The sequence below is a fragment of the Orussus abietinus genome, unplaced genomic scaffold (assembly GCF_000612105.2).
Source record: "Orussus abietinus isolate OABI.00-Male unplaced genomic scaffold, Oabi_2.0 scaffold435, whole genome shotgun sequence".
In the NCBI taxonomy this organism is placed as follows: domain Eukaryota; kingdom Metazoa; phylum Arthropoda; class Insecta; order Hymenoptera; family Orussidae; genus Orussus; species Orussus abietinus.
Window position 1 is genome coordinate 1 of NW_019394580.1, and position 66,873 is coordinate 66,873.

Sequence of the window (66,873 nt, forward strand, 5' to 3'; positions counted from 1 at the left end):
ACGTACGAAATCAGAGGGCAGCACACGGTGCGATCGCGCGACCCTGCCCGTGAGCAATCTCCCAACTCATCTCTGCTGTACGTAACACTTTTTCTTTTCTTTGAAGTAGTTGAGAAGAAAAATGGATAAGAGGATAGATTTCAAAACTATGAACTGTTGTCGGTAACTCAGTTTGTCCGCCTCTAAGTTAGTTGTCTTCTTTCTAGGACGGACAATGGTCGATAAGTTGTTCTACGCGAGAGTTTACCGATTGAAGGAAAGTACAACAATGAATAACATATCGATACATTTTTCTTTTCACAGTTTCGAGTGTACAAGTCTAGATGGCGCAACTGAATGGAGCATTTTTAAATTTTATCTCACCGAGATTGTGATTACATTCGTCTAAATCAACGGAACAACATAACAAACGCAACAGATAACAAAAAGGTAAACTGGACGGTATGTACATCATTGATTATTTGTTTTATCAAGCTGGGCGGAAATGACAAGTATACTTACCCCATTTATGTTTGCATGAAAATCCATTGATAGAAGGCAGATAAAAAGCATGCGTGTCCAAATTCAAGGCGTGGCACCCTTCTAATGAATATATTAATTACTTTCTAGACCCGAAAAATGGTATTCAACACAGTACGAGTTGAACTTCCTTTTCTCTACGGGGAAAAAAAAACTACAACTTCATTCTACAATTTATTGGGTATGTCGAAATGTACTATTACATGTGATATCAAGGTTTATGCAGCCTTATCAATAAAAAGAAAAAATCGGCAAGGTTGAATCTTCAACCGAACCGCAAAATTTACATAGAATACGTCGTTGGAACGCTTTAACATTTTTAAACGTGTCTGCATCTTTTACAACTCGGTTATAAAATTTGTAAGAAGCTTTCATATTATTGCTATAAAAAGGACGTTCATTTTCAATTGTCGGATAATATGTTTGAGAGACATCAATTTCGCAGGTGACCCGTGGACAGTCATGCGGTCTCGAGGGTAAAAGATAAATCTTTCTCGAAGTATATTTCCGCACGGGTGAACTAACTAACTTTTAAAAGATAGGCATATTACAATGAATAAAACGCACTTTTACATTTATACATTCTTATCTTCCGTCTCCAGGCAGGTTACTACGCTGAGAAAAGTATTTCTTTCATTTCAAAAAATTGATTTCTTTGAATAATCCTCACTTGGATGAAGTACCAGTGTTTTGGTAGAATGAACATGTAATTACCCCAACGAGACATATTTTTCATTCACAGAAATTACAATATTCTCCGTATTCCCTTAAAACCGCATCGCGGTTAAACATTCGGCATTTTTTGGCGGATTACATTTCTTTGATTATACGTTAAAATTGCTTAAATTCCATCCAAAGAAATAATTTCTTTGAAGGAAAAAAAATGTTTTTCTCAGTATACGGAAGGAACCATTAAGCCCAGGCCGGGCCTAAGGTTTTCCACCGAAGAAAGGAAGTACTCTCGATCAGAGGCGTGGCACCCTCCTCGGAAACGCGCACCCCAGCGATTTTCGGCAAGTTTCGTGGGGTGCATAAACCGGGGAGCTAAGTTCACTGACCCAATATAGGTCGGTGGGTCCTTGGAGTCTCCCTTCCTAGCCCGGCCTCCACAAGGCGACATTAAGAATCCGAAGACGTAGTTTGCCAGGGGACGGAAAGGCACGGGAAAAATCGTTGAAGCCACCGGGTCCGGGTCCAGGACACATCTCGTTACCCTTGGCCACCCTTGGACAGGACTCACCCTCGCTTATACCAGGAAAAGAGGGAAACCCAAGTAGTATGCCACAATCCGTATTGATTTTCGGCGGGTACAAAGAAAATGCCCTACTTATACGAACACCATTGGGTGTGGACAGCCTAAAGGAAATGCTCGGCTAGATTAGGGTCCTCTGTGCGACAGCCAAAGTCATTTCGTTTTAACGCAAGTATCAATACAAGGATATGAATTCACAGGGTCGAGAATGTGAATGCCGTTGACGTGGCGATCTCACGGATTACCCAGGAGGATGCGAAGTAACTCGACAAAGGGCGTAATAACTGAAAATGTTTATTCTTCTATGACAGTGACTGGCCAGCGTCCGTAGTCACGTTTAGTACGATTTTATCAAAGTAATAATAAATCAGCTATACCGATAAATCATGTACATACCAACAGACAACCTCTTAAATTTAAATATATAATGCTTTCGAGTCTATATACAAAAATAAACAAGGTAACAACACACACAGTCACGACGAAACTCACGAGAGAGAATGCTGCGAAGAAACGGGTCGCGCCTCCGCTTGATTATTACAACTAGCTAGTCCACGAACTCTCTACTTTCCAAATTCGATTACAAACTTAGGGTATACGGTAATATGCGATTCGCTGATATTAATTTATAAATATATATATGTATATATCGATTCGTAATTTTATATTTGTCAATGGCCGACCGCGGGTGCGCACCGCGAGGCGCGGCTTCCGCGGGCGAATCGTACTTTTTTATTTTTTTTTAACGGCAGGCGGATCGCGTAAAACTGGCGCTAGTTAGACGAATGTAAAGTAAATGGATGAAGTCAATGGAGGACGGCGTGCAGTGACGATTCAGAGGCGGACTTTAAAATGAAAAATTGTAAGAAACGACCGGCGATCGCGCTGTCCGAACGTCCACGTAGCGTCTATTGTACATCAGAAGTCACCGTGAGGGGCGCTTCAGCCACGAGTATAAAAAGTAACCATCACAGTAAATAAAAGACAGGGACATCTTGAAACGAATCGACGCTGCACCCACGCATCCACGTGACAAATGAGAATGTATCGTGACTTGGTGTGAATACTATCCCAGCACCTCGCGAGATACTCGCGAGCGAGGTGGCTCTTCAGGGTCTACGGTAAGATGATGCGGTACGGTAAAAAGATGCGTCGCGTGACATCGTTTCGGAAGTGCATTTCGAGACTTTCCAGGCGTTCGTTAAGTGTCCCGCCCGAGGCGAGATGGCGTGTCGAGACCGAACGATATTAACGAGCCGGGAAGCTGGAGATATGTCATGATTATTTCGGATGCGGTACCAAAGACCAAAAGCCCTCACCACATGCTGGCCCACTTCGCCTACTGGAAGGGTATCAAGGCGAGATTCCGCTACCAGAGTTACAGCAGTACATTTTGCAAGATATTCTACGTAGACAGTTAATCCACCATAATATCTCTGTTTCAGTCAATCGGCTATAACCCGAAGAAAACATGGATCCATGAAACCTGTCTTGGATCTATTCGGGCATAAAATGGCGGCTTAACCACGTCCATCGTCATAAATGGACACAAAAATCCCAGCTCGATAGCGTCGTTTGACCTCGGCGTTAGGTCGATTCATACCAAATTTAAAAGTAGCGTCTGCTGAAATACACTTTCACATGCACTTGTAATCGGAGTATATATACTCGGTAACGTTGTGTATCGTACGTGTACCGTCCGGCTTTACCGGCAAGAATGATTTGCAACGTCAGTAAATTGAGTTTTAAAATCGGTGCTTGAACTAAACTGATAGTACAAATATACCTTCTGTTTTTGTGGGACCGTCAATGCTACTTTTTCGTTCCGACCGTATCTGATCGGATAGTATAAATCGACCTTTACACGAGACTCCTGGCGACATCAATGCCCGCAAGCGCATGACGTCGCCAGAAGTCGCTTCGCGGAGACGCGAATTCGGTACTGCGCTCGGGTTAGATGAGAGTCTTTCGCAGCGGCAAAACCCACCGATTGTCGCGGCTTAAAAATTAACTTACAAGTTCCTTTCTTCATTTATGTGTAATCAGTTCGACGCGCCATAGCGGGGACAGTGTAAACGCGCGTGTCGCGCCGCCGCGCACGCTTTTTACGAATACTACGGTCTACAGTATACAAACTAAGTCGCGCTAGCAAACGGAATCGAATGATTCGCCTCCGTACGGTGCGTCTAGCGCCTCGCGATCTTAAAAAATAATTGGCCGCAAGACGGCCAGGCGCTTTGCTTTCCCGATCGGGATATTGCTGGATGCCGCCTGAGGATCGTGCGACCGTGTTCACCCCTGACTATTGAAACATGGACCACCAACTCGGCGACTCCACCAAAGACCATGACAGATGAACAACAAGCGCGCCCCGCTCCACAGACCAAGGACATAGGGGAAGAACGTTAAATTAATTAAATAACTCGAGAAGCTAGAGAATAATTTACCTTAAAAGGTCCATCAAATGGACTCGCGAAATAACACTTCGCAGAGGATATTAACATATAATCTAATATGTTTCAGATTAGCATAGAGAGGCGTCGACGTCCAAGAGAGTCGATTCAGGTCTACCGGAGCGGAGCATATCTTCGGAGGACAACTCGAACGAATACCCAATCCACGTTTAAATAGTCGAAGGTTGACATTTACAATTAACTCGCATGTACACGCACAACGGTAAGTTAGGTTACTCGATAAATTATGAACATAGGTAGGAGCGCGCGAGAGCGCGCAACCGCTTCTCAAGGGGCGCGTCCGCGCGGCCTCGCGCGCTGCGTTTACGCTTGTACTGGCAGTGGGCTCAGCTCCCCTCAATACTCTGGTAGTACGGAGTTCTTATCACAGAGATATCAATTGTTTGGTGCTATAGTCTCTAGCCGCGAACGTTACGCCCGAGCCAGGAAGCCAGGAAGGGCCGGGACCCATCGGGATGACCAGGAACGCAGTCTGCGAACGAGTAGCGAGAATCCGTTAACGCCGCGACATCGAGTCGTCGCAATGTCCAGGACGGCCGTGCACCGTACGTCGTAACCTACTTATCCGGATAAGCCCTGAGAGAATTTCGGAAAACAGCGAGATACCACGTCGAGGGGGAGCGACCAGGCGCGGTCCACGCTCCTTCGTCGCTCCAGGAAGTTCCGAGTGGCGGATCGGACGTTCCGACGAGGAGCGGAAAGGCTCCTCTCGAGGACGCGCGATCAACGCAGGGGGACTCCTGCGCTGCGACCACCTCCGCGCTCCCGGGGAACAGCTTCCCAGCGTAACGTTCTCCTCCCGTCGCACTCGGCGCGCTTCGTAAATATATTCATTTATATGTATACATCACCAGTTAATACTAGGATTCGAAAGTAATTGCAGCGCGAGCACACGTACGAATTTAGGAAACGACCGGCAACGAGGAATACGGACCGGAGAAGGGCCACCGGACTGGAGCACTAAGAGGCCCTCGCGAACTGGATGACGGAGTTCTGCCTCTGAGAGGCGAGCTCGGTGCGTTCGCTCTCCATGGACTCGAGGATCATCTTGCAGCGTTTGCGGGGTGGCAGGATGAGCGTCTCCTTCACGGGGATGGCGAGGTCGAGGGGGTCGGGCGAGGGCGCCGGACTCACGGGGTTGCTGCTGGGCGGGGTCAGCATCGGCTCCCTGTCCACCCTGACGCCGTACTCGCGCTGGTGCTCCTCCTCAACGGCCTCCAGGGCAGCCTCGACCCTCCTCCGGGCGTCGTTGCCGGGCAGGTCGAGGAGAGAGGAGCACTCGTTGACGGGTGCGTCTCCCGGAGACCGGGCGCCGGAGTAGGCTCCGTAGGTCGTGGAGACGACCTCGGGGTAGAGGAAGACGTGGGAGTCCGGCATCTGGGCCGCCATCGGGGGGCTCTGGAAGGTGCGCTCCTCGGCGGCGGCGGCGGCCGCGGCGACCGCCAGCAGCGCCGGATTGACCCCGGGCACCGGGGTCGCCTGCTGGCCGTAGGACTCCCGGGGGGCCGGGTAGAGGTAGTAGAAATCTCGGTGCTGCGCGTACCCGTGGTGGTGGTGCGCGTCCCCGACCTCCTCAGTCTTGTTCTCTTTGTCGGAGCCGCCGGACGAGCCCAGGGAGCAGAGGGTGCCCGCTACCACGGCGGCGGCCGCGCCCTGGGAGATCTCGACGACCGGTTCGATGGGCGAGTCCCGGGGCGAGGTCACGCTCGAGTCCGAGTGGGTCTTGATGTGCAGCTCCATGGTCTTCTTGGAGTTGAACGTCTCGTGGCAGAGAGTACACTTGTACACCTTCTCCCCGTAGTGCGCGACCTGGTGGAGCTTGAGCACGTGGTTGTAGCCGAACGACTTGCCGCATATGTCGCAGGTGTAGGGCTTCTCGCCGGTGTGGGTGCGCGTGTGCACCTTGAGCTGCTTCGAGCAGGTGAACCCTTTGCCGCAGGCCTTACAGACGTAGGGCTTTTCCCCGGTGTGCGTGCGCATGTGGATGACGAGCTGGCCGCTCTGGATGAAGGTTTTGGCGCACACCGAGCACTTGTGCGGTCGCTCGCCCGTGTGTATCCTCATGTGGCGGTGCAGCTTGCCGCTATGTTCAAACGCCCGCTCGCACACGTCGCATTTGTACGGCCGTTCCTTCGTGTGGATCCTGCGGTGCACGCTGAGATTCTCCTTAACGGAGAAGGACTTGTTGCAGTACTCGCACTGATAAGGCTTTTCCCCGGTGTGGGTACGGTAGTGCCGCGTCAACCTGGCCGGCACCGCGAACGTCTTGCTGCAGATGTCGCACCGGTACGGGTCCTCGCCCTCCTTTCCGTGGGAGCGCAGATGGCTCTGGTAGGCGGTCTTCTGGTCGAAGCTCTTCTGGCAGAGCAGGCACTGGTACAGTTTGTCTCCTCCGATCGCGCCCATCGTCGCCTCGGCCGCGCCCGGCGTCCCGAACACGCTTAGGTCCGGACTGCACACCAGGTTCTTCACCGGGTTCATAGTCTCCAGCTCCGGCATCCCTCCGGACATCGGCATCTGTCCAGGGTTCCGGGGCTCTGTCCGGTAGAAACCCACCATCCTCGACGTCCTCTCGCGACCTCAGGTTATCTGCAATAGGAAAGAGGCGCTCTTGTTAGCGAGACATCGAAATCGGACCAACACGAAATGCTTACATTTTTCCATAATTCGGAGAAACCCTGGTCAAAGAGCTACGTTAACCCACAAATGCCTCATGACAATCGATTACCGACTCTTCTTCCTATGTGACCCGCCGATCGCTCGAGAGAAAGATCACCCCTCGGGTCCCGGTCAATCGATTAATTCAATCGACCCCGAACCGATCGTGCGATTGAAACCGACTCGCCGAGTTACGCGGCGGAAACGATTGATCGGTATGGAATCTCGTAACTCGATCGTAGGTTATCAAGGTTTCATTGCGTTATGGGATCCCAAGTTTCAATGTTAGTTCCGTTTCCTTAGTTTTCAATGTTAATTTCATTCAGTAAGGATAAAAAAAAGAAACCATTACTTCCCTGAGGAAACGGATTAAGAAACTCGATAGAGTTTCGCCCCAAATACATATAATAAGCGTGAACGTGGAAATTTTTTCCCGCCCACGTGGAAATTCATGTATTTTGAAAAATATATGCCAAAATATATAGTTGATACAGCAAAAATCTGAGAATACGCTACCGCAAATACATTCCTAGGTATATTTTTATTTACATGACATGTCCANTTGTGAATTATGCTTTACGCATCTTGCGAGATACGGGGGTGCGTAATCGGCGATTACGCGCCGTAAAGATCGCGCAATGCGATCGTCGCCCCACTGCGGTATCTCTTGAGCTCGAAACGCCCACTCGCGAAACGCCCCGCGCGAGACACGCACGGAAACGTACGCGCCTCGCCCCCGCACGCACACGCACCCGTGTGGTTTCGCGATCTTGCGCGTTCCCGCCTCCCGTCGCAACGCAATTTCGCCCACCGGGTGGGAAAACATTCCGAGGGACCCACATCGCCTCCCCTTCCGAGAGTTATCTTCCGACTATGCGTTAAGGTGGTTTGCAAATGGCGTCGCAGAGGTTTCGTTTCCAAAACTTTTTTCCCTCGCTAAGTGTACCGAATCCTTTCAAACTTTACACTGTGAGCCTGAAGGTTATAAAAAGAGCCCTCCACCCACGAAATTTCAATTCTCTTTTTTATTTCTTTATAGACACTTTAAAAATGTTGTATAATAAATGACATTTCATGGGTGGAGGAACCTTCCTCGTAGTTCCAATATTCACGTTGTAAAGTTTTCAACGATTTGGGAACACCCAGCTCGGAGAAAGATATCATGAACAATTCACTCCTCGGAGGCCACTTTCATATCCCCTTAAGTCCCGATTCCAGATCACGCATGAAAAATCTACCCCCGCGACACTAGTTTGAAACTGAAAGCGAAACGTCAAAAATAAAGCCTCCGAAATACGTTCTAAATACGGAGCTTATGGACGCGCATGCGCGAGATACCTGGAGTTTATAAATATATTTCATTATACAAATAATATAATAAATATTTACGACGATTTTTAAATTACTATTTTGAATGACTTTTACATGTATTAGATACTCCAGACATTCCACGGTATTACTGGATGATTGATTTTCGTGATGCTTTGGATGATATTAGATTTTAATATTTAGATGACGATGAACCGCATGGCACATGAAAATGTTGAATAATAACGGACGAAGTGGTTGTATGGAACGGTTATTATCGGTATGTTTTTTTTTTCTTTCAGTTGGTTTTTCAAACGAAGGAAATTTCTCTAGCTTGCATTGACACTTTTGCAATCGTTCGTGTATCGGTGTGTCGCGGAATAAACGGCAGGGGAGGTTATCAACGCTCCCTATATGGGGATGATAAAGATCCTCGGAATTCCGAGGAAGGGCTCCTTCATGGTGGTGCGCGTGAATAAACATCCCCCCTATCGATCGGCTTCTCGAGAATTATCTTGACCCCCATAAGACCCGGTTCCTATACAGAAACACCAAGGTACCGGTATATCGAAGTGACTTTGCGAGGGGAAAATAAAAATTCAAAGGATAGGTCACTTGACAGCCGATATTTCCGATAACCAGATACTGATCGCATACGAGATCGTGAAGGATCGATTACCAAACAGTATTTATTGTTAACAATGCCGAAGATTCAGGCATCGACGATCAACCGAAACGACACAATAAAGGAAGAATCGAGCACGACAAAACGAGTCGCTTTTTGAAATCCATGAAAACTACCATTACCAAACAACGCAAATATTTCTCCGAGATATTTCTCACTCCATTATTCCCGTCGATTCTACATAAAAAAAAATAATAAATGAAACATAAAATAGGTCACTGCTCTCGCCGCGTCCGAAAGCCATTAACGGAATATTACTCGCGATTGAGAGTTCAATTGTTATTACAGATTCTAAATATAAAAGGAATTATAAAAAGAACGGATCACTGAGCTCATTACTTACAGTCCAGTTGTTTGTGGAAATTCCGCATAGGGAAAAAAATAAATTAAGGGGATCGATCCTCGTTAACAAAATAACATACAAATCGTAAATATAAATAATACTAAAGAAGTAGGATTTAAAACGAGTCACCGTGCCATCGCCGATGGTCAGTCTCGAAATATCGTCCATTATTTACATTATTATTTTAAGCGCGAATTGAAAATAAAAGGGAAACAATTCCTATATAAGATAGAAAATGGGTCAGTGCGCTCTTCTAGGCTGGATCGTCGATTAAAAATTCTTATCGTCGTTTTTTATTTATATTACAATTATTTGTGCGAGTTGTAATAGTAAATAGATATATAAAGAAGAAATGGGTCGGGGCGCCCAGCCGCGTCGCAGGGAGCGTCATAGAGTCGGAGTCCACGCGCATCGGGTCGGCGGCGGGAGGCAGTCGTCGGGGTCGGCAGTGCAGTCGGCCGGCGGAAACCGCTGGCCGCTGCCTCCACGTGTACCCTCCACATTTTTTTATAGCGATCACCGACCTCGTGCAACGCGCCGCGCGGTAAGGACGTTGCGTTACATCACCGGAGCGGCACTTCCAGTGCGCCGCCCGACCGATCCGCGCCCACGGGGGCCCTGTGGATCGACCCCGATCGTCCTCGATCTCGAAACCGTAGCCGAGGACCCACGAAAATTTTATTGATCGCGCTAAACAACCCCGGCCTCCACACCGCAGGGACGATTCTAACGAGGGGAAAAACTCAACTGCGCGGGGACGATGCGCGATTCCGTTCGGCCTCCTCGCCTAACGGGATCGACCGAGACAAAGAATCGGAACCGAGCTCGCCGGTTTCGGACCTCGAGGGGCCATTGCCACCCCCGAATCGCTTTTCGCCGAGCAGTTGACTTTTAACGCCTCGCGCTCTTAAGGCGACGCGAAAGTGCCGTCCAAGGGGTCGGCGCGTTTATGAAATTTTTCTGAGATGGGTGCACCGAATCGTTTGAAACATTACCACGTGAACGTAGAGGCTCTAAGAAAGGTCCCGATCCTTGGGAAATTTAATATTTTAAATTGTCTATGGATATTTTTCACAGTTTGAATAAATATTCATATATTTAGTTTCAGAGCCTTCCCTAAGGACTTGAGGTAAAAATTCAAATGATTCGATATACTCCGTTTGGAGAAGTCTCATAAATGATTGATCCTTCGGATGCCACTTTCTTGGCACCTTAAGGCCTTCGCGAATACCTCGCGCAACAGTAATAACAGTAATAACAGTAATCGTGGGCACAACTGTAAGAATCGGACAGTTACATTCTAGGAGATTTAATATTCTATTCTGTTTCGGCAATTTCATTGACCAGTTCTTATTGTTATGCTTACGATTACTGTTACGCGAGGTGTCTATGAAGACCTTTATGGATGGCGATCTTATATGTGTTTTAAGGGCACTTTTTGTTCTTTTAGATGATTAAAATCGTGGAGCCTGCAGAAACTGGAAACTGGGTAGATAAACTAATATCGAGGATGCGCACAAAATATGTTATTAAAAAATTGAAAAAGAAACCGTTGTATCATCTTTATTTCATTCTAATGGAAGCGTTTTCGCTATAACGAAACGTTTTATCATGAACAGATGTGTTTTGATAATTCAGAGTTGTTTTAATTATAAGAAAAATTATTAAAATACAAGCTAGCGCTTAATATACAGTTCGTCCGAGATGTCCAGTATTGTCTAATTTTGTCAAAGTTCAGGTACAGAGGGAATTAAATCGCGATACGAGCATTACCGAAAATCGATTCGATCGAAGCGACGAGATTATCTTTCGCGTCTACATGAACTCATAGCGGGTAAAGTGCAGGAAGAAAAAATGAAATTCGGGCAAAGGGGTATTATCTTAAAAATCGGGTAAAGTGGTGCGATATGTGCGGCATTTCCTTCCAAACAACCAGCAATTCACTCATCGTTTATCTAGTTTGTAATCCTTATTCCCGTCATTTGCCAGTTCTCGGAACGATTTCTCAAACACGCATTCATGTAATCACGTGCAAGAATTCTTGCAACTAGTAAACAATGTTCGTGCCGGAAAAACATCCGTCAACGGCATTATTGACAACGAGCGTTACTCCAGTCCAACATCACTCCAATATAATAAACTTTCCATAAAAATCTACGGACCGTTCACTAAATCCCCTATAAATAAAAGGAAATAATGTAAGAAAAAATCGAATCGATTGTCAATTCAAGGGCATCGCTTAAAGAATTCCCTTCCTCTCACGCAATAGCCAAATAAAAGTAATCGTCAACGTTTTCTGTCACTTGAACAGCAATCAACATTTTCAAATGATAGATAAAAAAGAACCTCAAGACGAGTCATCATTTATAATATAGGAGATCCTGTCATTATTCCAAGAGCCAACTCTCGAAACGTCAAACCGAGTCTTCCGGTTAAAATCGGACAACCGGCCATCGAATTTTTTTAATGCAGGTCCGGTGAAATCTGTTTCACCCAACGATATCCTCCGGCCGAGCCCCAAAAAACCCGATCCTTACGTCGAATCAACCCAATGAGCCGGACCCTGAAAGAACTCGACCAACCTGTGCGCCTCCTCGACTCGACGAATCCTCATATAATCCAAACAATCCCGTGCGATCGGAGCCGGATCGGCTCACAGTCCCATCTCTATCCTGAGGTATCACTGGGTCGCACCTAGCAGCACTCGCGATAAAATCCTAGCCAGCATCGCACCGGTAAATCGTCCGCTCGCACTCGGCTCGAAGTTAAAAATGACTAAAAACCGAAGGACCCGCCTCGGGACGACCAATCATACTGTGCAATGTTTACCTCCTACTCGGACCGAGCGGGACCGAGGAGCGGCGGCGGAAGCCGAGGATGACCGAGGCGGCGGCCGAGGAGAGCCGAGGCCGGCCGAAGCAGCGGAGTCGGCAGAGGGGCTAGTCTCCCCCCGACCCGCGCGACCCGCGCGCCGCGCCGCGCGCGACGACCTACAATTTAGGGCGGCTAAGCACTGCTCCCAGCACGTGGAGGCAGTCGTCGCGGTTTCGGCCGGCGGCGCGCGTGCGGCCCGCACCGGCTCTTGCGGAGCCCGCCAGCCGGGAGACGGCCGCCGCCACGCCGAGCGGAGGACGCGGTGACCCGCGGGCTGGCTTCGACGCGTGCATTCACCGACGCGCACCCATACGCGCGCGAGCCTCGCGCGTGTTCCCCACAACGCGGCGCGGCGCGTCGCCCCGCGTATCGCGTATCGGCTCGAGCTGCCTCGTCATTGATAGACGGCTCGAAGCTCCCGGTACGCACCACGCACACCGCCGCGCGCGGCGTCTTTCGCTTTCACCCTAAACGCTGGGCTTGACCCTAAGCGGCGCCTACCCTTCCGACACCTCCATATTTTTGCGCGATATTCGAGCCCGAGGTGTCGCCCACTATTCGGGGATATTGCTTCCACGCGCGTACGCGCTTCCCAGGGAAAATATTAGCTCTCGATATCGACGGGAACGATTGCTCGGCTCGCGCGGTGAGTATTTTTAGAAACGCAGGGAAGCCGTTTTCGGGCCGCCGTTTTGGACCAGATTTTATTATTAAACTGTTGTTTTCCGTTTGCGCCGCGTCGTTGTAGGATTCAACGGAGATACTTGGTGGTAGGTCGGCAACGATCGACCGAAATAGTGGAGGAGCGTTTCACCACCTCGTCTCACGTTTTACTCGACAATGTCGTTCCATGACGGGAACGGTGGTTCGGATGGTGGCGGATTTTCCGGATATCGGACGGCCACGGGTCGACGATCGCGACTTTCGATTGCGCGTCAGACCCGCGTCTTCTTCCTTGTCTATATCCTTGGGCGTTGTTACCCCTCCGGGGGCCAGGTTTCACAACCGGAAGCGTTTCTCGGGTTGATGCGCACCTGCTGAAGGTTGCTCCGTTAAATTGGGCCGAAATGATGTACACGTGTATTTTTAATTATGTGAAATTGCGAACGGAGAACCGATTCCTCCTCGTAACGCTCGCATAAATGTCTATCGCTTATCATTACTCTGATTTTTTTATTCTCGTTCCTCCTTCAACATAAAAAAGATCCTTTCCACCCTGAGGAAAAAAATATGATCGAATGATAGAAATATTTTATTAATAAAAAGAATAATTATTTAAGTTAAATAAATTGGACGCAACGTTTCTTTGGTATTATGACAATTTATTTCAGTCGAATAATTATTTGAATTAACAAAACATTTCTTTGGTTCGATAAACCTTTTTTACAGTGCAGGAATTAAGTAGCGGCTGGTCAACTACCGGCACGCGACCTTCATCCTTGAAGACGTAAGAATAAGTCCCTTGATGTATAGCCGACCCTGCCCCATTGCCCCGATGGGTGTTACCACCCCGTCCCGCTTTCTTCATGGGTAGGTAATAGTGCCTCTTAGGTCGGTGCGCACCTGTCGAAGGTTATTCCGTTCTTCAGGGACGAGAAGCGGAATTACTTCGTCGCTTGAATCTGGGTTGATCCGCTTGGACTTCCAGGGCCACGCAAGCACGCATTATCTAACGTCCACATGTTGCCTGGAAGCGATGCGTAATACGCGTACCAACGTACGTATCCACCTGGCGTCTTCGCTATTTTGGTGATTAATCTTTATAGGTTGCAATAAAATATAGTCGGCATCTTCCAGGAAGTATTTACGATTCACTGGGTCTAAAAACAAGAAAATAGGAACTCGACGTGGAGTGACAATAAAGATGTGTGGTGTATAACACAGGTATCCGATAGCATCAGCAATCCCTTACCTATTCCTGATCTTACCTCCTCAACACGGATGAAAACATGCCAAAGTGTACACACAGGTATATCTATTCAATCATTTTTTTCAGCCCACCTTGAGTGACATCACAGTCTTGCATTTCTGTCTTCAGTTTTACACCGATGGAACACTTACCTGGAACCCCCCACGAGAGACAGCCTAGGTCCTTCTCGACTCTGCGTCAATATTTTAGGCCCCATCCTTGATCCTTGATCCTCACCGCGTGATGTGTGATTCCATAAATATCTCCTAAAACTGCCAGCAAATTTCCACAACGTCTCGATTACTTAACGAGTACATTGTAAGTAATCGACTTAACTCGAACGTAAATTAAATTATCGAGTAGTAGTAAACATACTTCATGTATCAGTGTTTGCGGCTAAACGGGTAATCTAAGTACTAATTTTAGACCGAGATCCGTCCTACGGGTAGAATAGAAATTTTCTTAAGACTCGAATGGGCTTCCTTTAAATTAACCTACGCCAGACTTGGTTGATATTTTGCCAGACCGTCTCGAGACTGAAAATCTTCACCCGGGGTGAGTCATAATCGCTGGTCGGCGCAGAGACCTGTAAAATGTAAAGATGCTAAGTTGGCTTACGACACGTGCCAATGTATGCGCGGCCATGTGCACATCTTTTTTACGACACCGGGAGGAAACTGCTGACACGGAGTTAGCCCGAGGTAAAAGCACGGCCTAAAGCTGCCGCATTCTCTGGTCTCCGACCACGAGCTTAGACATGGTGAAAGCAGGTGAAAAAATGACTGACCAGTCGGTAAGGCCAACGTTCGGGTTACTTCGTGCTGCACCGATGAGTGCATCCGTTAATGGGGTTACGTATACAGTCTGCGCCGGTGATGCGCTCACCTGAAAGGGCCACGGAAAAATAAATCTGAAGGAGACTTTTATATCCCCTCGGACTTTTACGATGGAAGAAAGAAATCGTCCTGCCCGAAAATCCGTCGAAGGGCTAACTTTTAAAGTAGGATACCGGGGGAGCACCGGGGAACATATCGAGCGTTTGAAACATTGATAAAGTATGGGAAGGGTCGCGCTAGATCCGATAAACGCTTCGAGTTTCCTCCGCGTTGATGTCGGTGGCCGTGATAACGCTCCCAAATGGAACCCTAGAAATCGAACGAAATTACGCTTTCCTTCCATTCTTAGAGGTACTACGTTATAATGATCGCATTTTGCGTCTATACTTACGTGTACCTCTGTATCGTAAATCCAACATGGCCGCCGATGCGTCACCTGGAAACTTTGGACCGCGCTAAATGAATTTCAGACAACAATATACATATAGAAAGTGATTCACAAAAGAACAAGACACCACTGATGTGACTTACAGCGTTTATAAATATTATACCCCGACTTCTCGAAAGAACCCCTTAGTGAAAATTAAATGATCTTCCCTTCGCGTCCAAAATCGTCAGAAAATAAATTTCGCAAGTTTCGAGACCTTCGTTAGAACCTCGATAATGACACGTTAAAGTTTAAAATCATTCGGAGTACCCATTTTAGAGAAAAATTTGATATATTATTATATCTAATATATTTTTATACATATATTTTTACTTTTTGATATACATATATGACCCTTTCATAACATCTTATGTCACATGTTACCGAATGAAATTGTTCTTCATCATATGAAATCAAAGGCATTCGGTTCTCAAAGAAAGAAATCCTTTCCATCAATTTTCGAGTGGAATATCTCCTCGAATCTATGTTTAAGGGTCGGTGGAAACGAGACACTCGATGGGCCCTATTATTTGACGCAAGTCTCTTATCAAACGCCATGTTTAACAAACCGGCGTCCGAGCCGTGTGTGCTTTTCGAAAGCAAAACCGCGGGTTTCGAGAAAGCGAGAGGAAGGAAAGGGCCGCGCTACCGAGGAGGGCCACCGGTTTTGCGAGCAAGTGCGTGCCGGTGTAATGATATTACCCGACGGAGCGTGCAGAGCAATGACCCAGTGCGTACGCTGCACGTGTAGGGACGGGAAACCTCGACGACCGCCTCATCTCGCGGGGCAACGGACGCCGCGCGGCGGACACGCGAGCGTGCCGCGCCACCTCTACCGGTACTTCGCCGTGCAGGACAAGGACTCCCGAAGTGGAGAAATGGCGACGCGGTCCGCCATGATGGTAGGTCTCGACCTCTACGTCATAGTCGAGACCGTTCACCGTCTCGGTTGGGAGTGAACTCGCCCGGCGATTAACCGAGGCGGCGAGTTTCTAACGTCGCGACGATTTAATCGGAATCTCTAATTATAATAGTAATTAGTACGATGGTAAGGAGTACGCATCTAGGTCAGTGTTCAGGAGGACCTAGGTGGAAACACCTAGTACACGGAAAAAAAGGAAATTTTTTTTATTTTACCCTTAGGAATAATTCCAACAACGGCAGAAGTGCAATCTTATCGAACATAGACGTAATCAGTGAAGAGGTTTCAAAGAATGCACCCTAAATTTGTAAATGAATTCCCAGCAACGGGCGAAAAAAATATCTTTATCCCTACTCGAATAAGCAATGTATAATTTGCAGACGCTGGAAAAGAACTATCGCTACCTTGAATAGAATTTCCGTTGTTTCGGTAAGGTTATCGTATTTTCGTTTTTAATATAACAAATATGTTGCCGGTCCACTTTTAACGGTTCACGTTTGCCGAAATGAAGTCTCTCATTATGACTATGAATTCTTTTTCTCCGGGTAGGTATAAACGGCGAAGGTGTTGCGTACTTTTCGAATGTTATCGATCGGAACGATGTACCTGCGCAGAAGGCGTGAGCGCTCGTATTATTTAGATATACCGGTTAAGATCTAAGATTTATGATAATTCGTTGAAACGCGCTCTGGCGCTAAGTCGTCGCTCGTTGCGACGACCTTGCCACTCGACGTCGCAGCGGACCAAGTCGCGCAACGTAGCTGCATATAAAACGGTTCCGCGCGCGGATTAGAAAAGCACGCGGCGCGTGTATCGCGTGCACGTGCTCGGCGTCTCTTCGAATGTGACATCGCTCGGCAAGCGGGAAAGTTTCCGGGCTTAAGTCACGTTTTCATTAAGCCGACCGAAGAGACTCGTTTCGTCCTGGCGAAACGATTTACTCGAGAGAACCACTCATTCCTCGACACCCCTCTTTTAACCTCATCGTTAAGCCCATTTCCATGGAACATGTCCGCATCCCTATTCCTATAGCATAATTCGATCAAAGGATCAAACGACCCTCGTATAAACATAGATCCCCTCGATCACCGGGGCGCTATCAGAAATGCCGTAAATAATCCTTTAAAGAAAGAAAAACTGAGAAATCTAGCTCCTTCGACCCGTTATCTCGTTCATAAAGGATCCGGCCTTCACGCCCTAACCCGATCGAGCGGATCTACAGCCTACCATAACCCGTTTTAGCGTGCGCGCTACTTCCGCGCTCGCTGCGTAAACATTCCCGTGGAGGCCATTTTTGCCTCGTTATCAGTGGCGGAAGCGAGCGGTAGAGCCTTTTCCGTAGAGCCCGAGGTGGAGCATCGGTTCGGCGAGTGCGAAATACGAGAAGTGGCGTACGTGCGACATACGCACGAGGCGCGCGTGGACCGAATCGTGGTCACGTCACCGCACCCGCCGCCGCCTCAGGCGTCGCGGGGTTAGGGGCCGCGCGTGTTGCGTCGAGCGCGGGGAGAGGGGAAATCCCGGGCCACGTGAGGCCCGGGGTCGGGCGGGGGAGGGGTTTGGGTCGAGCGCGGCGGCGAGGGGAGAGGGGTTAGCGGGCGCGTTGATGCGGGGTGAAGGGGGAGCCACGAGCGGCGGGCGGCGAGGGGGGACGGCCGCGGAGTGGGGGCGTTCTAGAGCGGCGCCGTACCTTGACCAATCTCAACGCGACTCGTTTTAAGCTATGCCGCAACGACCTTAGAACATCGCGATCGCGTCGGAACCGAGATGGCGAAACGCGAGCCGAAGGGAACGCGTGACCTAGCCGCCGAGCGAATACAATACGCCTGGCCAGAATCGCCGGGAACTTGGAGTGAAAGTCGGTGTTTTCGGAGATTGCAAGCTACGCCGGCTGGAGTGCTGTCTGGTATTTTAAATATTGTATCGGAAATGGTTTTAGTTAGGTTCTTGTTAACGGTTTATTGATACTTTTTAGGAATGGTGGAAGTGAAAAATTGCAATTTTTCAGGGGGTAGAGAGTAGGAAAATGGAGTTTGAAGAGTTGTGCGGTTTTTTACGAGATTGGAGGTCAATGGAGTGGCATAACGTGGTTTGTATGCATGATAGAGATTTTGGGATGGAAGTTGCTGGGAGATTGCTTGAATTTTGGAAAATCAGTTTTTGAGTGATGGGCGGGAGTTTATTGATGGCGTAGGTACGTGGAATTCGCTTTATCGTGGCAAAATTATGGTGAAGTATTTTTTTTTTTGAGAGAGAGAGAGAGAGAGAGAGAGAGAGAGAGATTTTTCGGCACCTTGACCAATCCCAACGCAACTCGTTTTAAACTATGCCGCAACGAGTTAGAGCGCGGCGATTTCGTCGATGCTGAAATGGTGAAACCTGAGCCCAAGGGAACGCGCCGGCAGACGTTTAACCTTGACCCTCTGCAAGTACAAAATGCTGAAGAAGATCCCTATAGCAACCTTCGGGAACGGTAAAAGCAATGTTTAGAAAAGAAGCTTTAATAAATAGCGACCATTTTACAAATATCAACGTAATTAAGCGATGGCTTTCTGTTATTACTTCTCTTTAGCATGCACATCGGTAAGTGAATAAATTATTTACTTTAAAACAGCTGGTTAAGTACCGTTTCTATTGTTAATCCACGACTGGTTTTGAAATGGTCCTAGAAGTAATTAATTCCTAATAAATGGCATCGCATTGGTGAAGATTATTATGTTTTTAGCGTTTCAGCCAAAACGAGACAACTAATCGAAGAGCTGCTGACGACTCGGTAAATTGACCTTGTCTCTAGATTTGCAATACCCGGTAACACCCGAGCTTTGTTACTTCTAATATTGGCGCACCGCTGAATCTTTGGCGTCTAATGACGATTTATTTTTAATCGCAGACATCGCATGAGCTACCTCTCTACTTTCGAGTTTACGACTTGACGAGTCGAGGAGGGATAACGAGCGAGTGCCAAATGCATTGTTAAGTACCTGTTCATGTGGCAACGACAGCGATAATCACTGAAAAACAGAATGTAACTGACATTTGGAAACTAATGTCCCGGTCGAGGTTGACAGTGATATATTTATACCTTATTGTGTTCTATTTTTAATCTAAAATTAATGTCAAATTTGCGTACAATTTATTTAAACGTCTCGACATCGTTCGCTGCGGTCAATATTATATTAGCGTAATTTCCATAAGCAGCTTCCTTAGTTAAAGAAGCTGTAAACATCGGCGAAACATCATTGCATCCTCGTTATCTATTTTATATCTGACACTAGTTTCTTTATTCATGAGCCATATTTATTTATATTATTGTCATTACGTAATGTGACGCGAGGTTGGCTTATCGGAATGCGCTTGTGTGATACGCGTATAATGATACACACACAGTGAAGAAATATACACAGGGTCTGTGCTTTACATGATAATCACAGTTAGATTATTGGGCGCCATGTTAGCATTTTTTTTCCAGACGAGCAATTAAGTTTCCGAAGAAATCAAAATTTCCTTGTAATCCGAAAACAATTGCATAATTCCTTTATGAGCGATCGTCTGTTGAACATTTCCTTGTATATTATCTCTTTCGTTGTCAACGCCACGAATGTCAATTCCAATATCTAGAATCTTTAATGATCCATCCTGTTAATTATTTTCTCAGTTGACTGCACGTGGATGCGAGAAATGAAAGTCGCGTCATGCCCTATTTTCACCCTCTAATAAATTACAATTTCTATAATGTATGACATAATTATATACATTTACGCACAAGTAAGTCAATAATAACGAATAGATTTCCAGGAAGGGAACATCAGGCAAAGGTGCAGTGAAGTCAACGAGGTACGCGCTGGATTAAGAAATCATGAAACTTGGTAGAGTTTCCGGCAAATACATTTTTAAACTGAGAAAATTGAACAGACGGAGTTAACGGCGATCTGAAATGCCCTTATTCGATATTTTAACCTATGTACTTGTGACAACTACACTTCGACCATCGACACGTGTCGAGACTTTTGAAAAGTGCGCATGCCCTTACGCAGCGACTTCAAGTATCTACATATGAAACAAGTGCACGTCGACACGTATCCATACTTTTGAAAACCGCGCTTTCCATAAAAGTATACCAACCATCGACAGGTATCGACATTATTAAAAACCCTTGCTCGATGCTTACACGTAACAAGTGCGCATTAACCATCGACATACATCGAGACTTTTGGAAAGTGCACATGCCCTTACCCAGCGACTTCGTGTACCTACATATGAAACAAATGCGCATCGGCCACCGGTACATATCGACACTTTTGGAAAGTAGGCCCGGAGAAAAGAGAGTGGATGTTGCCGAATGCTCGGAATACATATTATCGAGGTCGTTCGGGTTGCCCAGGTTTGATCGAGCCGGGTGGTCCCGGGGTAATTAAAGCCCGAGAGTTGGCGGAAAGATGAGAAGTTAAAGGCAATCGCGCAATACACGGCGCATTATCTTGTACGCGTTATTTACATGCTCTATCGTCCGAGACCTTTGCACGGCGTTTCTACTCCTGCGGTACACAGACCGCTGGGAAATAATCGATACCCCTCGCTTCTTCCTCGCTCTTGATCTCTCCACTTTGGCCTAATTCTCCTTCCCGATCTCTCGGCCGAATTTCTCTTTTTCCTCCGAAGAGCTTCTACGCCGGGAAAACGGGAGACGCCTAGACTGGTAGATGCACAAGAAGCGATCCACATTCCCGATTATTTTCACCATAAATAGGAATAGCTGACCCTTACCGTCGGCACTTATTTCTAGACACATATAAACATCTTTTAATCAAATATAATTACTGCTAACTCAAAAATATTCAATATCCCGTACAATATTATATCGTATATTCCGATTTCTCCCTCGACGCGGGTTCGTTATAGCGTGGATGTACGCGTAACATGCGAGCTCGAAGATAACCATGCGCAGTGATAACGGATAAGCATTAGTCACTTATTTGTTTTATATCTTAAGATCCCACAGTGGCCTAATTCTTTGTCTGGTGGCTCCCTACCGAATTTCTCTTTTTCCTCGACGAGCCTCGCCGGTCAAAGAACGGAAACGGCCTTGGCTCAGAAATACGTGGGAAACAATGGCCATTACTAACATTATTAACATGGATATCTGTTAGTAGCATGATATATATTTATTATGCTACTTAAGCATCGTTTCGTAGCATTATTTGAGGCACCGGTTTTTTACAGTACAGTTCTTTCGGCTGCAGATTAATCGTCCCCTGACCTACTGTTCCAATTGAGTCGACTCGGTGAGTGAATTATAGGCACGGATTTAAACAGGCGATATCAATCTTTGTCTAGGTGTGGGAAGATCCGAGGTGAGCTCTCCTCGTCTAATGTAAGGTGGAAGGTGGAGGACGTCATAGGCAGGAAGAGACGTTAAGGTCACTGACCGGGAACCACGTGCAATAGTCAGTATGCCATTCCCTGCACCACGCAGACGTGCCAAGGACGTAACACTAATGCATCTCAGCTTTCTCTTCTTTTTCCGAGTCATCCGTACTTACGTAATCCTCTGGCCGGCTGCTTCGACGAGGAAAGCATCTTTTCTGGAACGTTGATCCGAACCTCCGGGATGGACCCTCCAATCGCCTCTGGAGGTCTTTGACTGCCCCATTTAAATCGACACGTAAGCGCTCGCTTTATTGTTAGCCTTTCACCATTGAATAACGATTTACACTTTTCTCTTTTATTTGAATAATAAACGATACGAAAGACAAGGTGATTTATTATACATATCATTTTTACGGCCATGTCTTATGTCGGTACACCATTTCATACGTGTCTATTCTTTTAGGCTTCCTTCTCGTCGGATTGCACAAACTGCACACATGTCTCTTTTCGCAGGGAAGAAGGGCCACGTCTGGACGGGCGCAAATTTTGTTCCACTTGTATGGATCGGACCGATCAAGGTTCGAGTTCTCCAACAATGATATCGACTTTATTACTTTTTAATCATTTCGTGTACACGATGCTAACTGTACTTTGTTAAGAAGATTGTCTGCAAGGGCGAATACTCGCAGGTATCAAGTTTTTTTTTTTTTTAAGGAATTCAGAGGAAATATAAATTGGATATTTATTACTCCTCTTTAATTTCATGTGTGCAGTGCTGTCTATGCTTTCCTGAGAGGAAGACGGCAACAGCGAAAGCTTGCCGGTATCTTCATTATTTTCAACAGATTTTCCCACGAATGCGAAAGGAACTTAAATTGTATGTTCATTACTCTACTTAATTTTCTTCCACACAATATCATCTACACTTTCTTAAGAAATTATCTGCAGGAGTAAAAGGTTCCTTCTTCTCGCGATATTCAACGAGTATCTCGACGAATTCAGAAGGAACTTAAATTGGACCCATCAATCCACGATAAAGAGGACGTCCCTGGCATCTTAAATTGTATGTTTATTACTCTACTTAATTTCCTTTCACACAATACCGTCTACACTTTCTTAAGAAATTATCTCCAGGAGTGAAAGGTTGCTTCTTCTCACGATATTCAACAAGTTTCACGACGAATTCAGAAGGAACTTAAATTGGATCCATCAATCCACGATAAAGAGGACGTCCCTGGCATCCAATTGGTCGATTCCTGTAAGTCTTCGATCTTTGTCTTGCGTAAGAGCGGCCACAAGTATACCAGGCCACGCGTAATATCTTAACGCTGCGGGAGTTGCGCAACGCTCGGTGTAATTTATCCTGCCATCCACAACAATCTTGACGCAACCAAAGAGTCGACGACGTCTATTATTGATCGTCGGAGCGCTTAGGTCAACGAACGCCACGTGCACTTGGTCAAAATAGTTTTCTCCGGGCCTCTTCCTGAAAAGCGATTTCGTCCCGGCACCGAATCTCGAGACCGGAATAAAGAAACTTTCCAACGGTCGTCGCTTCACGCGTTTATTTCATTCCGCTTGACTCTGGAGTACACTTCGTTATAATTTTTTCGACGCCCATATAAAATCTCGACACTTATAACACTATTAGAATATACGATAATAGGTAATACAGTATTAATTTAAATCAACGAACGGTAATGCATCTTAAATCGTAACAATTCAAGTCAACAAGGTCATTGTATACAACGTAAAATAGATCCTTGCACTTAAGGATGTTTCTCGAGCTTACTTTTTTCTTAATAAGACGAGCTAGAAACCACAATGAACGATCGTAGATGCACGTTAGGGCATTTTTACGACTCGATACCGTTTATCGTACAGCGTTAAAAATCGTTCCGTAAAAAATATCCACCCGAGCGCGTACCGATGTTTCTCAACAAATTACTCTTATATAGTATGAGAAATCAAGGTCATAATCGTTTTGTCTATAAAAACAACCTCGTATATTAGATACAATTATACTCAGACCCGATTCTCTAAGCGATTGTGACTGTGACTTCTTATATTACAACAGAATTGATAAAGTTAATGAAAAGCTCCGATTCCTATGTCCCGTTTCAAGGAATCGATGTAATTAAAATATAACGATCTTATTCTTTGGCACGGAGCAGTTTCAATACATTTTACTGATCCAATCCTAGTAACTTTTTGATAGTGACTCAGTTTGATTCGCAGCGTCTTAATCCTAACATCAACGATTTCTGTAATACTTGATTTCCACTCCATATCGTTATTTTGAGTGGCCTACTCGTATATACGTTACTGTGCAAATCAATGTATGATGATAATTAAAGGAAGAACCTCCTTCAGAGTATAAGAAATATCACAGGAAAAAGAAATATCTCAAGTATTCACTTAATTCGTCGTCTAAGGAAAATTGTGCGATCCCTTGGAATGTAAATTAATGACTAACTTTAAACCTATCTTATTTTGTCATTTATGTTATATCGTGCAATTGCTTCCTTACTTATTTCGCATTCGCGTTTAATCGAACTTATCATAACTCGCTAAGAGCAGTAATTACCCCGTACCTCAGCAATATACTATAAAAATACTGAGACGTTCCGAAGGTTGACCCTTAACCGTAATTTTGCACCTTGTTTAATTTTAGATGACGTCACTCTTTATAAGAGCTTATGTCTTATCAACCGTGAATACCGATTTTCAAGCTACTTGTTCGTATTTAGCTTTATTTATGCTGCTGGCAAGGCAGCACGATAAGAAGACTCCAACCAGCGGAAATCCTGCAATGGCTACTGCACATGCAGCTGTTAGGCTGATGTTACTGTTAATAAAGTCCACGACACGATTGTAGCACCCCTGAAAAATTTGATATCACTGTTGTTAACTTAATGCCGAAATTAAGATATCTTTCATTTTCAGATATATTGAATTACCTGGGTGTAAATGTCATTCACGTTAAGAGTATCGCATTGGTCGTTTAGCACTTTGCAGCAAGATTTCGGTATTTCTTTTGGAGGAGTCAATGTTGCCCAGTCTGTGTAGTCCCTGTTGCCGCAACAATGAAGCTGGAAGGTATAATAATCGGTGTACCTTATTATTTTTTCACGGAGTCAGTACACCTCAGTAAGGGTCTAACATTATCTTATTCAAAATTATTGCAAAGTCTTACAGTCGACTGAATGGTGTCCACGTGGACGCTCTTGGAATGATTTTTTCCGTAAACGGCGAGGCTTTCGTTCAATGCTTGATCAAATCCTTCAGTCAAAGAGTTGCGGTAAGCGTAAATGGACGCTCCGGCACCGATTTCCAAAAGTGTCACGACAGCAAGAAATGCACCGTACTATCGAGAGAGAAATCGACGAATAAGAGGTAAAATCCGACATTATGTATGACATTCATTATAAATTCAACCATGGGTAAACGTATTAAAATTTTAAAAATCTCTTACAAATCCAGTATACATGCAGTCGAAGTTCCTGCGAGACATATTGTTTCGAAATTTCGTATACAACTGCGTGCAGGATTTTGGAGCACAAATATAGGAATTTCATAAGGCATGTAATTATCGAAACCTTTTGCATGGCAATTGTTGATCACATCCGTGAGAATTCATAGGCAAGTGAGTACAAAGGTACATAATCTGGTATACGACTGTCATAAGACATGTATACGAAAATTCGAATTCTTTTGTATACTATTTTTTAATTACACGTACCGAATTGTATTTTAATAATAGCGCATTTTAACGCGTTCATTAACGTTTATATTAATTTAATTTCTCATCTGACTACTTTGTTTAAAATTTTGAATACTCTCGTATGAATTCCCACGTAGAAATGGTGTTCTTCAAAATGTCGAAAAATGAAAGCGTTCAAAGTATAGAAATATTTCTTCTGTATGTATCGTTTACAGTAGCTGCTCACCAGGTAAAGCAGAGCGGGGTGTCCACGAGCTGTGCAGCATCCAGCGAGAGTGGCGATAAGAGCGATCCCTGCACCGAAACACGCCAAGGCGAGCAATGCAGCCTTTCCTCCTTCCGTGTTCATCTCAACATAATCCTGAAGCTGCGTACGAATCCATATTCCAGCATACAACAGCAATATTCCAATGGGCTGAAATCATTAAAGGGGAAATAATTTTCCAAAGTACCGGTAAGAAGGAAAGAAAAGAAAAGAAAAGAAAAATGTATATACATACAACCCTGTCTCGAAAATTTTTCTGTATTACGTAACGAAAGCCCTGTTCTTGTGCGGCTTTAAAGTTCTGGTTAAGAATTCTTTTTGTCTCGCAGAGCAACAGTTGGCTGGGTCGCAGGCGTCGCCGCAGGTGCAACTATAATGAGTGACAATAATGTCAAGTTCACGAGTGCTCACCCAGAACGTGATGTTGAAGAGCATCAGCACTATCTTCAGGCACGCCGTGGAAGGCAGGACTCGCAGAAATTTCCCCATTTTTCAGAAGTCGGAATTTCCGCAGCCAGGACCGAAGGGGCACGTTCAAAACACTGCGTGAACTACGTCTTCAGGGGCCTATCGATTTGCCCAGGTCCACTTACTGGCCAGGTTCTCCCTCTCTAGGCGCATGCGTTGCCCCTTTGGTGACATTCCGCGCAAATGTGAATAGAATGGAAAGTAAAAAAAAACTTAGGAAATAATTCCACCTGTAATGGCATCGGCTAAAAATGTATCTACCCGAAAAGCGACCACCTTCGACGATCGAACTAACTGATTTACGGTTCAATCCGTCCACGATGCTCTAGGAAACACCCCAAAGACTGGCCTCGAAGAGAGGGGGGAAAATGAACGCAAAAAGCTCGATCTCATTCGTAATCCTTTATGCAGTTTTATTGACTATCCTAGTACATTAAGGTTTAATTGTTGCGCGGGTAAAAAATGACTTTGTGAGACTGTCGGCTACAACACTTGTCAGCCAAATCGCGTCCGATTGGGGACAAGAGTGAACTGAAAATGCGATAGGGTCGTTAGCTTTTTGGCACTTCGCTAATTGAAATCATCGATTCGCTCTACCGACACTTTCCCAGATCCTACGTATACGAATAGCAACTAATTAGTCCCTTGTGACTTCCCATTGTCGATAATGTCTCTTCCTGATATCAAAAAACTCGGTAGAGTTTCGGGCCAAGTACTTTTTAAACGAAGCGAGCGCTACCGAGTATCTTTACGCCAAAGTTCGGTATATCCGCCCGGATCAACCTCAAGATTCCTCTGAATTCCTTCGTTTCAACGTCAAGACATATTTTAAAAGGGGGTTTATGGAGTTCTCTACTTCGCGTTTATTGCGTGATGATGCGGCGAGGTGATCGGATCGATGTTCTTAGTGTAGTTTAAGAGAACGCCAGGCCATGTGACGTTGTTGTCACCGGAAACGACCGATTGTCGAACCCGAGCCGGGGACCTTCTCGTTCTCCAGGACTTTTCGATATTATCCTTCTCGTTGATAGCCTCGTCAAAGCCACTGTCAATGTTATTGTTGTTTCCCCACTCGAAAGTATCCTCGATCTCCACCTCCAAGGTCTGTTCCGTGCCATTCTCCATCTCTCCGCTCTCGTTGTCCACATTTAGACTGAGATTTCCAAGATCCACGATCGGCCAGCTGGGCTGAACGTCGTCAAATTTGTCCTCAGAGTCCGGATATCGGTCCGTGGTGTATCCGAAATCGGGCTCCTCGTACCGATTGTTGTTCTCAAACCGATCCTGGAAGGAACCTCGATCACCGCCCAAAATGGGCACCGATCTGACCTCCCACTCCACCTGCTCGTCACTGATGACAGATCCCTCTTCCTGGTCGCTTCCTCTTCCCGGGTCCTTCCTGCTGCTCCTGATCTCACCAACCGTCTTGAAGTAGATGCTGTGGTCGTACCTGTACGTTTCCAGACAAGTGCTGTCCAAGTCACCGTTCGACTGGTAGTTGAAGGTTCCGCAACAGTTGATCTTGGTCTCTTCTGGGCGAGACTTTCTCCGGTGGGACCTCTTCATGGTGTGGAAATGCGGACTCCAGGACGGGTCGTCGATCACCAGCTTGTTCGAGGAGATGCTCCACCGGGATTCTTGCTCCTCTTGCATCGTTAGGCGACCTCGGGACAGTCTTTGCGACCTTAACCTGTTGTAACCTCGCGCCAAGGCCGCCCAACGTTCTATCCTCTGGAAGACGTACTCCGTTTCCTCGTTCCACCACTCGGAGAGACCTTTTTGCAAGGATGATCCGAGGTCCTCCGTGACGGCCACTGCCATCCTGACGCGTTTTGCCAAATTCTGGCGAATGATGGGGGATGGGGATGAATGGGGCCTTAGTGTAATTATTGGGAAGGTAATGCGATGAAGGGCGCAGCGAAAGTACGAACCGATACTCGGCTCTCTCGATTTATAGCTTACCCTGGAAGCACCGCAAACGCCGAAGCCAAGTTGGAATCCTCGGTGAAGTAATCCCCGATGACCATGACCTCTCTGTCTCTGGTTCACCAATAAGGTGGATATAGGTATAGCTTTATAGAGCGCAAAGTTGCGAGGTCGACTCTTCCGGAATTAGCCGATTAGAATTTAGCGACCGACGTTCGCCTGAAATTCGGAAATTTAGGGATCATCGCGTTAGAGGGGTCTATTGTATCACTATTTCCAATTCTTTCTATATCATCACGTGATAGAATAATTGGGTTTCGAGAGGATTGATTGCCGCGTTGGGGTTTCAGGACGTAGGTGGGACTAAAGACTGCTGGGCTTGCCTTTGCGTGACGGGCCGCGGTTTGCTTTTGCTACAGAAGAATAATTATCCTAATAATTGAACAGACAATTCTAAGTGCTACCCGTTAATTAGATTTCCCCCTATGCCCTGTAATGTAACTATGACGTGCGAATGAAAATCGCTGATGAGAATTTATATTTCGTAATACCCCCAACCTGCATAACTTATTCGTCATCGACTTACTAAAATCGTTGTTAAAAAATTCGATAATAATTGAAAGATTACAATATCGTTATAATTATATGAGTATTAGTCTGAGGAATAAGTTCGCGCGGTTGTTCTTCGTTTAAAAAAAAAGTTTCAGTTAATGTCACTAGATGCTCCTGGTAGAAAGATTTCAGGGTGTCATTAGTGAGAAAGTCTGGTTAATATGAATAGAAAGTTTTATCTACTGAAGTCTAGTTAAATATATATTTTAATGTGATTTCCAAACCACTAGATAAATTTTTAGTTAAGAATTCTTGTTCTTCTACTCAGAAAGTCTATTTGGATTTATCAGAAAGAGTATTGCCGCAACCAGATAATATTTTACTACTAATATCTAATACTTTTAACCAGAAAAATAATGAGGGCATATTAATAACCAAAATTCCGGCTATTTTAACTGGACCTCCTTTGAGTGTTGAACAAAACGAACGAATAACCCCACGAACTTAGATATGCCTCGATCCATTATATGGCATTCTATGACCCCAACGTGTTAAATTTAACAAATTTAAATTTATCCCGTCTACTCGCCATTCGCGGTAAGGTAATCTTAAATGACGACGATGTTTGTATCTATAATTGTATCGATAATTTCTCGACCAGAGATACAGGTTCAAATTGCAGAATCGCCTACGTAAACCGGCAACCGAGTAATCCCGATTGTTCGAAAGTGTAGGAGAAAGAAATTGCCCGAGCACCGGCAACAAAGTTACCCCAGCTGCCAATCATCGAGCCCACCACGGAATATCGAATGGCTAAGGTTGTGGGCTGAAGGTGGGAAAATTGTTTATCGTCTTCGAGGTGGCGAGAATTAAAATTCAAGCTCCATATTCTCCGGGGAACGGGCGTACTGGGTATAAAAGCGTCGCAAGATTCCGATCATCGGTGCATTCATCCATCGGTCCTTGGCCACCCTGTATCTAAGGTAAGGAGCCTGCAAAGTGTTCTTCGAGTTTCCGTTGAATTTCTCAAAAATCCCTTTTCAAGAAATTGTATTGGATACTAAGAAAAGAAGTCACAAAGGATCTCGTTCAACCGCCTGAGATTTGTCTCGCGCCTCTGGAGACTCGCATTTAACGTTAATATATAACATTTAAGTAAGTTATTTCCTCTGCGTTTTAATAATAATTCTGGAATATATGTCACAGGGTATGAAGACATCGTATTTTTAAAGGAAAATCAGTAAATGACGGTGATTTCTTAATAAACTAGACTTTTTGTGCAGTAAAAGGGTCACAGGCCGCCATATTGGATGGCGGAGTTTGAGGGGAAAGTGGTTACTTCTTGTACTGATTTTTTTAGGGATTCTGTGTTTTCTGTCACTAGTGACAGGTGAAGAACTCGAGAGGCTGTTCGAAATAACCTGGAACTTATCCATCTTGTAAGATTTGAAATCTAGTCTGCACATATGAACCTGGCATCTGCAATTTTTGGCGCAATGGCGGTCCTGTGGATGTTGTGCGGCCAATGCATAGCAGCTCCCGAATTCTCAAGCAACGTCCACCACAGACTCCACAGTGGACCACTGTCTCGAAGGTGAGAAAGTGAGGTGTCAAAATTAAATACGTGTTAAGTTGAAAATTGAATATATGCCAAATATCTGCGTGGCTTCAAGGTACTCCTTCGAGGACCTCCTGGCCGAGGGCGAAGACAACACGGAGGTCGATAAGAGACAACAGCTCGACGATTACGGCCACATGAGATTTGGAAAACGCGACCAATTCGACGACTATGGCCACATGAGATTCGGCCGAGGACACGAGTAAACGACTGCGACCGTAGAATGCGCTTTTACCTTAAATTTCCTTTACGTTTACCTTATGGACACTCTTCATTGTCTGTATAAAATCAAACTAATATATTTTACACTGTGACCTATCATTTCTGTACGTTTACATAAGCCTCAATTCTGATTAAGAGATTCATTAAGATTCTTCAAATTGTTTAAAACTCTTTTAGATCCTTTATTTAAGGTTCTAATAAATAAAACGTCTCAAAGTGTTACCGCTGTCGGGGACGAATGGGAGAGCATTGAAGAGAAATTTACATGAGAGGAAATTAATAAACAAGGCATACGAGACGCGGAGAAGCTTTCGAGATTACCTCTGAGTGAAATAGGACGTAATATAGACATCGAATGTCTCCTCTGATAATAAGAATGTGGCCTAGTGCTCCTTATTTAATCTAATTTTGACGAAGGCATTCGGGTCGGTGTAACGCTTCAAAATCGGGGAATAAGACACGTGACGTTGCATTTTCAAAGCTGCTAATTTGTCATGTATCTTGAAATCGTCGTCTAAAAATGTCGATCCTGCGTTGCTTTCGTCGAGGGCCTTATCACTGTAGCCGATAGTGCGACGATTAAAAATCCATGGTGCATCCGGAGGTAGAGGGGGCCAAGGTTTCATGGGTTTATGCAGCTTGTAATCTCGGTCATACGTGGTTCGATAATCGGTACATGCCGTGTCTTTTGGATACGGCTGGGTGTCGGTAAACTTTCGATTTTTATCCCTGAAAATTGAAATCTACTTCTATTACGTGAAAATTCGCGCGTGGCCATCGAGCGCGTCGAAAGTGAAACTTCTAAATTAATAAGAATTATTCGATATTAATTGTTTTTAATTATTTAATCACGCTTTCAAAAAATCCCCCCACGCGTTCGGACACTGATTACTTTAGGACGTAATTATTTTTATTTTCTATCTGTATTAGTTTCATTTCATTCAAAATGTCAAATAATCAACTGAGGGAGTAGCACGATAACTATAACACTAACGCTGTCGAAGATTGGGCAAATTATCTCAAAATTAATTGTAATAAAATTAATAAGTAATTTACTACAGTAAAATGTGTTTCACTTTACAAAACGCGCTCCTTTCATTACGAATTTATCCTCATTGTAAGAAGTTTCACTTCGGGAGATTAATTTCCATACGCGAAGATGTTTTAAATCGCTTTGTGAACATGTCAAGAACCTTGAAATTATATGTTCGGTTAGGAAACGCACACTGCCGACGGGGATAAACGTAAGTGAGGGCAAGCAAGGTATTTCTCATTATCGAAAATCTGAGCGAGTGCCTCATGAGTGACCGAGACACCTGTCGCACTTTCTTCCGGGCCGAGTCTTCGATACGACGACAGGTGGAGGTGACCATTGCGTGGTGTGAAATTTTTATTGTCACGAGGTTCTGCCAGCCTGTACTTTTCCCTGCAAAAACTTTCCCTTTAGACAGGTGACACGTGCGAGATAATTGTTATAAATATCGCACGTTGAGTATAATAAGCTATTCAGAAACTTATAGCAGTTTTTGCTGTCTAAAATATGACACTTCATTTTCAAATAGTTTTTCCTTTACGGTCCTTGTATACTATTTTAAATAATTATGTTTTTGATACTACATCTTTTTTTTCAAAATGGCCGTGCTATTTTCAACTCGAATAAGATAATGGCTCGAATCCATCATTTCATGAAACAGGAATTAATATTTCGTGCACAATTATGTTTATCTACATGTAGAGCGAATTCTGCGCTTTGAAATTGTATATAAGATGGACTTAAAGGAGAAATAACTTTATTTTATATAAAGGGTTAAATCTTAAATATAAAAAACTAGCTTCTGGACAACCTAATATTTGAGATTAACTTCGAGGTACTTACCAATCATGTATCAACACTTTACCGTGATAAATTGGCTTTGTTGCAGACAGAAATCGTTCGACATTTTTGGGTTCGTTTCCGAGGGGAGGAAACACTGACTGGAAAATGATTTCGCACTCGTAGAGTAATCGAGGTGCAATAGAGTATTATGCAATAGGTAAGCGAACATACATTTACGGATACTTTTTTGTTCTCCTTCGTTGAAGCTTTGCGGTAAACCATTTTTCTGTAAACTGTTTTAAAGAGGATTAAAAAAATATTCTTCTAATACGTATAAGAAGTCGGATTCGATTTGAAACGAGCAGCTGATAATTTTAATACTCTACCGCTCAACTGTTTTTTTAGATAGCTTCAAGTAAATTACGTCAAATATCTGCCACGTGTCTTTCGAAAGCATATGCAGATATTTTGAAAAAGCTGCAAGTATCTTGTGGATTTTGTGCAGTTTTTGTGGTTTTTTAGACTCACATGATGCAAAGCGAGGTGACATCCAAATACTTAGGAAGAAATTTAATATCTCAGGAGGGCGAGGAAGAGATCAATCAAGAAGAATATTTTTCTGGAAAGGATCCTGAAGAAAAATATCCTCTTCAAGACATACTCGCAAATGAACGACGGACATACACCGCTGAACAAGAATATGTTTACAAGATATACAATGACATCTTGGGATTCTTCGTAATCGAGTAAATTATTATAATTAATTTCTAGCAGTAACAGTAACGAAAACTATTATGCAAATTGTTTTAATACTGAGACACAAAAATTAATGTTAACACCCGTAAAAAGAAAGGTTTTACCTTTCAAATCGAACTCTTTTTATAACATGCGAATTTACATACTATCATAATAAGTTACGATAAGAAGTTTCACTTGAAAAAGGTGGGAAAGCAAACTACTGCGAAAAACGGTGATTCCGAAAGACTCGCAAGCAGAACTTGGCGAAAACGAGAAGGGCGAAGAAGACTCCATGTATGAATATTTTCTGGACAAGTCTCAAGTAAGAAAATATTTTCTAAAGATCCTCCGCACTTTCGTCCAAAGTAAAAGCCTTTATTCATTTCAGGAAGCATGTGAGAAATTGAAGCTGCGCGACGAACAAGCTGAAGTTGAATTTATAAATAACAATACATACTCTGGCAGAATTAGTAGAAAAATGATGGAAGGCGATGGTATCTACACTTGGCGAGAGGGTGTATCGTACAAAGTAATTAAACAAATTATTAATAGCACCGAATTCTTCACTATTAAAAATATCTATCCGAAGTATAGTGCTGTACGTAGTCGAAGTTTTTCCAAGATACGATATTTCATCATCCTATCGTTTGGTTTACATTTTTTAATACCTTTGTATGAATTCTCACGTAGAAATGTTCTTGGAAATTAATTTACTTGTTCGTCCCATTTTCATTTCGGTGTCTCTGGTTTTAGTATCCACTTGTATTCGAAAGTGTTCGAAATATCGATACATTTTAAGTGTTCACTAAAACGATTAATTAAATCTGACAGCAATTTATCATAAATAGGGGAAATTCGAAGCGAACCAAATGACCGGCGAAGGGTTTCTGGAATGGAAAGACGACAGATGGTACGAGGGAGAAATTCTCAATGGGTATCGCCATGGTAAAGGTACCATGGTGGACAGAGATTACCATCGTCTCTATATCGGCGAGTGGTACTTGGGACGGAAACACGGAAAAGGGTGAACGTCCAGACTTCAACATTTTTAAAGGCGAGATTAAAGTTTGGAGATGTTGAGAGTAAATGACCTCTTCTGCCAATGAAATCAATATATTACTTTGACAGTTATTGTCGCTACGAGAAGGGCGACACGTACGATGGTGATTGGGTTTCCGGGAAGAGGGAGGGAGCCGGACTTCGAATATATCCCAGTGGTGCAAGATACGTTGGTCAATGGAAAAATAATTTCCGACATGGGATTGGCACCATGGCATGGCCCAATGGTGACGTTTATCGCGGCGAATGGAAGGACGGTGAAATGCATGGGTAATTTATTTTTAAGCTCATATTTAAATACATTTGTGCTCCACAACCACATAAAGGACCGGTCGCCTCATTATTCAAGTTAAAATCTTTAATCGAAGATTACTTAACGCGTGATTAGTATTAAACGCCCGATTACTTAACAGTGGATGTTAATCCTCGGTTAGAATAATCTTCATCGGTGCGACATGAATTTTAGTAATCCGAGATCAATTAATCCTAGTTAAAGAATTTCACGGTAATCACGGTTAACCGGCCGAAAAAGACAGAACAGAATTGCTGGAAATACTAACTTATAGGGAATAGAATTATATAATACAATATAGAGCGGAATAAAGTGAACATTAATAACAAAGTTAACCATTAAACGACGACATGGTCGTTACTGTTAATTCATTACCGCATAGACGTATCATTCAATGAGGATAATATTATTGCCCGACCATTCGACACTTTGAATTTTAGATCAGCGATTTAATTAATTCGCAGGTACGGCGAGTACATGTGGAGAAGTTTTTTCAACAAAGAGCTGTGCTGGCCACAAGAAACCTGCTATATAGGCGAGTGGCAAAGCGGAATGCGGCATGGAAAAGGTCAGTGGTTTTTTTCTTTTTTTCTTCCTTTTTTCATGAGCTTGTCTTCGGTGATCCTTCGCAATCTTTACGACAGCATTATTTGTTTAAACAGGTTTATTGAAATTGGGATCCCCAGGAGGAGCGAAATTTTCTGGTGAATGGAAGGAAGACGCGAAGCACGGATACGGATTGATAATAGGTCCTGGAAATGCTATTTTATCGCTTTTCAAGACTATTCATTATTTATTTACTTAAATATATCTACATGTTGCGTTTATACAGGCAACAATGGTGCTTTTACCGAAGCCGATCCTTTGTTTCTGGAAAACGCGATTGTTCCGCTAGAGTCCAGCAACGAGTCCTCGGCAAGGAAACTTGACAACGATCGAGCGACAATAGACACTATTTCCCCATCCGAGTACGACGGTGTATAGTAAGTCCTTGCAAAAATGTTGCAAAGTCGTGAGGCTGCGAGTAAAGAAAGCGTTTTGCAGCTTTGAACCCGAGCCAAGGAGAATGCCCGATCCACGTGCAACGACGGTTTTGAAAGCGGAACAATGTCCACTACTGTGGTTTCATGTTTATCGCTTATTGGAGCCTGAATACATTTGGCCTCTGTCCCTTTGTACATCGTCGTCAGGAAAATGTCACGTTTGCGACAGCGATTCGTGCATTTGTCGCGTCCCGGCCGACAAAGGTATATTTGAAGAATTCCTTGACTACCCGAGTAGAAATTTCAAACATTAGTATTTGCGCACACTGATAAAACTGGTCATATAAATTCACATGCTCAATCCTTGACTATTTTGTTGATGTTAACGAAACATTCGGTTGTCCATGTGAGTCCTTGAGCCAAGAAAAATTCAATTGACTTAATTAAATGTTTCTTTGCATTTGGGAACAAACTTTTCAGAAATGTCGAGCACAGCTACAGGTTCCAGAAACTTGACCAGTAGGGAAGCCCAAACCAGCAAAACGTCCCAATTAATAAACAAATCTTCAAGATCCGAAAGTTCGGTGTTTGTGCCTGGCAAAGGTGGCACAGCGTTCATCGTACAGTGCAGCAATGAAAACGTGTCGCCTAAAACAAACGATCACCAATACGAGGAACGATGGCTGTATAATTACCTGACGGCAAATATGTCAAGTCTAAGAGAGATTTACCAAACTTACGCCGAGGCGTTTTCCTCGGCCCCGCCTAAATGCGATCTTTGCATGAGCAGACTTGCACTTTGGCAATTGTGGAGGGACTGTGGCATTCATGATAAGGGAATCAGCCTTGTGCAGATCGACTGTTATATTGGTTAGAATGTCAAATCCTTAAAATTAAGGGGACTGATAGAGTACAAAATGCGTTTCAATTAAAACGAGGTTAAGCAAAAGTGAAACGGTAAAAGAAATATTCGTCGTTTCATTCGATGTCTTACGGAGAACTTAAGACCGTAAAAGATGTAAAGTGATCCGAAATAACCAACCTGTGCAGACTACAAATTTCTAACTCTCTTTTTTAACGTTTATACAAGTGAAGTCACGTAAACACGTGATAGAAAAATGAGACATTTCCAGCCTGCACAAATCCGCCATTTTGAAACACTGGACAACTTTTTGTCTTAAATCCCCCGAGGAATATTACACATAAGATAGGTCCATAAGTAAATATTTCTTGTACCTATAAATTATCTTTTAATCTCTCATTAAAACGGATTTCACAAGCTAACTCCCTTAAAATGACGAATCGCGAGATGCAATCATTTTTTAATAATCTCGTTTATTCTCAGCCTTCAACAAGTCGACGTTTGTTGAGGAGAAGCATAACCCTTTCGAAAAACTCGAAATTTGGCAATTCATCCACGCATTGCTAGAAGTGGCTTGGCATATATACACGAAATATATGGATTCCGAGACAGAAAATATTCGCGGACGCCTGGCAGGTGGTCTTCACAAGCTCTTGACAATTGACATCCTTCCAAATTTCGGAAATCACGTCGGTAGGTCGAGTTTTCCGGGATTTCCCTTTTCTGGCTAAAACCGATATGCATTTTTTTCAGGAACTCTTACGAGTGTTAATCGTAATTTATTACCACTATACGCAGTTTTCCGGTTGTACGAGTCAATAGGAAATCCTCACACCGTTTTACAGTTTCTTCGTTCCACGTGTATTATAAAAGGTACATTAAATCTTTTTACAATTTTCACATTAACGAACATTGTGGAATAACCGTATAAAGGGTCACCCCCTTTTATTACGTAATCGTTACGTGAAAAATCCTTCAGGAACTTCCGACCCGGAACCAAAGTCATGGGCACCAAAAATTACGACTTTTCCGGATTTTCTTCTGGATGGCAGAAACGTCGTAACGGTTGGCGAAAGAGTCAGTTATTTGCCGAAAGAAGCACCTTTCAATGTGCCAAAAGTTCCTAAACCTGTCGAAAAGAAAGACCAGGACCGTTTAGGTGCGTACCGTGTAAAGTACAATGTTGAAGATGTTTCTGAGACTCCACAGTTTCGAATACAAATTTATTCGAAAACCAGAAACAGTGGGACTCGAGATAAAAACCAAACAAATATGTACCTTCGTACACAATCACCTATGAATTCTCACAGATATGATCAATAACTAGTATACAATTTCGAAATTTATAATACATGCCTTGCGAAATTCGTATAATCGTGGACTAAAATCCCGAATGCAGTTGTATACGGAATTTCGAAATATTGTATCTTGGAAAAACATCGACTATACGTGTACTAATTACAGATCATTTTATAACAGTGTATTTGCAATGGTGGAGATGAATGCCTCCCCTGCGAGTATAGTACCGTAAGTGAATAATGAGAAGGTATTCATGCCCACCATTGTACACTATTTGCTACTTCACGGCGACTTAAGATGTTATGAAAGAATCATTCTATATACATGTATCATCATCATATAGAATCATTTGAAACTTCAGCACGTGATCATGGAGGCCCTCCGGAAGAACGCGGTGCTCACGAAAATTCTTTTTTCAACAAAAATATGTCCTTGGTTCTGATCTTGATAAATAAAAGAAAAATTGTTATTTAAATATGAAATTTCACGAGCCTCGCATTCTTCCTTAGGGCCTCCATAATTATCCCCTTCCTGAAGTTTCCAATTATTCGCTGAACCCAGTTTGGAGAAAAGTTTTATAAATATTTTGACGTTTTGATATATACAAAATGACCCTTTCGTAACACCTTAAATTCACAATAAAACGATTGGCCTATTGTAGCGCAGGAATTATTCGCCTTGCGGTGGCTGGGAGCTCCAAGAATGGTTGAGGTCATAGCCCACGTGTGTCCTTCGATTAAAGATCCACAGAGCGGCATTATTGTTAATATATCGTACGAGGTATCCGTCATCGAACATCAAAACGTCAGATAGCGGCCTTCGAAACGGTTTTACCAATTTGAATTAATTAAACCAATTACGGTTCAAGCTCACGTTCCTGGAATTTTACGAGATCATTTTGGAAGCCAGCAGACGTTTTCTATACGCAAGAAGAATTGAAGAAATGAAAATTGAAAAACAAGCAGAAGCTTCTGCACCTGACACCGCCCTCGACGAAAATACAACAAATGGAATCCTCCAAGGAAATTCCAATCAACATTCGGCAGCGTCGAAACGTTCAAGACCTAAAAAGAAGTTTCAATAATTTACATTTAAGCTCGAAAAAGCAGTCCGATTAGTTACAACTTTGCCTGTATCGCTTCAGAGGTCATGCACAATGCAGTACACGTTTTATTCATAAGTACAATATATTCAATCCACAAGATCTGATTGCTAGAATACAATGGATGTCTTTAACATGTAAATTCTATAGAATATAGATACTATGGTCAATTGAGAATCACATTAGTCGTTTGATCGATTTAAAAATATTAGCAACGGACTAGAATGCATACACTGTTTCATCGTTACGTGATTTATAATCGAGTAGTACGTATTTATGGCGAAGACACATCGCCCGGTTTTGAAAAACTACAAAAGTTATCTGTCCGCTTCTTAGAGGTCGGTTTGATCTTCGCTTCGATAACTTAAAGTATATATCACTTCCGGCTGTAACAAATTTCAAATTGCATACAGAGTGGAAGTACGGTTTACAAAACTACCGGTGCGAGTAGGATAGAGCTCTAATGTACCGTTACCGTTTAAAACGCGACTTTGCCGTTTGATATCACAAAAGGTTATATTCACACCGCGAGTCCATTTGTCTTATCGCATCTAATCTAGAAACCCGCAGTTTCTCTAGTGCTCTCCAACAAGCAATACATTGTACGAACAATTGACACCCGAGAGTTCTCCGCCGTTTACAAGGGATCTTCCCTTTCCGAAAGATCCCGTCTTTTCTCGCTCACCAATAGTACTTCGGGAATGCAGCTTGTAAAAGGTAAGATTCCGTTACAAAAGATACCAATGCTCGCGCCTTATCTCACAGTACCAAATATATATACGTATATACACTGTACAGGAGGATCCCGACATTCTACGCCCTGCGGATTGCCTACAACTTCAAGATGGTACATACATCTTTCCGAGACACATTCTGATTACAGAAAAACATAAAGAGTTCCCGTCCACGGAACGATTAAGAAACATTTACGGTGTACAAGTATCTTCCCTGACATTCGATAAATCAATGGGATAAAAGAAAGACCACGGTTAACGCTTTATGCTTTCAGGCATGCAATTACTACGTGCTTGGTTACTGAGTTTATTCTTTACAATTATCAAGGAATGGTACTTGAGAAAGGGAGCTTCGGCAATGACAAAAATGAGGCTATCATCCCTCGATTTGGATTTCCGTTCGTTATTTACCAGGAACAACATGTAATACCTAATGTGACAGCACGGATTTACGAATTATTTCGGTATAACCAGCACTTGCGTACTTCTTCTGCCGACCTCGTTGATTACATTCACACGATGAGACGTTTATAACAGTGAATATGTACAGTTAAGAAATATTTTGCCAGTCGCGTGAAATATCCTATTCCAGTGAAGTTTGATTCAATGACGTACTATTTTATGTTGTAACGAATAATGATATTGGTTGTTGAGTAATGTGAAATTCTAGGATTTCCACATTTCAGTCTTACCGCTACCTATACGAGTACGTAAATATATTGACTAATGCATTCAAACACTATTTCATTATCACGTTTTAAATCTCCAGTACATAACACGTAATTACCCTTCTTACAAGTACAGAGTATTTCATCTCCATTCAACAAAGATTTCCCCTTGCTGCTTTTGATTCTTTCTTTCCCTCTGCCTGTCCCAATTTAAAACGAAAGTTGCATTAGCATTTTAAAAAATAGCTTATTTCTCTTTTCTTTGTAATATTTCTTCAAATTGTACGTTACCACTTGGCAAAGAATGTCTGAGAATTACACAAATTAAGGAAATAAAAAAAATTAAGTCACAATTTGGGGGAAAACATGTCGAGTTAAGATAAAATATCTCCTATGTCTGCATTAAGTAACATTTCCAACACGTACGTGTCTTAAAGGAATATCTGCTTAAAACAAAATCATACTTATGAAAATATTTACACTTTACAAATAGAAATGTCGGTGCATAAATGTATTATACAATTGTTAAGGTTCGGATTTTTTCGTGAAATTCAGTGACCGTCCTCGGTAGTCTGTTAACTCGACAAAGATCCGAATTGGAAGAGATCCGAACCTTATCAATCTTTAATAATTTACATACTCAAATGAGTTGATATATATTTTTTAAGTAACTAATTGACTTTAGTATGGATGCTAACGAGCCTCATCTAGTTTAAAAGTGCGTGCTAATATACACGAGTGCGATAACAAGTGGCATATACATTAATGTCAATTCGGAACTGAAATAAAACCGAGTCATTTATAATCAGTTAATGTGTAACATGTAGGATGTACACTTTCAGTCCATGAGCTAATACTCATTCGACCGTGTTCCATTTCTTATTAATTTTCCACGTGATTATATCTATTATAGACAACGAAGATGCAATTAGGATATATCATAACAGTCCGTATATATAGGTAAGTGTATCGAGAAAATTGTTAATATTAGTCTTGAATATCTTGTTGATACCGACACTTACTTATATATCCGAATGTAGCCTATCGTATTTACTCCCTCTAAACATCGCATATTGTATTGTTTACTTGATATTTAATGACGCGCCATTCTATTCCTCTATAAAATGTACTTGAACGTATATTTAAATTAGTACCAAGATGGACGCTCCCTATCGAATTATAGTGCAAACCTCAGAAAAGGTTTTTAAACGAGATTAATTGTAACAACACAATGCATATATATTACATTAAAAGACTTTCATATCTTAAAGAAAATATAACTTATAAACGTAACATGACTATAATTCACTAAAAATGTAATATACGACCATGGCGAATACTGATACGTACAAAATGAGCACACATACACCTGGATAAAACCAGGCAATTATAAATTACAACTGCCCAGAAGATAACTTTTGAGTACCGTAAGTACATAGTCAACGTTGATAAACATAATTTCTCTATTATACAAATATCCGATTAATTGGAGTTACGTTATAGTTTTAAGTATTTAAAGTGTCTGAAGTATTTAGTATTGTGTTGACCATTACTGGCAGTAAGACCAAATTAACTGTTCGACTGTCACGTAAGTTAAGTTATATTGATCGCATCTTAGCTAATACATTGATAATAACATTTCAATGGCTGTAACCATATTTGTATACACTGACAATCACCAAAACAATTATAAATTGGTAGCTTGGTGTGTTCACAAACATAGTTATAGTCCAAATCGTCAAACGTAGTTTGAACAAATTCTACACCGTTAAGTTCCTTTAAATTTCGACATTTTTTGCATTAATTATAAATGACGTCCTTAATATTTGTAATTGAAATCGTTCCATGCCTCGCATGAAGAGTATTATACTCACAACACAAATCTTCAACATTTAAGATTAAATGCATTACAGATGCCTACAATGAATTGCTGCATTCTTATTTCTGAATAGCGGACATGATCGAAATTAACTTTTTATCAGTTTTCTCAATTTTCGGAGTTTCCTATCTACTCTTCTACTTATCGCTGCGATTCATTTTATTGCAGTAACAACATGGATCGTTTAGTTTCTTTTTCACCGCAATGATAAATCGGGGCTATAAAAATTTCCGCGCACATCGCGTTTATCCTATCCCAGTATCAAGTATCGTCGTACTAATACTACCGAATGCTATATGTCGCTCGTATTTCGCGTTGTATGGTCTTCACTCCATTTCCTCGAGGAGTCATACATTTCATTGAAAATCTGCGCACCTACTATTTTCTTCGGCAACTTGAAGTATTACGAACAGTTCCTGTAGTAATGCCTTGTCCATTGGCTAATAAGACTGGTTATTTAGTACAGCGATAAACTGTGGTTTTTAATCTTTTACGAAGAAAGCGTTCTGTGCCTACGCGATACGTTTGATATGACTGGTCGTCAAGACTCGTAAATGAGCCGCTGATAATGGGGAAAAATTTCCCATGTTGGAAGGTGCAATCCAAACTCTAGGGCCACCAGTACGGCGAATTCCGATGTAATTAATTCCTTACGATTCAAGCGGAACACACTTTCGATTCTCTGGAATATAATACGTCCAAGAATTAAACATAGCTTATACAAAATGACAAGAACAAACGAACGACGTTAAATATATTTTACCTCAATTAACGATTTCAAAATGTCGCCCTTCACGTCGTTCAATTTAGCAGCCAGTAACAAACATGCACCAGCGCATAATTTCCGTGTCTGTTTCGTCACGACGTTCCTCAAAATTAACTTCTCGAAATATACGTAAGCCATTGCGACGGTCAGTAGATCGATGCCGACCTCCATCTTGGCTATTTTCCTCATTTCCCGTTTTAGACTAGACGAAAAAGATAAATGCTTGAGTATATCGGCCTCGGACACTATAACTCATTATCTCAGAACCTAATTTAACAATTGATCTACTACACGCAAAATTGGCAAATACTGTAACTGACTAAGCCGCTGATTACCTTCGCAATTTACTCAGGGTAAGTTGAATGTTTGGAAACTTCTCCTTGAATTTGTCGTTTAACTCTTTCTTCAGATCGGAGGGCCTTACGTAGTCAATTACAGAAGCCTGTAACCAATGTAAAATCGTTAATTATTTACATTAACACATTTATTGTGATTGACAAAGAAGTATCGATAGACCGAAGAAGAGAATGAAATATATTATTTAACCGGAAATACTTTTTGAAACGAAATCTATATGAATGTAGTAAAAATAGGTACCATGTACGATGTAAAAGTAAGTAATGTTCGGTGCTTCCCTGCAATCAATTCTGGATCGTCTAGTAAATTAGGATTGTATTGTAAAGACTGTTCATCCCAATCATGACCTGAAACGAGAGTAACATTTGTTTTAATTTGAATATTTTATTGCTTCAAAATAAGTAAGTCATCCTTACTTTTTATATCAGCTGTAAACGACAGCGGAGGAGAACCTGGAACCACATGCTGACTACGATGTGTAGCTGTATCATAGGAAAGACACCTAAAGCAGAAGTATTATTTTCAATAACAAATATTAGTAACTAAATGTAATTCATGATGTGATATTATATTAATTAGATTAATGTAAGATATAAATCGAGATAATATTAATAATCATAGTGAGTATGTAGTAGCATCAGAAAAAAGCTATAATGTTGAAACATTTTAAAGATTTACAAGCATATTAAATATCTTTGGACTGTTAAAAGAACTCCCCACCTAGATATTCCTAGTTGCGATAGGTACTAATGAAGTAGCAAATACCTGGTTAAATTAGTTTCAGGGAAAATGTAAATGCTACAACTTTAGAACATTAAGATCCATACTCATACCTCACTTTCAGCGTTAAAAGACTTTAGCCGTTTAAAGATCATAGATAAATGACATCTTCTAATGCTAAAAGTAAGGTATAAATACAGACCTAATATTCTATCGATACATCTGCATGAATACATTCGATTTGATGACACCAACTGAACTAAATCGCGGAGGGTATATTTGGTAACTAAAATTATCCAAAGATTCTACACATCTTTGTATCGAGCAATACAGCTTTTTACCATTTAGTTTTTTCCACATTCCAGGATATAGTTTTCGTCCTGTAAAAAGATGAGCGATATGTATGGATCTTATGATGTTAAGGATTGACATCCATTTTAAGTGCTAACTTATGCGATAAAACTCTGTGGTTAACATGACATTGCTGATTCAATAGCGCATAGTTGTTGAAACATGTTTATGAATACACAATACAGAGCGATGATTAAACACGGATCATGCAAGAAGTGAGTACACGAGCACAGACATTTATTTCAACAAATATTGATTTTATATTGTAAATAAATCCTGTGAGAGTTGATCAAAGTGTATCACATTGGGTGAACGTAACGGCACATTTTAGATACCGAAGTGCGACTTTGAAAATGATAAATCGTTAAGGTAAACGCCTTACATATTCCGAAACGAAAGGATAAAATAGTTTTAATATACCTTGACACTGGATGATGTTTATTAGGCACTACATGCATGAGTTCTAATGTCTCACTGTCACTTGCATGTGATTTTCTTTCTTTTTGAAATTGCCTAGATGGTACGAGTAACTGCCCATATGAAATTTCCTGAAACGACACGACATTTATAATAAATATTTTTAATACATTTCACTTCATGCCGGCTGGAGAGAGATGTGCAACGGACAAAACAAACTGATATACTACCTGGCCATCTTTGGCACGTTCTATTCCCAATAAGCCGAAAGGGTCCAAATTATCGTTGATGGCTGATAACGGTCTTGGACCAGTGGCAGTTTTCTTGCGACCAGTATCTTTTCGCAGCTCCGACCTAAATGAGACATCATCCATATAAAAACATTTTCAGCTCTACGCAGTCAATCATTCGATAAAGAATACAAGGTATCTATTTTCTCTGTTATGTATGTACGTTAACAGGACGTCCTGCACAGTTAAACTCTACTTCTACCAGTGATGACATTTTGTACTACAACGGGACGGAAAAGGCTTAAAAAGTGAAGCATCGATACCTTTTTAAAACCGGATTAGGGACCGCATAGTTTTTGCAGACAGAGATGATACCCACTGTACTTTGGTAGCTAACAATAACATGAAATTCAGTGAGGAGCGCGAGACTCTACACCGTGCAATTATCGCGTAGTCGCAAACTGAGAAAAAGAAACCGGAAATCGATAGAATCGTTTAAAGTTTGACAGCGTCAACGTCTGAGCACTCACCAACTCGTTCTCTGTCCTTTGTTATAAGGAAGAGCGGAGAATACGAGAAACGGTACCCGCTTTGTAGATACCAATACGAGTCTGTCATCCCCGAACTTGTGTCCATTAATCGGTCGCTGCATCAGACGTAATTCCCTGGTTACTTCGGGAATAATTCCGCTATTTGTGCAGCCAGATTGTACGCTATTCAGCACCTTTGACTTTGTTTTCGATGTCTGAGATAAGGACTTTGAGCGCAGCGAGCCGATGCTCTCGTTACTGCTGTTGTATTGATTCTTAATGTCTTCGGAAAGCGTTGACGTTTGATGAACAATTCGTTTTTTATATTGTAGGGATCCCACACGCCTCTCGGGCAAGGAATAGTCACTCCCGGCAGTTCCCGTACTACGAATACGTAAAGGTACCAGACATGATAGATTGCCCAACATAAAGATTAGTTTTTCTAAACAATTTACTTAGGACTAAGGCCGAGATGAGGAACGGATGAGGTATAACGAAATGAATGGTCGAACAGATTACGGATGCAGCATTGACAACTCAGAAGAACAGTAGTGACTAAGTAGTCGATATAGATTATTAAAAGTAATAAATTTTTAAAGGAATAAACAAAACGGCCACAGCTTTCGTTCCATCATTTCACTTCGAGATTACCATTCCAATTATTCATTTGCTTTTTAACTCCAGTGCTTGGAGAATAATGCCGCTCAATAATATTATCACTACCTTATCAAGCTATGTCCATTCTGATATCGCAATGAATCCCACACCCCTGAGAGGTCTTTTCTTTTTGGTGTTATCTGTAGGCAGTGTATCGTGTAAACTGATAATTATAATTTTGCCATATCTGTTTTGAATTAAATAAAGATATATAAGGAGACTTGGCGTTCTTTCGAATTAATCACCTCTTTGTCTACAAAACCACTAAATGCGTTGCTAATTATTGTTAAAAGCGAAACATTTGAATAACAGTTTCTATTGCACTAAAGTTCTAATAAAATTATATATGCAATGATGGAACTAATGAATTATGTAATATATTTCTATACATCTATGCTAATCGAGTTAATACATTTTCTTCATGTTGTCTTTCATAACTACAGAAATATAGACAATGAAATTATCTAACAGATATATCTAACGTCCAATATTGTTCGATCTCGTATTATTAATTGCGTGCATATCATTTACAGACAAGCCAAACAAAATAACAATGTTTAAACATGCACTAAACCGATAGCTGAATGACTTGGTATACTTTTTGCTATAAAGCAAGACACAGATAATGTTACGATTTCAAAGGAAAAAAAACTACCTATTGAAGCAAAACAAACAGAGCTTCCACAAATATGATTATGCTGCAAATGAGTTCACAATGTTAGTAAATTAGTATAAATAGAAGCTATGATGCGAGATAGGATGAAAAGTTATGAAGAATAATACATAACTAATAAACTAAGTTATTTACATAACGAAGAACCAGATCCCGCGTATTTAACCGCCACATCTTCAGCATAATTAACCATGGCATGTTGTTACACCTAGATATTCATGCCATAGTAATTACCCAGACTCTTTAAGCACATCATATATTACTAAACGATAACACGTCTCCCTCTTCACAAATACAATGGAATAAAGTACACAAGATACTGTCATCTTACCGCTCTCTAAAGGAATTATGAATTCCAGCCACTGCCAAAGGGCAGTTTCTCTCCTGTTCGAGGAAAGCCGCGACCGTGACTTTCGCCGGAGCGAGGTGCCCTTCCGAATCGGAGCCAACCAAGCGTTGCTCGGTGCTTCTCTGGGTAGCTCGCGGCGAACCGGCCTGTCCAGTCCCAGGGACGATCCGAGACTTCTCCGCTATGCCATCGACCGTCTCTTCGGTTGGCGTATCCAAGTTGCCTCGCTCTCTTCTCTGGAGCTGTCCTTCGAGGCTCGAAGTACGATCCCGTATCACTTCGCTACGAGACAGCAAGGCCAACTTGGTGTCTCGGTGGCTTCCGTCGAGGGAGATATTGGAAAGGAAAGTGAGGGCGGCCAACCTTCTACGTGAGTGATTTTTCTTTATGGCTGCTGCCATCCCACGGCGATACGCGTTTAGAGACCAGAGAATCGTGCGACCGAGCACGACGACTAAAATAAACCCCGGGACCGTGCGCGTCACGCGAACGAGCGAAACTAAGATCACGATTCGGATTCATTCTCACCGATGATGGTGTACTTAGTCCTAGCGTTCATCACCATGTAGGCACGTCGCACTTTTAACCACGAGCCCAGGCGACCTGGCATCCTGGCGTTTCTCTTCATACGACCTCGAGACCTGGCTGGGCTTCCTCTGGCCGGCTGGACGCGACTGGACGAACCTTTGACAAACCAGACAGACCTTATCGTTAGGTGCGGACAACTCGGCTCCGTTACTGCGCAGCGAGACCGGCCCAGCCCATTCTCCTTCTCGCGGTTCCTCGACTTCTGGAACGATCTCGCACGATTATTACTCTACTCTCTTCGTACCTACCAACGAGCCTCTCGGTACCGAGCGCATACGCGAATCGCGACTTGCGCACACTTGCCGAGACTCGGCGACGCGACACCACGCGATTGGACGTTATCAGCCGTGATTTCGAAGACACTCGAGCCGAGGACCGCCGGCCGTTGCCGGAACGACGCGCGAGCTCTTTGAACCGCGAAGAGATACTACGACTGATTACGGCCCCATTCGAATCATTCGAATTGACAAAACTCGTTGTCAAGTAGTTCTCATTTGTCACCGAGTTTTCCGCACTTAAATGCAATCAAGGAGCGCGAAAGTCAATGCAGGGAAGCCTGATTATTTTATGTAACATTGGCATGTATAGGTTGTACTAAATCATTATTTACGTCGCTTGACTAATTTTTCCAATTATTTTCGAGGATGTGCGGTGTTAACTATCAACAGATATCTATCGCATCTATGATTCCGAATCGGTTGGATGCTATTGTATGTCAGATCGCGTTGAGAGTTCGTTTTAAAAAGAGATTAAGATAATTTTGTAGAGATAACGCAGCATTAATATTTTCAAGATTAGCCGAATTAAATCACACCAATAGATTCGGACGTTCGGGCGGAATTCCAAGATGGCAGGAAAAATTGCGAGAAAGTTAAAGCGTTGTAAATTTTCTCCTCCACTTTTTTGGCATGACGTGTAAACAATAATGAGCGAAGTTCGAGCGGAGCTAGTGCACGCTAAAGCCTGGTTTATGATCCGTCCTAACCCTAGGTTAACCTTAACTTAACCCTAACTTGATTATTCACCGTACGGAATTCATAGGCTCTCCTGATATTACCCTAACCTTTTGCATAAACGCTCCTTATGAATTCCTAGCGGTGAACAATTGAGTTAAAACGAGGTTAGGTTTGGGACAAAAACAAGCTAGGCAGGCCGTACACCAAAGGCGCGCACGGCAAGCAGGGTCGAGCAAGGTTTATTTTGTCATACAAAACATTTAACGAAACAAATGCCGGTCCTAAGAGCGAATATACACAAATCCATGTGTATTAAATGCTTTAAGCATTTGCTGCGTACTTATCGTATGTGTTTTTGGCGTACGATTTGACTTACCTTCTCGGCTAGTGCCTACGTCGCAAACTCCACTCCGTTTCTGCGCGTTCCCACGGAACTACGCGAACCGTGTCGCCAGTAAACAAACCTAACGTCATCGAAGTCGAACTCGAGGACGGAAGAGGCGGCGGGCATTGATTTCAATTTAAATCGCATCTTATCGATTATCCCAGACTCGCTCGTCTCAAAGTGACCTTTTTCGTTTACGCAATTTCGCGAAGCGTGGTTATTGACAGAAACGGTGCAGACTCACGCGACAAGCGCCAGGAATGCGCGCGAACACGCGGCTGCTTGGTAATTTTTTGATCTTTGTTACGTAAATAAGAAGAGTCGTTGGCAGGGATCGATCGCCGGAGCGTGGGGCTTTATCCTGTAAATTTTGAATGAAGGTAAGAGGATTACTAGAAATCTACGCCGAGGTAATCGTAATCCTTTCTCTTTGCGGTATTCTCGACGAACGTGGGATTTTCTAATGGAATGGAAAATTGCGTAAGGTGAGAATTCCAAGAATTCAGGGAACAGGTTCTCTCGGGCTTGATTGAAAGGTTTAGTGGGGACTCATTTCAAGGGTGGAAACCGTAACCGTGAGAAGGCGTGGCTTGATGGGGAGTAATTACTTTTCCTTCGTTTATTTTATGAATTGAACGATGGCATGCCCTCGGAGGTAGAATATTCCTTTATCTGTGATATTATATTCTCGAGATATTAATGCAAATAAAAAAAGACTCTTCAAAGTATGTGAATTAACCATTTCGTGGGGAGTCACGTGCCGTTCTTTTCCCGCGTTACCGCATCCGCCATTTTAAATTATCCCACGTGGTAGGATATTTCCGTTGTAGAGCCAATAGTAAATCAGAAAGTCGTGTTCAAAAGAGCGAGAGAAAAGCGATTAATGCAACGAACATCTCGTCAGAGACGAGGTGGGAGATTGCTCACGGGCAGGATCGTGCGATCGCATCCTGTGCTGCCCTCTGGTTTCGTACGTTAGCTTTCACCTTTTTTGCCCCCAAGGGCGGCGCAACGAATTTCTGGTAGGAGCTCGCGCACTCGCGATGGCGGTACCATCTACCAGTCGCCGTTGACGGCTCACGTACTCGTGATGGTAATACCTTGCGGCAGTTGACGGTGGTGGCTTATCTACGCTTACCAACACTGCTCGCTTTTGATGGTAAGGGAAGAACACTCGTGACGCTCCATTTGACTTTATCCGGTGTCGGGTGCCCCAAAGCTCCACATCACGTCGACTTCGAGGCAACAATGTACTTAATAGTAGTAGATAAGTAGATAAAGTCAAATGGAGCGTCACGAGTGTTCTTCCCTTACTATCAAACGCGAGCAGTGTTGGTAAGCGTAGGTAAGCCACCACCGTCAACTGCCGCAAGGTATTACCATCACGAGTACGTGAGCCGTCAACGGCGACTGGTAGATGGTACCGCCATCGCGAGTGCGCGAGCTCCTGTCAGAAATTCGTTGCGCCGCCCTTGGGGGCAAAAAACGGTGAAAGCTAACGTACGAAACCAGAGGGCAGCACAGGATGCGATCACACGACCTGCCCGTGAACAATCTCCCAACTCATCTCTGGTTTATTTTGTGACGTATTGCCTGATTTACATAGAGAGCTACAAGCGACGAGCAGGAAATGACCAATAATATTGTTGGATTTTATCGCAACGACGGAAGGGAAACAGAAAATTTGCTTTGTTCATTGGCTGTCGCTTGTTGTCCCTTATTTGTAGCTCGCAGTCGGAATCAGTCCCAAGGAATGCCTTGCTCTACTTGGAATAAACTTGACTTTGAGTTTTGCGGAATTGTCGAATAGCGCTTTCAACATTTTTATTTTACCGCCAGACGTAAAGTAAACGTTCTTCATTCTCAGTTAGATCAACGTTCTAAGTAATTCTGTAATTCTTACCAATTTACCAATGCTTATTATATTCTTATTGACGTGAGTGTTATTTTTAAAATTTCATAACCTCAATAAACTGGTGCCCAATTTTGTTAAACGATTTTCTTTAATTGATTTACTGCTTTATTTCCAACAATTTCATTGTTTCACGTGTCATCAAGAAAGGTATATTCGGTAAGCTTAATTTATATTTGGCATTAAAGGGGTTGCTTTTTATTTAATATGCTTTCATAACCTATAACGTAACTTAACCGTTTGCGGACGACACTTTTCCTTTTTAAACCCCTTTTGGGCGGTTATTTGGCGACATTCGTCCGCAAAGGGTTAATTCAATATATATAAACATACTATAAACTTAATATAAACAAACAAGCAAAGAACCTGTGATGTTTATGTTTTATGCGTATATGTAACATTTGTGTAGATCACATATTGCAATGCTGGAAATAACGTGCAATGATCGCTTAGGGAAAAAAGTCAGAGTAAAATGTAATCCAGACGATACGATAGGTGACCTAAAGAAGTTAATTGCTGCACAGACTGGAACGCATTGGGAAAAAATCGTTTTAAAGAAATGGTACACCATTTTCAAAGACCACATCACATTGCACGATTGTATCCTTCAACATAAATAGTTGATTATTTCTGTAATTTTAGCTACTTAGATTTATAGCATACCTTTATTTATATAAATTCTTATGTTTATCCTTAACTAATTCTTATCAGATGAGATTCATGATGGTATGAATCTGGAATTATATTATCAATAAAGCAATTTGTTGATCTTAATACCCATTCATAATTTGTATTTTTAATTTACATGATTATCCATAAACTGTATATAATGATCTAATAAATTCAAAACAGATGACAGAAATAAATATCATTTATTTTCCTAGTTTCTTATACTTTGTGGTAACTTTACTAGATAAATACATTTCCCTTTTCATCATTGATATGATCTATTAATGACATGTTGAATTAATATATAATACATATAAAGCATTATAGTATCCTTGATTAATATAAATGTAATATATGCTTTATCTTAATTAGTTGTAAGTATGCACAGCATTTCAGTAACAAAAATACAAATTAAATCTCAAACACTTTAGAACTTACAAACTCAATAAAAAAAGAGTATAACTGTAATTAAATTGACTTAGATTCTTGTACATTTTACTGCTTTGAAGTTGCTCCCTGTAAAGTACAACAGAAGCTTCAAATTTGATTGAATTTGAACTATTTGCCAAAGATAGTATTTAAAATTGTACACTTTTATTCTTGTTTGTGACTGCTAATGTGGCCTCTTGATTAGTTTCTTTGTCCGTGGTTCCAAATTTTCAGGCTCTTCCACTACTTTACCTCGATTGTATAGGAAATCTTTTATATGTTGTACAATCAAATCTATAGCCACTGTAACAAACCATAACAAATATTGTAAGTAAATAAAAATACACATGACGTTAAAGAGTCCATTTATATATAAGTTTATTCTACATATTAGTTTACAATGTCTATGAATTTTATAATATTATGCTACTCTTTATTGCAGCATTATACTTAAAATACTATTTTATTGGTTTCATAAGTCTGGCAGTTAACAGGCATAGAAACAGAGCAATGCCTTTTCTTATATTTCTATAATATAATCACAAAAATGTTCAATTGCATCCACGTGACTGACTCATTTTACGAATGTCAATCTTACATGGAAAAATTGCAATTTGCTAATGCTTTCATTTGTGCTTTTGTATTGGCATTATTATGTTATGCAAATGGTTTGTTAATAGATAATCAAATTCTATTGGAAATTATATCTCTAGATTTCTTTAGTACATTATCATACATCTGCAACAACCATATTTCAATAAAAGTTAAAGCTTAAAAAATCAGTCGAATCTCGGTAAGTATTGTACACAATATGTTTCAAAGTACAGATTACAAGTTTGATGATATAAAATGAAACACAGCGTACAACTTGGAATATTTTTAAAACACAAAAATGCTGGTACAACCAACATTTACGTGGTACTTAAAACAATTAACATAATAATGATTTATCCAATGAAATCTCTGTATACACCAACAATGACTGTTAAATGTTTCCTGGTGTTACAAAAAATACGTGCGAAAGTATATTCAAATATTTGAATGAAACTGAAATCGTAGAAAATTGATGTATCAATAAAACTTAAGATAGAATTATGCCAAAAGTAATAAATCAATGTATCATAATGTACTGTATCTGTATGGAAACTGACAAATACTACGTGGGGCATGTCTGAAATGATTATGCATAGTTAAAATTATGTGAGTCATCTGCTGATGGTGTCGGATGAAGCTGAAGTGCGCCTACGCTGGTAGAAGTATGGATGCTGCCCGGATGCAGTATCAGCCTTTTTCGAACGTAAAATGTCCCAGATGTGGTGCACTATAAGGTCTATTGCCACTGCAAACACATAACAGACTATGTATGTCTCCATAATAATTGAACCATTACTGCTTATCGCCATAATACAGCGTTCATAGATCAATAACGTATTATTAACTACCGGGCAGCACCCATCATAAATAACGTTTAAGATACAATAACAATAAGCTAAAAATAGACGCTATAAAGAAACTAATGTCGTGTCTGCTAAAAGTCTCTCAATCTATCATAGCTTTACATACTTATACAATAATTTCAGTTCAATGTGTTAAGAACACATATTTTTAGATTAGATGAATAAGGCTTAATCTGTTTAAATATCCTCAATTTCCAATAATGTGAAAGATTTAAAGAATGAGAAAACGAACTTTAAGCAGACGGCATTACTTGGCAATATCTATCATAAATAATAGTCAAAAGTAAATAATAGTAAGAACGTAAGTACATGTTTAAGTATGAACATGATATTTCTTATTTACACTTTATACTAATATAAGTGTAAAATATTATACTTTATATTTACCTGTATTATCTGCTCCCCGTGGTATTATTACGTCAGCAAATTTCTTTGTCGGAAGGCAGAATTCTTCAAAAGCAGGTTTCACAAAATTCATGTATTGATTAAGTACATAATCCAAATCTCTGCCTCTTTCGTTTATATCTCGTGGCACTGAAAACGTTAAATAACATCCAGTACCATTTTATATCTTGTAAAAATTATATTAACCTGCAATAATGAATTTAAACAAAAATAAAATACCTCTTCTTGCTAGTCGAGTGTCCGAGTCCGTATCAACAAATAATTTCATATGAAACAGATCGCGTATATTGGGGAAGTAGAACACCAAAATTCCTTCAAATAGAACAACATCTGCTGGATATATTGTAGTAATTTGATCCTTCACTCTGTAAATAAAGATCAGTCACTACATTAATATTACAATGAAAAGTAAGACCGTAATAATCATCTGTTCTGTAAAAATTTTCAGGAATTGGTTTCATCACCAGGAAATAAAGAACAGGAACACTAACATCTAAATATGATTACTAATTTTCTGAATAATAAGACAAGATTACAGTCAACAATGACCACCTGGAAGTACAGAGCTTATGAGGTAGTGTGAAACCAATGACGGAAAGTGAAGTTGAATAATACGTGCAAGAGTTATATCAATAAATGGTTGGCTCACATGCGCCATGTTTATCAACAGTACATAAATCTGCTGAGTTTCACTTCCTACCTAAGGCAAATGACGTCACATCAACATTACTATAAAAGTCTCTTACAACTTCTGAAACCCGTCATATTTGATTTTGTCACTGCTTATATAAAAAAAAACGGAAGACTAGTTTTTTTATTCCGTATTAACAATTTAAGTTAAGAAATGAAAGGGCAAACATGTGCTGTACTAATAATTATTGTTTTATTTTCTATGTTGTTTAATTGTGGTAATGGATGTAAGTTATGTGGTTCAAAATGGTGTCCCTGTGGATATGGAGGTTTAGGAGGTTTTGGTGGACTTGGTGGAGGACTGGGAAGTCTCCATTTTGGTGGCCTTGATGGACTTGGTGGCTTAAGTGCTCTAGGAGTGCTTAAAGCAGCTCTTTCATCTCCAAGCTATGCACCTCCAAGCTATGCACCTCCAAGCTATGCTCCTGTATATGCACCACCACCACAAATTACAATATCACCACCTGAATCGGTTGCATTAGCAGCACCAGCGACATACGACTCACCATCTCTGTCTGCTTTTAATCCAGTTCAACTTCCACTCTCATCCTCGATATGCGACTTATGTAATTCATATCCCGTAAGTATCCACTTTTCTTATATTAAGACCCTTTTAATTAAATGTCAATTATTTTACTTCCCCTTAAAAAATATAAAGCAAATGCTTGAACATAATATTCTAATCAAAATATTGTTTAATTTAAGCCAAAACGCTACCTTGGATTTTATTTTGGACGGAAGGCACTATATCGTTAAAGGATTTATCGCTAGCCTGTAATGTCATGCATCACTTTCAATCCTGCTCGAAGAATACCAGCAACATATACATTGAAGCACACGAATCATTGAGGTGGTCAAATAAATTTTGATTAAAAAAAGCATGACCAATTATTCACTACCCCCTTCGTTATAGATGAAAATATTTAACAGTAAACGTACAAACTGTTAGTCCTGTAGTCGTATGCTGGTATTTCACATTTAATCCCAGCAAGAATATCTTTTAATGTCTGTAGAATGAGATCATTGTCGAAAGCATCTGGATGGTCAAAATTATATTGACCTTTCTCAGCCTTCAACTTTTCCATAGGCGATAATTCTCTATAGAAGCTATCTTGTGATATGCAAACGACTTGCCGTTCCTGATGATCTTTGTCCACCTGGCCTAATTTCTCCATTATTCTTTTGCATACGGTGGACTAAAATCAAAACAAATTTCCATGACTCTTGGAAAACTTCCTCTCGCACCATTCACTAATTCCCTCACAATCTTTTTGTTTTACCATTTAATAAAGAGCAATAAAAAATCTTCCAACACGTGTTTATCAATTCTTATAATAAGTGAAATAACTTACCTTGCCACTCGCAGTCCCACCAGAAACGCCGATCAAAAAAGGCGTCTTACCCTCAACACCGTTAAGCTTTCCATTAAATCCAAAAGACATTTTCCGCATGGAATAAGGATTCATGGTTACGTCTGCCATTATTTCAGAGAACAACACTTTCGACTCCACTTTTGTCTTACGATTGTCTTCAAGAGAGAACGAGACGGTTGCAAGATATGCTCCTCTGTAGGTCTTTTTAACAGAGGTTAACCGAGTAAGAATGTGAACGATGCGTTCACTCGATGACAGACGAAGCAGCATACAGCACGTGTAGCAGCTTATTTTACCTACATTTAGTTATTTCTCAAAGTGCGCAACTCAGCACGATTCAATTGTTCTTTTCTTAACAAATTCTTGGACGAGCCGTATTGTACGGTTCGAGCATTATCAAAAAAACACTGAGATAGTATGGTTAGGCACTTCCGCCTGTTTTTGCTTGTTCTTTTGTCAGGGTCCTCTGAGTGTGTCGGGGGTCACGCAGAACCACACGAAACACGGCGCGTCAATACGTCGAAGATAAACGACCAATCAGAACTGCGGCAGTAGGGAAGCACCAATTAAACGAAATTCTGATTGGTTGCTCATATTTGACGCGTTGATGCGCCGCGCTCAATAAGTCACGGATGCGGTCAGTGGGACAGACCTCCTGCGAACCCCCCCATCCATGCTCATGTCGCATCCTGTCAATAGAGCCATGAAATGAAACAGAAATAAATAATATTTCATAATACAGTGAGTAATCAGCCTGGTAGCTCGGGTTCGGCATGTTTTACATTATAAAAGAAGCCGATTTAATGGACGTGTCATTCAGTTCTAACAGAATACTGAAATAATTAACAAAGAGCGACTTGCTACTCGTGAATATATTTGCCATTGCAATAGCTGCACTTTCTAATCTCCGCCAATGCAATGGCAGTGGAAAACCGGCACGTTTAAATAAGTATCAGCTTTACTGATGTAACTTTTAAATATTGAAGTTATTTTATATGTTAATTGGGCGAATATATGAATAACATTTTGATAATAAGAGTTAAAGTCCCTTCAATGTTGATATCGAGAAGTAAAGGCAGGTAAAGGGTTATATGAAAATATGCATTTAGTTCTGACGGATTCAGGTGCGGTTGCAGCACGAAATCTGAACCATGCAAATTGTTTTGTGTGTACTTTTCTATATATTTTTGTTCCCCGTCGGAATCTGTTTTCAAGGGGTAAAGATGCCTCTCCATGGCACAGCTGATTACGTCACTGAAGCCGGACATGATTAATATTTTCTGGAAGGTCGCCGAATCGATATATTGTCGTACCTAGAACTAGAGTAACGTTTGATATTTTGTTGACATTTTGTTTACTTTGCGGAATATTTAGTATTCTTAGATTAGAGGGTACCGTAACAAGCGATGTCTAATATTGGTAAGTTTACATTCGACAGGAGGTGCACTTAATGTGATCGTCGCGAGTTTGAGGTTACGTACTGATGCATTAATTATTGTAGACGACAATAACAGCGAGGGATCAGGAGATACAGAATGCGAAAATGGGGATGGGAAGAAAGAAAAAGAAACTGAAAAGATCCTGATTATAGATCCAGACAGCGAAGTATGTTACCCTTTCAAATGACGAATAATTAGTTTTGTGCCACTGTTGAATTAATGTAAAGGTTTTGTAGCGGCGTAACCATTTATTATGAAAATTGAAAATGTTATGGCAATCAAATATGAAGCTTTATACTGATGTAACATTAGTATTTAGAGTTCACATAAAAAAATTAAGTTTTACAGACGATCAGTTTCATATTGTTTTTTTAATGTTGCAGGAGCTGGATTTTAATCACACACGGTTATCGAAATTAGAAAATTTAGAACCATTAACCAAAGTAAGAAAACTTTGCTTCACGTGGAACTTAATAAAGAAAATTGAAAACCTTGACACGCTTGTCACTTTGGAAGAATTGGAGTTACGAGATAACCAAATTACAGTTATTGAAAATTTAGATGCTCTTGTAAATTTGCAGTATGTATTATATTGGCCATTATTGACATTATTTAATCTTAAACTAAGTTATTGCTAGGTAATTTTTTTTTTATTTAGTGGGTATTAATCATTTATTGAGAACTCACTTCATATGTACAAATGTTATTATTAAGACGTTTAAACATTTCTAGAGTGTTGGACCTTTCTTTTAATCGAATTAAAAAAATAGAAGGATTGGAGAAATTGCTCAATTTACAGAAACTGTTTTTGTCATCCAACAAAATATCTCATATTGAAAATATTTCCCACTTGAAAAGTCTTACTGTACTCGAGTTAGGAGATAACAAGATTCGAGAAATCGCCAATTTGGAAGGTTTGGGAAATCTGACAAGCCTTTTCCTTGGAAAAAATAAAATTTCGAAAATTGAAAATTTAGAAACTCTACAAAACCTTGAAGTTTTGAGTCTGCAAAGTAATCGACTAACAAAAATTGAGAATTTGGAGCAGCTGAAGAAACTAGATCAATTATATTTGTCCGAGAATGGATTAACCAATATTGAAGGATTGGAAGAATGTTTAAAACTAACTACTTTAGATCTGGCAAATAATAAGATTAAAAAAATTCAAAAGATTGACCATCTGAATAACTTAGAAGAATTCTGGGTAAATATTGATACAAGGTTTATTACATTTTCAAGAAATTTAATTTTTAACGTTTAAAATCTTGCAAATGGTGAACAATGTATTTTCAGATGAATACTAATCAAATAGAGGATTGGACAACGGTAGAAATCTTAACTGCGAATAAGAAACTGAAGACTGTATATCTAGAGATGAATCCAATTGCCAAGGATTCCAACTACCGAAGAAAAATTAAGTTGCTGCTGCCGTGGCTTGTGCAGTTAGATGCAACTCTTTGTAGATGAATTTTGAATGTATATACGATATAAACACAGTATGAAAGAAATCGGAAGAACAACTACATATGAAATTTTTGAAGACTATACAAGTTTAGAATTTCATAATACAAATAGAACAAAGTAAATTTGTATTATTATGCCAGTAGCATTTTTTAGGAATTCTTTGTACAAAAATGATGGAATCTGCAATGAAAGATGCTATTTCTTTCTAAAATGTCAAACATCAAAACGGTACTGTATTTAAAAATGCTGTTAGAGTACCAGTCTAGTATTTTATGTAATGTTTATTTTATTAGAACAGTAGTATATCTATTTCCATTCTTGCACATTCTCTGAATATGCAAGATATAATTTAGTTGTTTTAACATATTGCTGATGACATTTAAAAGAAGAGTTCCATAATCAGTACAATTACTTTTCATTTACATATAAGGATATTTTTCTGTCCAAAATGGTGCCCATTATCTGCCTACAAAAAAAGATTTCTCAGTATTGATTTACATTGTTTTACATAAAATACATTAAACTCCAAACTACTCAGCAAAATGTTACTGTACGTTCATTACGTTTATGTCAATGTTTCATTTTCTGTCATTAAGATTCAAGCTTAATTCATCTATATGGTGCATTTTTACATTATTCTATTTATATCTGAAAAACATCAAATATAAAACCAGCATTGTAACAAATGTGTATCTACACCAGCATTGCATCTGTTATGTCCTATTCCACATTGTCATTCCTTTTTTTAATTGTTAATTAGTAACTTTAATTATAAATAATTGACTGTCGTATACAATACTACAAGAACCACTAATTATATTGTACAACATTGTAACAAGAGGCTTATTTATATTCATTAGAGATCATTTTCCCTGTTTCTTTAAGACAATCATCAAGCATGTGTTACATATTTTAACCTGTGATCCTGCTTCTAATTTTTTACAATGTTTATTATGAATTTATTTTGAAAGCATGTACGAAATGTAAGAAACAAATAAAGGAAAATAAAATGTCTCAACCATGTATGGTTGGATACCGATGTTGTACATGCAAATTTTATTTCATTCTTTCTTCTGTAACCTTATAGATATTAAGTGATTAATATTTATTAATGATAATCACAGTTACAACACAGTAATCTATACCTTTACATTTTAAGATCCTACGTGTGATCTGCATAAAATAAGAAGTACATCTCATGAACTGATCCATGCAAACAGAAATGTACATACACATCAGACAAATGTATTTCTTTTAGAATTGGCACTCCAAATAACCAATTAGTAAGTATTTGGAGCAAGATTTCAATTTGGAGTCTCTGATTATAGTTTTACCAATTGTGTTCAAAATATTGAATTAGATTCAATAATTCTATTTTGACGCGCGATATGCTTTTATTTTTTAATAAATCTATCAAAATACAGCGGTTAGGAAATCCGCACATTATCCGGGGTTAGTAACGTTTTTGTGGAGAAAAAACCATAAATTAATTATTTCTATCGGCAATGCTTTGTGTCCATCAAGGATTACCGTAACCGAAAGTAGTCTTGACAATCTATTCATTTATTACGACAGATTAACGTCATAATTAAAAAAAAAATCCGCCAAGACATTAATTTATAGACACTTTTCTCGCAATGGCAAAGGTAACGTTGGCATCTAAAGTTGCTCTCGCATTTAATATGCCTACGCGAACTGGCATCTTAAGGTCACAGGTAAATATAATGAATTCTTTAGATATCCATAATTCATTTTCAAATACCATATAACATTTCCTTTCAGTCACATAACCACAAACTCTAATACTTAACCCGTGCACTATACTAATTTATTCAAGTATTTCTGTAATACGCTGAACTCACTATGGCATTTTAAAAAATCGCGCCTTTTCAACGCAATCATACGAACAATTAAAGTGATTGTCGATCCGATTTTCAGAACATTCACAAGTTGTGATCTGTGCTAAAAATAGAAATTTATCCGTATACCTTTTTTGTTAGCGTTTGTCGAAATACTGATAAGGCGTAATCATGTAAGGAACGAATTAATGAATGGACGCGGCTGTGCGTGCCGTCCAGGCCATGGGGCAATGCGGCCGGTGATTGGTCGATTCGAATATAAGGTGCGCGCTGATTGGTTCGCGGCAGTCCCGCGAGCGCCGGCGTGCCGACAGGAATTGACTGTGACGTCACCGACGGCTCTCGCGGTCGGCCATTTTGTGAGTGTGTGCTCGATCGGGATATTTGTATTGAGAGAGACTGCTGGAGCAAAATCGAATGATTTAGTTTATTGATAGGTTCCCCGGTTATTGTATTACATGTGCTAAGTGCGAAGTATATTTATTGAACGTTGTCTAGGCCCATACGATGGAGGAGAAAGCATCACTAAAAGAGCTCGACCAGTGGATAGAACAATTAAATGAGTGCAAACAACTGACAGAATTCCAAGTGAAAACCCTCTGCGACAAGGTATGTGCTTCGCTTGCAAGCGTATTTTATCGCGAGAGCTCCTTTTCCTTTGATCCCTCGTTTTGGACGATTGGATGTTCAATAGAAGAGCCCTGTCGGCTAGTTGAAAGTCACGGAACCGTGGTAGACCATACCACTGATTCACGGCAAACAATTATGGACGATGTGTCATGCGAGACTGATAGTGAATATTTCTCCAGTAGATCGCGATATGAAATTGCAAAATCAAAAATTTACTACTTCCAGTGAAAATTTGCCAAACTGGCAGTAGAGCCTCACTTCGTATGCGATACTTTTGCCGTGCACGTACGACCAATGTGGAACCTACTTTGGTACCGATGCACTAGTACAGATAATTTTTGCCAATATACATAACGCTGTCTCGCGATCCCAATTAATACGTAAGAATTTGCAACAGGTGCATGTTATTGCTTTCGGATTACTATGTATTTGCTTTTCCTTGGCTGTCAAATGAATTTCAATGTATATGATTTTTCTCAATAGTGCGAAGTTCGATACAATATGATAGGTCTCTCAGAAGCGAACTATTGCTTCGTTGTGGAATAATACTGCCATACTGTATGCAAAGAGACTTAAAACATGTCGTTAATGTTTATGCAATTTCATGAAATTAAATAATGTTTCTCATAGTAAATTCGGTAGGAAGTGATGAAATCTAGTACCTGCTGCGTATCGCTAAAATGATATCTATGTATCCGCAGTGGATCATAATTTGCCTAGTTAACTATTATTTATTTAAAATCAAATATTTGTGTACTACTATAAAAATCATGTTAATCATGTTCCTGGTAGTAACTTTTTGTTACTCGTATTACATTGTTAATGATCTGTATTAAAATTATTCCTTTTTTCAAGTACATTTTGTATTACTTTTTTCATGTGTCAGGCCTTTAAGAATTTGGTTGTATTAAATTATAATCTACAACATATTTTTCCTTAACTTATATTAGAATTAATAATAAAATGGTTCAAAGTAGATTATTGTTGTGTCGCAGAAATTATTACTAGATTATTTATTAATAAATGTGTCTCATGTTTGAAGAAATGTAATTCAATATGTTATGTATAAATCCACATCATGCAAATTAAATTGCGTACTGTATTTAATGACATTTATTCTACTTCAAGAATTATATGTACTAATGATAACATTACAAACATACTTTTGAAACCTGCAAATAATGAATCAGTAGAAAATGTTGATACTTATTTTAATAATGATCATCGTTCTTATTACCATTCTCGATGTACCGTCAGTTTAAATGTTATCTATGTCATTGTTTTTCAGGCAAAAGAAATTTTAGCCAAGGAGTCAAATGTACAGGAAGTAAGATGTCCAGTAACAGTTTGTGGCGATGTTCATGGACAGTTCCATGATTTGATGGAACTATTCCGAATAGGGGGAAAGTCACCAGACACAAATTACCTGTTTATGGGTGACTATGTTGATCGTGGTTATTATTCTGTTGAGACTGTTACTCTCTTGGTAGCGCTTAAGGTAATACTGTAGTTGAGTTTCATTGTAGCTATATTATTGTACAATAAGGATAGGCAATATTCAAATTGCTTTACACCAAATTACCTTTAAAAGCAGTTGTGTCACAGTTTAACTCAGAGTCTTTGGTGACTCAGAATCGTAACAATGAATTAAAAGATATGGATTTTAATATCCATTAAAATGTACTCGAAATATTTCTTTTTTTCTAATTTGATTGAGAATTGATCTGAATAATTTTTTTTTTCTTTAAGTTTCTGCATGTAGTAATTTAGATATCTGCTTTTTCACTTTTGTGAATAATATATCAATTTTAGGAAATGTTGAATTAATAATGCAGTTATGCAAAATACATATAGTAATTTCCTGTTTAAAAATGAACATGATTTATCTTATATAGGTGAGGTACCGTGAAAGAATAACTATTCTACGTGGTAATCATGAATCAAGACAGATTACGCAAGTGTATGGGTTTTATGATGAATGTCTGCGTAAATACGGAAATGCCAACGTTTGGAAGTTCTTTACGGACTTATTCGACTTTTTGCCCCTGACGGCACTGGTCGACGGCCAGATATTCTGCCTTCATGGTGGTCTTTCACCCTCGATTGATACCCTGGATCACATTCGTGCCCTAGACCGCCTTCAGGAGGTTCCTCATGAGGTAATTCTACTGGCATGATTGAACACCAGGGTTGAAAAAATCTATTTTTACTTTTAACTGCTGTTACAATATTGTTATATTTTTTTAATTGATTATACCTTAAGTTTAATTGTGTGATTTACATTATGCATGTTCTATTGGGAAGTAACGTGTGGTATTATGTAGAATGTTCATCTGATACAAAATTTCATTCATAGGGACCTATGTGTGATCTTTTATGGTCTGACCCTGATGATAGAGGAGGGTGGGGAATTTCTCCTCGTGGTGCGGGCTATACCTTTGGCCAAGATATTTCTGAAACATTTAATCACTCCAATGGCTTGACGCTTGTATCTCGAGCCCATCAATTAGTTATGGAGGGTTATAATTGGTACGTAGATTTTACAAAATACAATAGTTGTTCCAAGGTTCAAGAGAAATCAAAATGTTAACATAATTGGAAAATTATTGTCCCTTTGCTGCTCCAGTTATTGATTAACTTTATTTTTCAGGTGTCATGATCGCAATGTAGTAACTATATTCTCAGCACCCAATTATTGCTATCGCTGTGGGAATCAAGCTGCGATTATGGAACTGGATGATGCATTGAAATATTCATTGTAAGTATTAGTCGAGCACTTGAGTACACAAGCTATAAACTTATACTATAAGATCCAATTTTTTTTTTCCAGCCTTCAGTTTGACCCAGCACCAAGGCGTGGAGAACCACACGTCACTAGACGGACGCCAGATTACTTCCTGTAAGCTCTTGGAAGTAGTGGTTAAGGTAGGGGAACGGAACGATGCTGGCTTTATAGCGATGCCACATAACATAACCTGTAATAGAACATCGGTACGAGTGTAAGGCCCCAAGCTGTTCTTACACGCCTTATATAGTATCAAGTATTATACCATGGCTCACTTTACGATGTCTCGCTGGGAGACGAAGCGCGCTCGCATACAAACCATACATTCTGACACGACCACACTTGTACACACAATTGAAGTAATGTACTTATGTACCGATTAAATTCATCAAAAGCATTCAGTTTTACATCTTTTGGTAAGTCAGTTATATTTTTACCACGAAACGTATAGGAACAGGTTTGAATGTGATCGTTACTGTAAACAAAATGTTCTGAAGGGCGAACGCTAACTTATTGTAAGTTGTCTGTCAAACCAAGAATTAAATCATCAAACGATCTTGAGGAAAAAGTTACGTTTTCCAATGTGTCGGGATTCACGTATAAAAGTTATAATTTGTAATCGGAGGTGTGTCACATTACGGCTGTTTGAATAGAACATGAAATGTTCCACTTAGAGGTCGTACGAGAAGGGTTGATGCAATAGTGAGTTGGCCAACATGCGGAAACTCAAAGCATTTAAGAACAGAAATATTATTTCCTCATGCTCATCCGTGTCTAGAGTGAAAATAAGATTTCTGAGAAGGCACACTTGCAAGCAACTCTGACTCTACGTAGTAATTTATAACAACGATGGGTCCATGATAAAATTTCTGATTAATTTCATTCGTGCATATAAGATTATACCGTAAGATACTTACAAAGTATTTGCAAATCTTTATATTACTTTCTGTGTTCCAGCTTGTTCAATAACTTGATTTAATATATCAGTTCTCGTACAAAAGAGTGGAACTTTTCCTTTCCGTTTCCTGTTTCCTATTGTTCTGTTCTTCGATCGAAGAATTAAGTACATAGCCTATCGTCAGTAGAAGTCTATCGATGTCCACATCATGCAACCAATGTATATACCTTCAAAGAATGTGTACTCGAAAGCCTACTTTTATATGCACGAATATCAGATTCTAGTAATAATCAGCCATTTTTTTAAAGGAGATTACACTCTTGCATCAAACCTTGAGAATTAATGCGAAACACGCAAATGATATATAAACTCACCGTTATGGAAATTGAAAATGATTTACGCGTGACGACATCGATGATCTTTTTACTAATTAATATAATAAAATGATGCTTCTGGTAAATAAAAGTATGTAATGCAAGCCAAATGAACCTACGTGTTGTGTCAAATCATTCGTACTCGTTGGTTCGACTATCTTGTGTACATGAACATCCGAAAATATAGAGATGTATTCGTAGAAATAAGCATGAAATTGAATATATGCATAATGAGTAACTAAAGTAGTGCTCCTAGAATGGTGGCTTTCATATAATTATTATACAAAGTTGAGGCGAACGTGAAATCAGTAGATGCACTTTCTAGTAATTTGTTAAGACTGTAAATCTAAAGCGTAGCACGGAAATCGAATGTCCCAAGTATCGCATCTCCATTCTGCACGATGCAGGCTGAGCATTTTCTTACTTTATATTACTCTACAAACGTACTTGCTGAATTATACTAATATAAGAATAAAATTTCCTAGACAGGAGGAAAAAAAACAACTCGTAGTATTATTATACGGTTGGATGAGTTAATAGCCGTACCTCTTATACATACATTAATTGAATAATAGATTCTAGAAATTGTATAGATCATTTTGTATTTGCACCATTTATTGTCTGTTTCGACATATTCATGCCATAAACAATCTTCGAAAAATCAGCCAAACCTGTAAACAGATACTTTTGTTGTACATCTTCGTGACGCGTATTTCAAAATATGTTTATGATTTTTACATTCATTAAAGACGTGTATCCAAAAATATTTAATTAATGTGTCGAATCCTGGTGTTAAAGAGTCATTCTTTATTCCACTTTTGCTTAAAAACGTTCGTTACAAATGTACAAGATGTAGAATTAGTGAATACGCACAAATTATTTTATTTAATTAGTGATGAAGTCCGAAATAACACTAATGGGATTTCGTGCTTAATATCCGCATGTTCTCTGAAACGAGGAGTGGACATTCTCAGACTACAGTTATGCAATTTTAAGTATTATCCTTGTGCGTGTACACGAGTTTTGTTGTTTTAGCCTGCACGTACAAATTTCACTAGAGTTTTATTAAAACCATCTCTTAAAATTTGTCCATTTAGTCAAAATTCATGATGGCGTAATAAATGCCAAGAAGTTGAAATTACAATACTTATTTGCCACAGGAATTATTCATAGTAAAAGTGATGTATTTAGGCAATTGTTGGCATCATTTTCGTATTTTTATTATTTACTTTCATGTTCATTCATAATTAAGAAAATAAATAAAAAGTACAAAAATGCCCAGAATACACTTTAGTTTCATTAATTGAGAAATGTTACAAATGTGTGAAATACATTTTTTTTTTTTAATAAATTTACACCTTCACGTACACAGCAATTACTATCTTACGTTTTTGCGTGATAAATATTCCGCCGTTCATAAGGAGAATAAATGTGAAGCTTAAAAATAATTATAGTTACTTTGCAGTTACCTAATGGGTACACAAGTCCTAATTGTCAATATCATAATCCAAGTTAACTTGCAAAAGTTTTGTTGTTACTAATTTCATTTTTATTCCTTGAAACCCGAACCATTTGTAATATTTTACGTAACTTCAAAATTTATTTATACATATACATATGTTTCTTACCCATGTGCTTAAAGAATACATGCAATTACAACATATGAAATATTTTTACATCGATAGACTTAAATGAAAATGTATAAAAATACTTATGCTATTGTCTTTTG

The 66,873-nt window shown here is 40.6% G+C and overlaps 13 protein-coding genes across 23 annotated transcripts in view; 7 read left to right on the forward strand and 6 right to left on the reverse strand.

Annotated features, from left to right (window-relative positions):
* Positions 1–680: 680 nt before the first annotated feature.
* Positions 681–12,051, reverse strand: LOC105703310 (zinc finger protein 583). Its single transcript, XM_012431617.1, has 2 exons — positions 11,822–12,051; positions 681–6,834 (listed from the first exon to the last, which is right to left on the reverse strand). The coding sequence occupies exon 2, from the start codon at positions 6,802–6,804 to the stop codon at positions 5,206–5,208; it is 1,599 nt and encodes a 532-aa protein (XP_012287040.1). The 5' UTR covers positions 6,805–6,834; positions 11,822–12,051; the 3' UTR covers positions 681–5,205.
* A 12,237-nt stretch (positions 12,052–24,288) lies between these two features.
* Positions 24,289–26,390, reverse strand: LOC105703314 (tetraspanin-6). Its single transcript, XM_012431621.2, has 5 exons — positions 25,975–26,390; positions 25,525–25,713; positions 24,771–24,941; positions 24,535–24,666; positions 24,289–24,457 (listed from the first exon to the last, which is right to left on the reverse strand). Exons 1-5 carry the CDS (start codon positions 26,050–26,052, stop codon positions 24,302–24,304), a joined length of 726 nt encoding a protein of 241 aa, XP_012287044.1. The 5' UTR covers positions 26,053–26,390; the 3' UTR covers positions 24,289–24,301.
* Positions 26,391–26,424: 34 nt separating this feature from the next.
* On the reverse strand, positions 26,425–27,941 carry LOC105703313. Its single transcript, XM_012431620.1, has one exon. The coding sequence runs from the start codon at positions 27,850–27,852 to the stop codon at positions 26,884–26,886; it is 969 nt and encodes a 322-aa protein (XP_012287043.1). The 5' UTR covers positions 27,853–27,941; the 3' UTR covers positions 26,425–26,883.
* A 2,055-nt stretch (positions 27,942–29,996) lies between these two features.
* On the forward strand, positions 29,997–30,333 carry LOC105703304 (callisulfakinin). Its single transcript, XM_023432764.1, has 2 exons — positions 29,997–30,103; positions 30,183–30,333. The coding sequence occupies exons 1-2, from the start codon at positions 30,006–30,008 to the stop codon at positions 30,331–30,333; spliced, it is 249 nt and encodes an 82-aa protein (XP_023288532.1). The 5' UTR covers positions 29,997–30,005.
* Positions 30,334–33,859: 3,526 nt separating this feature from the next.
* Positions 33,860–34,236, forward strand: LOC111674027 (radial spoke head 1 homolog). The gene is made up of 2 exons (XM_023432770.1): positions 33,860–33,927; positions 34,032–34,236. Exons 1-2 carry the CDS (start codon positions 33,860–33,862, stop codon positions 34,234–34,236), a joined length of 273 nt encoding a protein of 90 aa, XP_023288538.1.
* A 495-nt stretch (positions 34,237–34,731) lies between these two features.
* On the forward strand, positions 34,732–38,482 carry LOC111674026 (radial spoke head 10 homolog B-like). Its single transcript, XM_023432765.1, has 10 exons — positions 34,732–34,822; positions 34,917–35,003; positions 35,087–35,237; positions 35,299–35,501; positions 35,718–36,107; positions 36,583–36,792; positions 36,853–36,972; positions 37,079–37,258; positions 38,060–38,178; positions 38,267–38,482. The coding sequence occupies exons 1-10, from the start codon at positions 34,732–34,734 to the stop codon at positions 38,480–38,482; spliced, it is 1,767 nt and encodes a 588-aa protein (XP_023288533.1).
* A 51-nt stretch (positions 38,483–38,533) lies between these two features.
* LOC105703305 (CDK5 and ABL1 enzyme substrate 2) lies at positions 38,534–48,879 on the reverse strand. Of its 6 annotated transcripts, XM_023432768.1 has the most exons (13): positions 48,752–48,879; positions 46,814–47,515; positions 45,347–45,536; positions 45,153–45,268; positions 44,946–45,014; positions 44,623–44,746; positions 44,396–44,523; positions 43,966–44,004; positions 43,321–43,406; positions 43,145–43,251; positions 42,883–42,989; positions 42,545–42,749; positions 38,534–42,463 (listed from the first exon to the last, which is right to left on the reverse strand). In XM_023432768.1, exons 2-13 carry the CDS (start codon positions 47,230–47,232, stop codon positions 42,323–42,325), a joined length of 1,731 nt encoding a protein of 576 aa, XP_023288536.1. In that variant the 5' UTR covers positions 47,233–47,515; positions 48,752–48,879; the 3' UTR covers positions 38,534–42,322. The 6 variants fall into 6 exon arrangements, with proteins under 6 accessions (XP_023288536.1, XP_012287022.1, XP_012287023.1 ...); XM_012431599.2 differs by having other exon boundaries at positions 45,153–45,536; XM_012431600.1 differs by lacking the exon at positions 48,752–48,879 and adding an exon at positions 47,668–47,806 and having other exon boundaries at positions 45,153–45,536.
* Positions 48,880–49,006: 127 nt separating this feature from the next.
* On the forward strand, positions 49,007–51,534 carry LOC105703309 (ubiquitin-like protein 5). Of its 3 annotated transcripts, none has more exons than XM_012431614.1 (4): positions 50,374–50,696; positions 50,819–50,831; positions 51,082–51,272; positions 51,384–51,534. In XM_012431614.1, exons 3-4 carry the CDS (start codon positions 51,095–51,097, stop codon positions 51,425–51,427), a joined length of 222 nt encoding a protein of 73 aa, XP_012287037.1. In that variant the 5' UTR covers positions 50,374–50,696; positions 50,819–50,831; positions 51,082–51,094; the 3' UTR covers positions 51,428–51,534. The 3 variants fall into 3 exon arrangements, with proteins under 3 accessions (XP_012287038.1, XP_012287037.1, XP_012287036.1); XM_012431613.1 differs by having other exon boundaries at positions 50,378–50,696; positions 50,823–50,831; XM_012431615.2 differs by lacking the exons at positions 50,374–50,696; positions 50,819–50,831 and adding an exon at positions 49,007–49,140.
* Positions 51,526–56,180, reverse strand: LOC105703306 (probable uridine-cytidine kinase). 3 transcript variants are annotated; one of them, XM_012431608.2, is made up of 6 exons: positions 55,675–56,177; positions 55,262–55,518; positions 53,852–53,997; positions 53,615–53,761; positions 51,932–52,073; positions 51,526–51,857 (listed from the first exon to the last, which is right to left on the reverse strand). In XM_012431608.2, exons 1-5 carry the CDS (start codon positions 55,963–55,965, stop codon positions 51,955–51,957), a joined length of 960 nt encoding a protein of 319 aa, XP_012287031.1. In that variant the 5' UTR covers positions 55,966–56,177; the 3' UTR covers positions 51,526–51,857; positions 51,932–51,954. The 3 variants fall into 3 exon arrangements, with proteins under 3 accessions (XP_012287031.1, XP_012287030.1, XP_012287029.1); XM_012431607.2 differs by having other exon boundaries at positions 51,526–52,073; XM_012431606.2 differs by lacking the exons at positions 51,526–51,857; positions 51,932–52,073 and adding an exon at positions 52,132–53,109 and having other exon boundaries at positions 55,675–56,180.
* On the forward strand, positions 54,004–55,255 carry LOC105703308. 2 transcript variants are annotated; one of them, XM_012431612.2, is made up of 3 exons: positions 54,004–54,206; positions 54,555–54,902; positions 55,028–55,255. In XM_012431612.2, the coding sequence occupies exons 1-3, from the start codon at positions 54,132–54,134 to the stop codon at positions 55,076–55,078; spliced, it is 474 nt and encodes a 157-aa protein (XP_012287035.1). In that variant the 5' UTR covers positions 54,004–54,131; the 3' UTR covers positions 55,079–55,255. The 2 variants fall into 2 exon arrangements, with proteins under 2 accessions (XP_012287035.1, XP_012287034.1); XM_012431611.2 differs by having other exon boundaries at positions 54,004–54,902.
* A 675-nt stretch (positions 56,181–56,855) lies between the features above and the next one.
* LOC105703307 (protein phosphatase 1 regulatory subunit 7) lies at positions 56,856–59,644 on the forward strand. The gene is made up of 5 exons (XM_012431609.2): positions 56,856–57,114; positions 57,197–57,300; positions 57,518–57,714; positions 57,867–58,338; positions 58,428–59,644. Exons 1-5 carry the CDS (start codon positions 57,102–57,104, stop codon positions 58,599–58,601), a joined length of 960 nt encoding a protein of 319 aa, XP_012287032.1. The 5' UTR covers positions 56,856–57,101; the 3' UTR covers positions 58,602–59,644.
* A 1,164-nt stretch (positions 59,645–60,808) lies between these two features.
* On the forward strand, positions 60,809–65,928 carry LOC105703312 (serine/threonine-protein phosphatase 2A catalytic subunit alpha isoform). The gene is made up of 6 exons (XM_012431619.1): positions 60,809–61,066; positions 62,376–62,585; positions 62,983–63,246; positions 63,444–63,616; positions 63,738–63,845; positions 63,918–65,928. Exons 1-6 carry the CDS (start codon positions 60,965–60,967, stop codon positions 63,988–63,990), a joined length of 930 nt encoding a protein of 309 aa, XP_012287042.1. The 5' UTR covers positions 60,809–60,964; the 3' UTR covers positions 63,991–65,928.
* A 794-nt stretch (positions 65,929–66,722) lies between these two features.
* LOC105703311 (graves disease carrier protein) overlaps positions 66,723–66,873 on the reverse strand; it is a 3,101-nt gene continuing 2,950 nt past the window's right edge. The window contains exon 7 of the mRNA XM_023432763.1: positions 66,723–66,873. This exon is cut by the window's right edge and continues 866 nt beyond it. The gene's annotated coding sequence lies outside the window, so the exon portion shown is untranslated.

What these genes read in the sequence shown, in the direction of transcription:
- LOC105703310 (XM_012431617.1), bottom strand. Translation starts at nt 6,804, where the DNA reads ATGGTGGGTTTCTACCGGACAGAGCCCCGGAACCCTGGACAGATGCCG.
- LOC105703314 (XM_012431621.2), bottom strand. Translation starts at nt 26,052, where the DNA reads ATGGGGAAATTTCTGCGAGTCCTGCCTTCCACGGCGTGCCTGAAGATA. An exon ending in TCTTCAACATCACGTTCTGG is followed by an intron (nt 25,714 to 25,974) that starts GTGAGCACTCGT and finishes TAATGATTTCAG; the next exon opens with CCCATTGGAATATTGCTGTT. An exon ending in TGAATGACATTTACACCCAG is followed by an intron (nt 24,458 to 24,534) that starts GTAATTCAATAT and finishes CAAATTTTTCAG; the next exon opens with GGGTGCTACAATCGTGTCGT.
- LOC105703313 (XM_012431620.1), bottom strand. Translation starts at nt 27,852, where the DNA reads ATGGCAGTGGCCGTCACGGAGGACCTCGGATCATCCTTGCAAAAAGGT.
- LOC105703304 (XM_023432764.1), top strand. Translation starts at nt 30,006, where the DNA reads ATGGCGGTCCTGTGGATGTTGTGCGGCCAATGCATAGCAGCTCCCGAA. An exon ending in AGTGGACCACTGTCTCGAAG is followed by an intron (nt 30,104 to 30,182) that starts GTGAGAAAGTGA and finishes CGTGGCTTCAAG; the next exon opens with GTACTCCTTCGAGGACCTCC.
- LOC111674027 (XM_023432770.1), top strand. Translation starts at nt 33,860, where the DNA reads ATGGTGGACAGAGATTACCATCGTCTCTATATCGGCGAGTGGTACTTG. An exon ending in GGACGGAAACACGGAAAAGG is followed by an intron (nt 33,928 to 34,031) that starts GTGAACGTCCAG and finishes TTACTTTGACAG; the next exon opens with TTATTGTCGCTACGAGAAGG.
- LOC111674026 (XM_023432765.1), top strand. Translation starts at nt 34,732, where the DNA reads ATGTGGAGAAGTTTTTTCAACAAAGAGCTGTGCTGGCCACAAGAAACC. An exon ending in TCCGAGTACGACGGTGTATA is followed by an intron (nt 35,238 to 35,298) that starts GTAAGTCCTTGC and finishes AGCGTTTTGCAG; the next exon opens with CTTTGAACCCGAGCCAAGGA. An exon ending in TTCCACGTGTATTATAAAAG is followed by an intron (nt 36,973 to 37,078) that starts GTACATTAAATC and finishes AAAATCCTTCAG; the next exon opens with GAACTTCCGACCCGGAACCA.
- LOC105703305 (XM_012431599.2), bottom strand. Translation starts at nt 47,232, where the DNA reads ATGGCAGCAGCCATAAAGAAAAATCACTCACGTAGAAGGTTGGCCGCC. An exon ending in AAAGGACAGAGAACGAGTTG is followed by an intron (nt 45,015 to 45,152) that starts GTGAGTGCTCAG and finishes TGTTATTGTTAG; the next exon opens with CTACCAAAGTACAGTGGGTA. An exon ending in AAACATCATCCAGTGTCAAG is followed by an intron (nt 44,005 to 44,395) that starts GTATATTAAAAC and finishes ATCTTTTTACAG; the next exon opens with GACGAAAACTATATCCTGGA.
- LOC105703309 (XM_012431613.1), top strand. Translation starts at nt 50,674, where the DNA reads ATGCTTATTATATTCTTATTGAC. An exon ending in CCACATCACATTGCACGATT is followed by an intron (nt 51,273 to 51,383) that starts GTATCCTTCAAC and finishes AATTCTTATCAG; the next exon opens with ATGAGATTCATGATGGTATG.
- LOC105703308 (XM_012431611.2), top strand. Translation starts at nt 54,477, where the DNA reads ATGAAAGGGCAAACATGTGCTGTACTAATAATTATTGTTTTATTTTCT. An exon ending in ACTTATGTAATTCATATCCC is followed by an intron (nt 54,903 to 55,027) that starts GTAAGTATCCAC and finishes GTTTAATTTAAG; the next exon opens with CCAAAACGCTACCTTGGATT.
- LOC105703306 (XM_012431606.2), bottom strand. Translation starts at nt 55,965, where the DNA reads ATGCTGCTTCGTCTGTCATCGAGTGAACGCATCGTTCACATTCTTACT. An exon ending in GTGGGACTGCGAGTGGCAAG is followed by an intron (nt 55,519 to 55,674) that starts GTAAGTTATTTC and finishes TTTTGATTTTAG; the next exon opens with TCCACCGTATGCAAAAGAAT. An exon ending in CACTCGACTAGCAAGAAGAG is followed by an intron (nt 53,762 to 53,851) that starts GTATTTTATTTT and finishes TAACGTTTTCAG; the next exon opens with TGCCACGAGATATAAACGAA.
- LOC105703307 (XM_012431609.2), top strand. An exon ending in GATGCTCTTGTAAATTTGCA is followed by an intron (nt 57,715 to 57,866) that starts GTATGTATTATA and finishes AAACATTTCTAG; the next exon opens with AGTGTTGGACCTTTCTTTTA. An exon ending in ATAACTTAGAAGAATTCTGG is followed by an intron (nt 58,339 to 58,427) that starts GTAAATATTGAT and finishes ATGTATTTTCAG; the next exon opens with ATGAATACTAATCAAATAGA.
- LOC105703312 (XM_012431619.1), top strand. Translation starts at nt 60,965, where the DNA reads ATGGAGGAGAAAGCATCACTAAAAGAGCTCGACCAGTGGATAGAACAA. An exon ending in TGAAAACCCTCTGCGACAAG is followed by an intron (nt 61,067 to 62,375) that starts GTATGTGCTTCG and finishes ATTGTTTTTCAG; the next exon opens with GCAAAAGAAATTTTAGCCAA. An exon ending in GATGCATTGAAATATTCATT is followed by an intron (nt 63,846 to 63,917) that starts GTAAGTATTAGT and finishes TTTTTTTTCCAG; the next exon opens with CCTTCAGTTTGACCCAGCAC.